The sequence below is a fragment of the Uranotaenia lowii genome, chromosome 3, assembly GCF_029784155.1.
Source record: "Uranotaenia lowii strain MFRU-FL chromosome 3, ASM2978415v1, whole genome shotgun sequence".
Lineage (NCBI taxonomy): Eukaryota > Metazoa > Arthropoda > Insecta > Diptera > Culicidae > Uranotaenia > Uranotaenia lowii.
Window position 1 is genome coordinate 6,231,278 of NC_073693.1, and position 72,089 is coordinate 6,303,366.

General features: G+C 34.1%; 1 protein-coding gene across 1 annotated transcript; it reads right to left on the minus strand.

Moving 5' to 3' along the window:
- Positions 1-3,830: 3,830 nt before the first annotated feature.
- LOC129755769 (uncharacterized) lies at positions 3,831-37,686 on the minus strand. The gene is made up of 2 exons (XM_055752411.1): positions 37,660-37,686; positions 3,831-5,314 (listed from the first exon to the last, which is right to left on the minus strand). Exon 2 carries the CDS (start codon positions 5,101-5,103, stop codon positions 4,654-4,656), a length of 450 nt encoding a protein of 149 aa, XP_055608386.1. The 5' UTR covers positions 5,104-5,314; positions 37,660-37,686; the 3' UTR covers positions 3,831-4,653.
- Positions 37,687-72,089: the final 34,403 nt, after the last annotated feature.

Sequence of the window (72,089 nt, forward strand, 5' to 3'; positions counted from 1 at the left end):
TCAATTGCTCATAGTTTATAACCCTCATCTGAACATTTTCATCTCAATCCGATGCATGATCACGACAATATCGCGAAAACAGTGAGCAACTAACATGGACGACCTTTTTTTGACCACGATTCAAAACTTGACACCTGAAATCAGTTATCTTTTCTGTTAAACTCCCATGTGTCAATTTTCATTACAATTCTATGCTCAATCAAGAGGATATCGTAAAAACAGTGAACAGATAATAACCCCTTTTGCCGACCCCTGAGTCAAGATTTGAAACCTGAAAGCAAAAACGCGTCCCTCAAAACTCCTATGCGGAAATTTTCATCTCAATCCAATGTATGGACGACTCCTTCAGCCGACTTCTGATCCGCAATTCGAAACTTGAAATCGATTGCTCGTCCCTCAAAACACTCAAGTGCTAATTCTCATCACAATACGATCTATAATAACGCCAATATCGCAAAAACATTAATCAGTGGATATGGACGAACCCTTTTGCCGACCCCTAACCCTAAATTTGATAACTGTAATCGCTTGCTCGTCTCTCAAAACACTCATGTGCAAATTTTCATCACAATCCGGTGTAAATTAACGCCAATATCGCAAAAACATTAATCAGTGAATATGGACGACCCCTTTGGCCAACTTCTGACCCTAAATTTGATAACTGTAATCGATTGCTCGTCTCTCAAAACACTCATGTGCAAATTTTCATCACAATCCGATGTATAATAACGCCAATATCGCAAAAACATTAATCAGTGAATATGGACGACCCCTTTGGCCGACTTCTGACCCTAAATTTGATAACTGTAATCAATTGCTCGTCTCTCAAAACACTCATGTGCAAATTTTCATCACAATCCGGTGTATAATAACGCCAATATCGCAAAAACATTAATCAGTGAATATGGACGACCCCTTTGGCCGACCCCTGACCCTAAATTTGATAACTGTAATCGATTGCTCGTCTCTCAAAACACTCATGTGCAAATTTTCATAACAATCCGACGGAAAATAACGTCAATAACGTGAAAACAATATTTGTCTTGTATGGACGACCCCCTTCAGAAGGGGTCGTCCAAAAATCTAAAAACATTTTTCATCATTCCTGGTCCTAATGAGCATCCATGCCAAATTTCAGGTCTCTAGCTCTTAAGGCGGCTGAGTCTATAGAGGACAAACAAACAAACATACAGATAATTGCTTTTATTGTTTATTGTTTATTGTTTAAAACATCAACGGATCACATGTTGATCCTAATGACTACACTATAACTAACAAATTAAAATTAAAATTAATATCAACATAAAACTACACAATACTAGATACACTTAAAATTTTTCTTCGGAATACGTTCCTTGAGACGTCGAAGTCGAAATGTTCGGTAAACCGATTAAAAGTTTTTAGAATGCCGATGATAGCGCTGTTAGCACCGTAATTGTTCAGGCGAATAGGTACGTAGAGCTGCATGTTCTGGTTTCGTAATCCTCGTGGTCGTACGCTGAGCGGTATGGCCTCCAACAGTTCGGGGCAGTCGATTCTAGATGTTAGAAGGTCCGCTACAACTAGAGCCCGTGTAGCATTTCGGCGTACTTGAAGCGTATCTAAGCCTATGAGACGGCAGCGGTTTTCGTAGCTTGGTAAACGAAACGGATCTTGCCAGTTTAGGTGTCGTAGAGCGTACCGCAAGAAACGCCGCTGAATAGCCTCGATTCTTTCAGTTCCATTCTGGTAGAACGGGCACCAAACAGCTGAAGCGTACTCGAAAATAGAACGAACTATGCAACAATAAAGACTTTTCAGGCAATATACGTCTTTGAAATCTTTGGCCATACGAAACAAGAATCCAAGGCTTCGAGAAGCTTTGTCAACAACATAGTTCGTATGAGTCTTGAACTCCAGCCGTCGGTCAAGAATAACGCCCAGATCGTTGATATGGTCCACGCGGATGATGGTTTGGTCTCCGAGGATGTACTCTGCATGAAGAGGATGTCGCTTACGGGTAAACGATATTACCGAGCATTTACTGCGGTTCAAGGGCAAGCAATTGATATCGCACCAGTGAGCAAAAGCGGTGAATTGCTGTTGAAGGAAGTTAATGTCGTCTTGGCCGTTTATGGTGTGAAAAAGTTTCAGGTCATCGGCATATGCGAGCTTTGTGCCACCGAGGAGCGAGAGTACATCATTAAAATAGATCACGAAAATGATCGGTCCCAAATGACTTCCTTGAGGCACTCCTGAAGAGGCAACGAACTGCCTAGAAAAGAATTCACCAGTACGAACGGATAACTTTCGTCCCATTAAGTAACTCCGGAACCAATCCAGCAGAGAACCACAGAAGCCTAAACGTTCGAGCTTTGCGATTGCAATATCGTGGTTCACCTTATCGAACGCAGCAGAGAGATCTGTGTAAATGGCGTCTGTTTGAGTTCTCTTGGCAAAGCTGTCCTGCACGAACGATGTAAAACACAGTAGGTTTGTAGTTGTGGATCGTTTAGGCATGAACCCGTGCTGATCGTTGGAGAAGTGATGCTTGCAAAATGAGAAAATTAGATCCAAAACAACCAGTTCAAACAGTTTGGCGATCGCGCATAAAGCGGAGATTCCGCGGTAGTTGCTCACATCTCTCTTATCTCCCTTTTTGTGGACAGGAAACATGTGAGCTTCTTTCCACAATGATGGAAAGATTCCGCAGTCCAGCGATGATTGAAAGATGTGCCTTATAGGTGTCAGCAGAGATGGCATAAAACGCTTCAAAAAAGTAGCTGGTATACCGTCCGGGCCCGTAGAAGATGAATTTTTTAGCTTAGCTGTCGCTTGTTGTAGTTTCGGAGTGCACGTTTCTTGGCCGTCTTCAGTCGCCGCAGTTCTTTAGTGACCCAGGGAGCCCGTAGATTTGTAGCCAACTTACGTTTCGGAACATGGCAATCAATGATGTAGTTGAGAATGTTCGAAAATGTCTCAGCAGCTGCGTTTGGATCAGAAGGATCGAGCTCAACTTCCCATTCGATGGACTCAAGAACGAGAGATATAGCTTCAAAATCCACGTTCTTGAAATCTTGATAGAAGGATGCCGTTTTCTTCACGGGGGCAAATATCCTTGCGGCATCGAGAGAGACCACTAAGGCTGGGTGATGTGGAACAGCTTTGACAAGGGGAGCGGGTGCTAAGTCAATCGTCGGAATCCTTAAGCCTTCGTTAACGAAACAGAGGTCGAGCATACGTCCATTTTCATTCTCGATATCATTTATCTGACGTAAAGTCGCTGTACTAAGGGCGTCTAAGTATACGCTAGAAGATGCCGAGAACGAAGAACGCATAGGATCTGGAAACAGAAAGCCACTTCGAGAGGAGCACCATTTTAGGCCGGGCATGTTGAAGTCGCCAATGATGAGTATGTCATCCTCAGGAGAACAAAAAGAGCTGACTTTAGACAGGCAACGCGAAAAGGACTCTGCTAAAACCAGGTCGCCAGAACGATCAGGTGGCACGTACACTACGCATAGATAGAGTTTCCGATTACCGAGATCAATGCGGGTCCAAAGAAGCTCCAGATCGTCCCAGGAAACGTCTTCGATAAGCAAAGCCGGGAGTGTAGATCTAATGGCAAGTAACACTCCACCACCAGTAGATTTTTTGCTGTTGAGAGGGCTACGATCGCAACGAAACACAGTATAATCTGGGCCAACAATCTGACTGGAGAGGGTACGGTCATTAAGCCATGTTTCGGTAAAGGCAATGATATCGTAGCAGGAGCACGAAGTAGCAAGCAGATAATCGATCACGCAGGAATTTACACCACCCGTGTTCTGGTAGAAAATGCTGATAGAGTAGTCCAATTCAGATGCAGTACCGGAACGAAGATCGCTGGAAAGGCAGATTTCATCACGCGGAGAAGAACTGTCTATGATATCATACTTGCCTGATAGCGCAAGCTGGAGAACCCCTTCGCCACAGACGAACTCAGGGCCGGGACGACTGTTGACGCTGGCTGGAAACAGCGCGACTGAGTCGAAGGGCTCCGGGGTCTCCGTGGTGCCTAGTTCGTTGCGTCCCGGTGCTGGAGGCCCAGTAGAGAATGCCGGATTTCCGAGGTCAGGAGTGTATGGCTGGGTGCATCTGTCGGAAAGCGGAAACTGACTACGCAAAGAAGATGTTCTTGTCGTAACAGGGTACTTGCCTGTAGGTGTGATCTGGAGAACCCCATCGCCTCCTCAGGGCCGAACTCAGGGCCAGGACGACTGATGACGCAGGCAGGAAGCAGCGCTACTGAGTCGAAGGGCTCAGGGGTCTCCCAAAGGCTCAAAACTGTGCGTCATGGTGTCGAACCCCGAAAAGCAATTGAGGCACTTGTAGACGAGATGTGTTGGTGGGCTGGATGAGTAGGCTGGAGGACCTCATCCCCGCATTCGAACTCAGGGCTGGGACGGCTGAAGACGCTGGCTGGAAACAGCGCGACTGAGTCGAGGGGCTTTGAGGCCTCCCAAGTGCCAAGTTCGTTGCGTCCCAGTGGAGAACACCCAGAAGCGTTGGCTGATCCTCCCACAGCAGGAAAACGGTCAAGAGATAAACAGCAGAGAGCTAGGGTCTCGTCGTCGTTGTCAGTTGGAATGAGAACCATGTGATTCCCATCAACCTTCAAACCTCTAAGAGGATCTACCTCAAGGACACCGGTACGGTTGTGGACCGACCCGTGCCAAAAACTATCGGTGTGGTAGCTTCGACAGTAGGCTGGAAGAGTTGAACCGATGGGGCAGGAGTCTGAGGCCGGCGGTGGAAGTTTTTTGGCTGATCCACAAATTCACGGAACTGCATCCCCGTGGGCCAGGTCGTTGTGTTCAGCGCGGCATCTTTGAGCGAAGGATCCAATCCGATTTTAAAAGAAACAAATCTTCTAGTGGAGCCATCTACACCTTTCGGGAGCAATCGTTTCACTTCCACTGATGAGGTTATATCCAAGCAACGAGAAACTATTTTGTTGACATCTTCATCGGTTATTTGCGGTTGAAGTCCAGCTAGATACAGCCAGAACTTAGGTGCCGGAGGTGGAGGAACAACAAACGGGACTGAAAGATCACTAAGATCGATAGACTTAGTCCCCGTCATTGTTGAAGAGACTACCACGGCGACGCTTGATATTTGGTGACGGATACGCTTGTGGAGTCCCTTTCAGTGGTGGAAACAAAGAAGCTGCCATTGGTGGGTACTGCTTCGAAGCCATATCATCGACTTTTTTGGACAAAAGGTCGAGCTGATGCGTTAGTTTGTCCAAAGCAGTATCGGGGTAGTCGGTTTTTGGAGCGGAGCGGAGATTAGACTAGAAAAAAAAGATAGAAAGTTCTATTATCTTGAATGTTTAAATATTTGAAACTCCCCGCTGAACTATTAATTTCGAATTAAGGCTCCAGCCAAAAAAAAGGACTCTGTTTAAAAACAGTGGTTAAAATAAAATACAAGAGTAAACCATGCCTTTTTCACGAATTTAAGCCCACTGTGACAGCGATCGAAGCGCGAGCCCTGGCAAAAATATGATTCCCTCCCCGTCGAATGATCAGTGCGAAGGTTTATGTTTGATTGGTTTTGCGGTTTTTGTGGGTCGCTGTCAAATCTGGACTGAGCTGAGACCCCGACGATGGAGACTTCGAATGGAGCGAAAAATGAAGATGACGACGGTGTGGCGTTGATGGTGATGCTTTTTAGCCGCATAGTCAGAGCGTGGCAGAAATCGAACAGCTGACTGAATTGATGATTGAAAGGCTGCTGCTTGAATGAATGACGGGGAGGGAAATGGAAATAAAATCCAACCTGTGTGCCTTTGTGCTGAAGGAATTTTGATTCAATGTTGGGATGCATGAAGAAGAACTGCTGTTGCGGCTTGTTTTTTGTTGCTGCCGTAAGTTAAAATTTGAAGAAGCTGCAGCAAGTGGGAAAAATGCCGACCTACACGGTGCGATTTTCGCGTTCGCAGGTGAAACATTGTATTCCGGGTGGTTTATTTCTGAAACCGGGATTTTGACATCGATGTCAGTTTACGTGGTTTGCTTACTGGTCTATTATTGAAAATTTTTTGAAAATTATTTTTTTTTTAAATTTAGACAATTTTGACAATTTTGACAATTTTGACAATTTTGACAATTTTGACAATTTTGACAATTTTGACAATTTTGACAATTTTGACAATTTTGACAATTTTGACAATTTTGACAATTTTGACAATTTTGACAATTTTGACAATTTTGACAATTTTGACAATTTTGACAATTTTGACAATTTTGACAATTTTCACTATTTTGAGCTTGTTAGAATTAAAAGAGATTGATTGCATCTTATTGTTTAATTTCTCAGGCTTTTTGTGAGCAAATTATTATTGCAAATCTGTAGAAAATAGATTCTTGCTGAGTTATTTTATCAACTAATTATTTAGGAACACAACGAAGTAGTTTTTGTAAGCCTTGTTCAAATTAATGAGTAACATGTTTTTGTTGGAAAAAACGTTTGTTCAGTTTGATCGAGCGCAAACATTCATTGCTATTCGTTCGTGCTAAGCTTGTCAATTTTTTACCGTAATTTATATTTTGTACACTTATGTTAATACACTATTGTTTATGCGCTGAGCGATCATGTTTATATATTTTTTTTATTTTCAATTTGGCATACTAAACATTTTACACCCCTTCAAGCTGCTGCACAGCTTCGAAACTAGTTTAAACATAAAACTTTTTTGGGGAATAATTTTCCACCACGACAGAACTGCATAAAATCGGACAGGAGGCAAGATAACAAAAAACGATATCACATAACAACATCACATGAACAATGTATCTACCCCATATGATATGGGACGAAATGCGGTGGTCAAACATGAAAACAACACCAAGCACACAAAACCGAAAGGCGCACATACAAGTTATGCTTGAAGGAGACTTGCTTGTTGTATTTGAGAAGGAAAATAAAGGGAAAAAAGAAAAGAAACAAACAAATGTCCGAGCTACTAACAACCGAACAGGCAGCGCTGCCAAAGATGAAAAACCATATATCTAGTCAACTCTACTGTCTATTGTAGTTTGGCATAGGAACACAACCACCCTTCATGAACCGGAGCTTCGAATATGAACCAAATTTCCAAGTGGATTTATGGGGTTTTCCTATGACTTGTTCAAATTGAGCCGGACGTTCATATGGAAAGTTAAGGCGATTCTATGTACAGAAAAATTTCTTATTCCTTGGAAAAATTCAAACATTTTCTTAAATGAAGTATTTTTTTTAGATTAAGTTATGATTTGAGCTGATACCAATGTTTAAAAAAAGTGTCATTAATTTTTTATTTTTTGAAACTTAACGACTGTTAAGGATTTAAATTGGGCTCCAATAAATTAATGTGATCTTAAAAACCGATAAATACCCATTTAATTGCATCAATAAATTCATCATCATCAATTTTCATCACGCCTCAATCGAGCTCGGATGCATTTCCGAAAACCGACACATAAAGCACTGAAACTGGTCCGGAAAATCAACTCTCGTTTTCCCTCGTTTTGAGTTGATTGTTGCTTGCTTGTCGGTGCGGGGGTAGGAAAAAATGTGGGTGTCAGGGCGGAAAATTTCATCCATCCATGCCCTGTGCACTCGAAACTAACTTTGTGCAGTCACACTTGGTGGATTGCAGCGGTCATTTCATTCAGGTGACCACCATCATCAACGCTTCTGAGAGCTATGGTCTAGGACCCAGCATCATCAGTAGTTGGAATCTTTTTTGGTGGAAAAATGGTCAATATTTTAACGTCTCACGACAGCTTTTCGGTCAATTGGTTTTCGGTTCCCAGTGATTTTAGACTTATGGTTGTATTTTGTTGTCAATTTGAACGAATGGGTCCATTGAACGCCCTCTCGCATCTGGGGGGTTGTAATTTGATTTACAGCGTATGGGCAGCACAGCTCGAGAAGTGAGTTCAAATTGGCCCAATAGAGAGAAACGTGAAAATTTACTACCCTCGAATGGGACCATCACCGAATTTTAAATTGAAAATTTGTTTCAATGCATGGATTTGAGTTAGAATATTTGTCAGAATGTTTATTTGAGTTTTAAACTCATGAGGTTAATTTCTTATTTCAAGCTTCTAATCTTCAAAACCTCAATTTTATTCCAATGAACAGTTTTGGGAAGCAAAAAAAAAGTTCAAACAAAACATTGCCAGAACTTTTGCAGCAAGTATCCTGGCCAAACAAATCCAGATTATTTTATCATAAAACCTGCAAAATCCGGGAATTTGGTTTAAAAATTGTCGACCAAGCAACTTGGGTCAAAACCCAGAAATTACTCAACAAGAATCAAGACAAAAAATTGGAAAAACATTTTTTCATCAAAATTGATCTGCAGATTTTTAATTGTTTTCAGGCTTCAAAAAACCTATTATGTTTAATTTTATAACACTTTGTTGAAAAGTTTTGTTTTCGATGCGTGAATTAAACATATTACAATTTAATTGGTTTTTGTTTCTGTTTGATTTGGCAAATAAAAGAAATAATTCCACGCAAAATCCAAGCTTTTTTCATTAGAATCCGGGTAATTGGACTGGACCGGACTGTTCTCAAATTTTGTATATTTATCCGGGCTAACCCGGTTAAAACCGGGCAATCTGTCAAGCTAACTTTAACATCATAAATGGAACAAAAATTATATCTCTTAAGAAATAAAAAGAAAACATCGGTCGGCAATGTTTTCGTTTATATTAAATGCTCAAAAATTAAGGTGTTCCTAGACAAAAAGATTTGTATCTTTTTTTTTTTTTGTGATGGTCCCACAGGCCCATTTGGGTCCTTCCTCCACCCCATACGCATCTTTAGAAGTGGGAGGGAGAGTTTATCCTTAGGATAATTCATATTGTTTACATTATTTTATCAATTTATGTACGACTTATTCGTCTTACTCCCGCGTATGTCCATCACCGTACAATTTCTATCTGATGCTTCGTCAGATCTTCATCACTATTGTATTATCCTTTTTAGGATTAGTCCTTTTCTCAAATTATCTGTTTCACGTAATTTATTGCCAGGTTCTTAAAAGTGTTTAAGTTTGTGCTGTCTTTGATGCTTCTTGGTAGGTTGTTATACATTTTCAGTCCGTTATAGAACACAGAACGTTTTGTCATCTCTTTTTTCGAGTTTGGTAATCTAAAATCATGTGCTCTTCTTGTATTGTATCCGTGTACATCAATTCCGTACTGCAGACCGTCTGATAGATAAGCTGGAAGCAATCCTCTAATCATTTTGTAGATAAAAATCAAACTGTTATACGCAATCCTCTGCTTAACTGACAACCATTGCAGCATATCAAGCATTAAAGCACCAGGAGTGTATCTGTTGCATTGTATAACTACTCGCATTATTTTGTTTTGTATTCTTTGCAGCCGCTTTGTTTGTGTTTCTGATGCATGAAGCAATATCGTAGCACAATAATCAAAGTGTGGCGTAATAACAGATTTCACGTAAGTTATTTTTGACCAAAAAGTCATATATCTATTTATTCGACAAAGTACACCATATTTTATGGCAATTTTCTTTATGATGTAGTCGATGTGAGCTATGAAATTTAGTTTTTCGTCGACTTGTACTCCTAAGTATTTAACCTGACGTACTTTTTCGACGACACAACCATCAATTAACAATTCTGGACAAACTCCAATCTGTCGATTTCCAATAATCATCCAGCTGGTTTTATTTAAATTAAGGCACAGTTTTCTATGCTTTAAAAACTCTGCAATGTTTCTCAAATCTGAATTTGCCTTTGACACCACGAGCTCTAAGTCTTTACCACTCCAGTAGGAGACGGAATCATCTGCGAACAGTTTAAGGCTACCATGACGTAAGCAATTTTTCATGTCATTGATGTAGAGTATAAATAACAAGGGACCCAATACACTTCCTTGGGGAACCCCTAGACTGTTTTCTCTGAATTGAGAGTAAGATGAACCATATTTTGTTCGTTGCATTCTGCTATTCAAGTAATTCTTAAACCAGTTTAAAACCGTACCATTTATGCCATATTTCATCAGCACTTTTACAAGTTCTAATCGATCAATTGTCTCGAATGCTCTTTTGAAGTCTAGAAACACAGCCACTGTGTATTTACCGTCCTCAATATTAATTTTCCAATTACGAAGTAATAGGTTTACAGCAGATTCAGTAGAATGCTGCTTCCTAAATCCTGACTGCTCAGCAATCAAAATGTCTTCACGCTCAATAAAGCGTAAGAATTGCTTTTTGACTGCTAATTCTAGGACCTTTTCTTGGATTTCCAACATGTTTATAGGTCGATATGATGAAGCCTCTCGTGCATTCTTCTGTTTGTTTTTAATCTTCATCTTGGGACAGAAAGTGATTCTATGCCTTTAAACAAGCACCATGTCAAATTGCATCTGCTTTGGTCAAGCTGATATATCATACGCCATTTGTTCTAGCAAAAGTGGTGAGTTATTCTACATATTTGTTTTTTTTTTAAACAAGACTAAACTAAATTTCAGATAAATCCGTCGAAGGCTGTAAAATAAGTACCAGTGATGACAAAAAAACGATTTATTTTTTCAAATTTAATTTAAATATTGAAACACTACTACAGAATTCTGGCTTAAAATTCTGGAGAAGCCTTCGAAAGTCCATCAATTAAGGTTTTTGCAGAATATTCTAGGCACATTATCTATCTTTTTAAATTATTCTTTTATCCTTTTACATATTTCTTCAATCTATTTTTTAAGTAGGGTGAGTGCTCCTACTTTGGACCTAGAGCCTACTTTAGTCCTAAAATGCCGAAAATTGTAAATAAGTCATTTTGGTGGCATAGAATAAAGATATTCGTATGCACACAAATGAACTCTTATTCTTCCTGAATCCTACAATACTATTTTTTGCCATTAAAAGTCTTTCTGATAAAATTTTCAACGTTTTAAAAAATGTACCTCCTCATCAGTGGTAAATCAGACAGCTCAATTAGTGGGACGCATATTAAGAAATTAGAGTGTATAAGGAAAAATTAGGATTTTTTACCGTCCAAGCCAAAGTTTAAAGGAAAATTACCTTCACTGTGAAGAATATGAACCGTACTACCTATTTTTCTTAAAATTTATGAAAATCAATGGAAAACTCGGAAAAATTGCTGAGGGTCCAAATATAAGAAACTTTCGACTTTGATGTTCCATGTTTAGACCTGACATCACCAATACTTTGTGTATCAATACCAAGAAATCAACAGAGTTGCGAATTTATAATTGGGACATAGTTCAGAACCAATATCGAATATTTCTAACATTTTTTTCCAGCTTTACGCAAATAAACTGCAAGTAAGTAAACACAAACAAGTTCCAGCTATTGTTCTGCTGATAGAGCTGTTGGGGATTGATTTTTTTATGATATTCATAACAGAAATTTTAGTTTTTTTTTATGTTAAAAAGCTGTAATACTTTTTTATGGTTAAAATTTATTGATAATTACATGTTCAATGAATTTGTTTATTTATTTTCGAAAAATCATACTTTTTATAGGAATATTAGTTCTAGGTCCATTGAAAGGAACCGGTCCAGTACCAAAATAGGAACAGTAGGTTCAAAGTTGGATATTTTGATCATCCATATCTTTGCAAATCTCTCAACAGCGGCGAAACATATGTTGAAAATGTTCATTGAAACTTGCAGATAAGATCATGAATTATAAACGAATTTCCTGAAAGATATAAATTTCCCGCCCATTTATGAGAAAAACATGATTATTTAAAAACCACCGCTTAAAGGGTCCAAAGTAGGGCAACTAACCCTAATATGAATAGATGCTTTCCAAAATATTATAAGAGTCTCAAAGTTATATTGAGAGCCCAGTTTCAACTTTTTTGGGAGCTTTAGAAGGCCCTAGAAAGTAAACCAAGTAATGTTTTTTTTGCTTAAGTCTCCTAGCTTTTTGTTAAATTAAAATTCAATTAAAAAAAAATGATGATGAAATTTAAATTTTGTAAACGTTAACGGGCGACATTTTAACTTGATTTGTGAGGTTTTTTGCGATTGACGAAATTTTTTTGATAATATTTCAAGATGTGAAATGTGAGGAATTGTTGGATAAATTTACGACTCGTGCTGAGAAATCGATTTTCGCAACGAGTTGCACACGAAATTTTATGCAAATTCGAAAAATCCCCCTGAAAATCCATTAATCAACCTAAAAGAAGCGCATTCTAACAAAATGTTCTGAAATTGTCTGATCAAGTAGATCGTCATTTGCAACGAAAAACAGTATCGAAAAAAACACAGTTCGATACCGTTTTCAGAATCGAAAATTTTACTTTTCAGTACTGAATTGCATAAATGGCCGTTTTGGTTAGATATAAATATTTTTTCTTAAATTTAATCAGTTCATCTATTAAACATAAAGAAATTCATTATCACTGAAAAATTTCTTTGGTTTTCAGTTGTTATGCAATGTATGTTTTTTTTTTAATTATTGAAAACTCTTGACATCAAAATTGCTATCAAAATTTTATTTAATTCGTATCGTACAAAATTTTACAGGTATCGTACAGTCCTTAAATAAGTTTCGATACTATTCAAATATAAAATTTTTAAACGTTAAAAATACAAATATATGAAAATTTATTGATTTAATAAACATTCCAAACACAAACACATACAAGCTGTTGTGCGGAAAATTCAACGATTCTGTAATAATAAACTTTCTGTTGATCTTGTGCAACATAAATTGTTCTCATTAAGTTATCCGCAACTCAGCTCCATAACAAATTTATTTTTTTTAAATCTCATTTTTGAAAAAAGTTTAAAATATAAAAAAAAAGAAAACAGAGAAAACATTCAAAGAAATTTTTAACGAAAATGTGTTAATCAATAACAAATTATTTTAAATACCGTCAATAGGGGCATCATGCAAAATTTTTCAATTTTAATTGCTTCTAAAATCTCAATGTCAACCGAAAATCACACCCCTATTACACCCAAAATTTTGAAGGTTGGTGATGGGGCATCAATTTGATATAGTCACCTTCTTAGAGAAAGGCGTCAGTTGCAATAAACTCGGTTTTTAAAGGGAAACCATATGAAATTTCATAACTTTGTATATATATATGTAGTGTCAGTACGCATAAAGCACGAATTGCAGTAATTTTAGCTTTCAATCAAATTAAATTTTACATTTTTTCTGTCAAAAATATTTGTAAAAAAAAACCGTGAGAGTGCTGCATACATTCAGGGGTAAAAAACACTACGAAAATTCTACTAGCTGAAATCATAAAACTTAATGTATGGATGCGTGAAATTTTGAAATTCACAAACACGTGATGCAAAACAGCATATGGAAACCAGATTTAAAAGGTGAATCTTTGATTTGCATTGTGATGCATTTGAGCCCAGACTGCTTACTGAATAATAACAATAAAGCCGGAACAAATTTCAAAACCTTCTTTTGTCACTAGTTGGAACATCGCGAGAGGGGGAGAACAATAAAAATTAATGCGAAAAACAAATAAATTGGAATAAATTGCATGAAAGGTTGTTTGCAACAAAATTGAATACTATATTATTGCACAAAACTTATAAATCAAGTAATTTTTTATCGAAAAATTCAATAAAATACAGAATTCCAAATGTGAAATAACTTCCATCTTCCAAAATTTGTTCTTAGTCTTGTAATTTTTCGGATATTTGATTTTTTTTTTCAAAATTTACATAAAATACTTCAAACGTTATTTATTCCCCCCTTCGGGTTTTTTTTTTGGAAATTTCGAAGGGGGTGTGACAAAAGAATAATTTGATATTTGTTCCAACTTATCATTTAGAAAAAAATTATGATTGTCCGAAAAATATTTTTACACCAACAGTGTTGGTAGAGAATAATAAAAGCAATTTAAAGTATCATCAAGCCAATCCATAATGTTTTTGTATACTGGGTAAAGTTATTTATCGCAACGAAAAATATAAAAAAAATCTCTATCAATTGTTTTAATATAATTGTTTCACTTATGTATTGAAAAAAATTGATTGTCAATAACGTTTGGGTTTCAATGAGAGAAATTCCGCAATCTTTAAAATGATTAAAAAAAAACATTTAAACACTGGAACGGAATGAAAGAAATCTAAGCAAACTCAATCTGCGATTTGGGTGTAGGTTTCTTAAAGTTCTGACTCTATGCCTCAAGACTTTCAGTGTGCTGAAACACTTTGAAAATATTAATAGATATGAACAGATTTTTTGACGAAAATTGACTTTCTTGGACGGCCTTCCCAGATAACCGATGTTTGGCCAAAATTTGTTTTTCCAAAAAACACCAGACACCAAATCTCGACGTTTCATGCATTTCTTAGTCAATTGAGATCTGAACAAAAATTTGGATTGGTCCAATTTGTTTTGGTTCCTCCTTTGATGATTTTTGCAGGTCAAAAAACTGAAACTTTGAGCGCTTTGATGGAACCCCAAATCAAGTTCGATTGAGCCGAAATTTTTGTTGAATATGGTGATGAAGTGTCTAGAGAGGGCGGAGGTAAATTTTATAATGCGAATCAACAGTAATGTGATTGCAGATGATAAAATCGACATTTTGAGCAAGAACTTAGAAGTATCCATGTAAAAATGGAACAAAATAATAAATACATTTTATAGAAAATAATGACCCAAACCAAAAAGCGTACAAAACAGCTGTGATCTGCATGACCTCAACCAATCGTGTGGCCATCTTTAGCTACAAAATGAGCTCTATTGAAAATTTGTGGACGTTTTTTTTTAACAAAAAGTTGTACAAAAATTTGGTTTAAAATAAAAAAAACTATTGTACTGTCTCGGGGACTTATCTTTAAACAAATTTGTGCACTTGTTTAGGCGGACTGAACAAATTGGTAAACATGCTGCTTTTACGTATTTTAAGTCAAATTTTCATTATTATCAGTAGTTTGTAATGCTGGAAAAGATTAAAAAATACTGGAATGACAAACTCAAACTCTATTTCCTTAATAAACTTTCATGCTGAAGAAATAAAACAAATTTTTTCTAAAGTTTTTAACCATTGTAACAACGTTCAAAACAGAAACTGGTTAATATCTAGCTGGAATTCGTTTTCCTTTCGAGAAATTCAAGAAACCGAAGTATTGAAATGCATTTTTGAGGTCCAATACAATGCGGTAGGATTAGGTAACATTCCCCTAAAATTTATCAAAATATTACTACTTCATATATTAACTCCCATAACGTACATTTTCAATAGAATTTTAGTTTCAGGTAAATATCCTCGAATATGGAAACACTCAAAATTTATTCCAATTAAAAAGAAAAGTAATTTAAATTCGTTGGATAACCTTCGCCCAATAAGTATACTTTGTGCTCTTTCGAAGGTATTTGAAAAGATTTTAAAAATCCAAATCTTTGCGTATATATCGGAAAACGAATTTATTAACTCATATCAGTCAGGATATCGACAAAAACACAGTACTAAAACTGCGATGATTAAAATGCTAGATGATATAGGCTCAATAATTGACAGGTCTCAATCTGTTGTTATGATTCTGCTCGACTTTTCTAAAGCATTTGACACGATTCATCACGGTGTTGCAATAAACTTTCACAAAATTTTGGATTTGGAATTTCAGCGAAGACTTTGATAAAATCGTACCTTGTAGATCGTTCTCAAACCGTCTACAACAACAATCAGTATTCATTTCCCCTACCGATTATATCTGGAGTACCTCAGGGCTCTATTTTAGGACCCATACTTTTCACCGTACATATCAACGATTTACTTAATGTTCTAAGATTTTTTCAAATACACATTTTTGCAGATGATGTACAACTCTATTTAAATTGCACAAACTTGACAGAGCAATGCATCAATTCCAGAATCAATGATGATCTCCAGTCTATCCATGCTTGGTCAATGAGAAACGCGTTGTCTTTGAATGTGAATAAATCGTATGCAATTTTCCTAAATAAGAATAATTCGATGCAAATAATACCGAAAATCTGTAACACTCCGATAAAAATAGTGTCAGTGCTGTAAGTTTAGGTTTTAAAATACAATCCAACTTTAAATTTGATTCGTATGTACTTCAGCAGTGCGGGAAAGTATATAACTCTTTGAGAACTCTTCGACTTCATAAAATATTTTTAAATACAGAGATGAAGATCAAACTTTTCAAGGCTTTGATCTCTCCTCATTTTATAGCTTGTGATTTTCTACTTTCTCAAGTTTCCCAAGCAGTTCTTAACAAATTTAGAGTCGCCCTCAATTCTTGTGTAAGATTTGCATTCAACCTCAAACGTACACTCAGGCAAATTCTTATTAAAATTTTCATAAGATGCGTCTTATGAACCGCTTTCTAGAGCGCAAAATTGTGTTTCATAAGAGTCTTATGAAATACTTTCAGTTTTCATAAGAACATCTTTGAAAAATAGAAGAAACGGCATTGTGAAAAAATAATGAACACATTCATTCATTCCATCAAATTTCCATCATCTAACGGTACGAAGCATTCGCTAGTTGATAGTTATTAGTTTTCCTAAACAGTGAAAAATAATTGTGATCTTCTGAGTGGTAAGTTTGAGTTGATGGTTTTGATGTGAACGATTAATATATTTGTAAACCAAAATATTTTTTTGTTTTCTTTTCAGTACGCGGACCGGAAAAACACAAGGTCAAAGAATCGGATGCGACAAAAAAAAATTGTTGGAACCGGGTGTTGAGGTGTTGCTGATGGTGGCCATCAACAACTAAATTTCAAACAAATCCGGAAAACAATAAATTGAATGTTTTCAACATAAAATTTCTAAAATTATTCTTATTAGAAGTGAGTTCCTGTTTCCATAAGAGCCTCTTATGAAAACCATCAAACCCCCATTACATTAGGTGTTCATCTTCAGAATTCATTCGCGTCATAAGACAATCTTATGAATTTCAATGATTTCTCTTATGGCGCCACTTTATAAGAGAATCTTATGGCATACATAATAGAATTTTTCTGAGTGTATGGATCACGATTCACATTTACAAACTCGTTTGATTGGTTGTTCCTTTGAGAGTTTTCCTAAAATAAGATGCTGCCTTTTTATTTACAATCTAATTAATAGTAAAACACCCGCATATCTCTATATAAAATAAACTCAGTTAAGAAGTTCAAGAGCTTTAAAATTTGTCATTCCTCGCCACAGATCAGAGCTGTATGGCAATTCGTTTTTTGTTAGAGGTGTGAGCTATTGGAATGCCCTTCCTAATTCTTTAACACTGGAAACCTCGTTCGCAGTTTTTAAGATCAGATTAATTGAGCACTTTAGAAATTAAGTTAGTTTTTTTTTATTCAAATAACTAGTTTTTTATCGAAATAATCCTAGGCACTTGAATATTCATAATATAATCGCACATAAATATCAACGCACAAAATGTAACATTACAAAAGATGTAATATCTTACGTTACTGAATAAAAAATGTTTAATAATAATAATAATAATAATTTCTCTCTGTCAGGCAATATCTACATGAATCTTCAAAGCCTTCTTTTGAGTAAATATGTGACTTTTGGTTAATAGGCAGCTATCCAACGAATTGCAATTCTAAAAGATTTGGGAAAACTGAAAATATCGGAATTTTAAGAAAAATACGATGGGTGGATTTTTATTTGTGTCGGTCACTAAGGTTATCATTGCACAGAAAAATTTTGATATTTTATTTTAATTTAGAAAAGTAAGACAGCTTAGATGTTTGGTAGAATTAAAAAAATAATAATGAAATTAAGTCACGCAAACTCTGCCTAATTCAATGAATAGCATGGAAACTCTTTGTCATAAAAAATATACTTATCAATATCCAATTTTTTTTAAAGATAATGAGAATTGCGTTTTGAATTCGTGTTTCAATTGAAGAACAACCATTGAAGATAGTTGAATATCTATATAAAAACTTGAAGGGCAAAGAAACAAAAGTAATCTAACTGTTAAAAGTACAAAAATGCCTTTAATGTTGAGCCCTCTTGATTTTTTTTTTAAAAGTTATCAAACTGGAATTTCTAAAAATGATAATATAATAAATACAAAGCGAATCATATCTATAATTCAAAATCATTACACTCCCGCGCATTTCTCACTGCAGTGTTTCTTTTCACGGTAGTCGTTTGCGGTGGCCTTTCCTGGCATTATCAGAAAACGAGCACCCACACATAATGCAGCTCATTACCAGCTTTTAGCCCTTTTTCCCAGCCATCAGCAGCTAGATAGTCGCCGGCCTGTTAGTTGGCCGACTCTACTCAGCTCAGTTGGGTAAGGTTTTAACAAGCCCCCGATGATAAAGTGCCAGAAGCAGCTGATAAAGATGGGGCAAATCGAGAGATAGCGTAATGGCACCTTAACATACCATCATCGTACTATACCAAGCCAAACCAAAACGAAGGTAGTTTTTCACCTTCATTTGAAAAACAAAACTCGACATGAGGAAGAAAAAATTACTACCTTTTCAAAGGGGCCTACATATTCAGAGCCACACCTTCGCTCTTCGCTTTTTACCCTACAGGTCTGTTAGGAAAAACTAAGCTCAAACGAGAGCTTTCGATTTCTTTTGCATTGTTTCGCCCATACTTACTGCTCTTATGTGTTGTGGTGGAGGTCTCAAGCGTTCTGTTTTTCTTCCCGGACGCCGATTTTGGCTTAACATTTTCAACTCGCGCGAGATCGGCACGCGACCCACAAGACAGACATGTTACGCTTTGTTTACGGTACGCCCTTTTTTCCTCCATCGCGACGCCAGAAGAAGACGGGGAGGGGGCGAGCCCGAATGAAAACAAAGCAAAGCAGCAGTTCAATAATGGAAGCAAGAGTTGAACAGAGCTAAAAAACACTCGTCTTAGTCGTAAAGACCCATTGACATCTACAAGTAGGTATGAAGAAGAGTGGAAGGTTTTTCCAGTTGGATTTTTCACTATTATTTATGATCTTCACTCTGGCATTTTTAGCAATTCAGCTAGGAAAAAAAGGGTAGCAGCATCGTTCGACTTGAGGGAGTCACTTTTCTTTTCACACGAGATTTACTACTACCGTTTCGTTACCAACTCTGCTGCTTTTTGACAAACGCCTTTTCGCTGTTGGCCCTTTTGTTTACAATTGTTTTGCCTCTGTTGTTATTGTTCTTCTAAATGAAAGGTGTATGGTAATATCAGGAACGAGTTTTTGAAATGTTCAACATAAATTCGACAATTGAAACAACAAAAGGTTGTTTGTTGTGTAAGTATTGAACTATGTAAATGACATATCCAACAGATTTTTTAAGGTTTACTACTATGAATTGTCACGTTCTTTGGCTCTACTGTTCAGTTCATCGTTACATTAAGGATGATTCCCATTAGCTTGGAAATTGTCGCCAGTGACCCCCATCTTCAAAAAAGGGTCTAGAAATGTTGCAGATAATTACAGGAGTGTAGTAAAAGGAAGAAGCGGGCTATATGCGCCTATTAAGCAGAATACTGATTTATTCAAATATTACCTCGAATATGTGTACAAATACTGAATACACATGAGCAGACTTCTGTTTTCTATACATTGGAGTAATTTTTATGTTGATATCTCCTTCAGTTTTTGAGAAATCGATTTTATTATAACTGTTGCCAAAATTGACGAACCTCAAACCGTGCGGGCTAAATGCGCCTATTACAGTTTTAGGCAAAATTTCTGCTTTTTTGGCAATATTCCCGTATAATTCCATTGGAAATGTTAGAAACTGATAACTTCCATACGACAAAGCTGAAATTTCATAAAAATCTATTTCTTTTATTATTTTATAGAATAAAACAAAAGCTAGGGTTGCCATATTATGAAGGCAATTCATCTATAAGAAAAACTTTATCCAATCTGTTTTAAGATCTTCAATTCTCTCTTAAAGTGTTAATTAGAGCTTATACTCGAAATTTTAATGATAGAAACCATATATTTATTCTTGTTAACCTGTTATTTTAGGATAGTGGCATTTTACAAACACAATGGGGGCATATATATGGGGGCTTGTATAAATTTTAAATTTTTTTTGAGTTGCTTTATTCATAAAATTCTTTCTTGCCTTATGTTCCAAGCGTTTACCCTTAAAATGCATTGATTAGAAATGTTGTCTTGTCAGTCATTTCGTCAAACGGCCGTAGGCGCATTTAACCCAATAGGCCCATTTAGGAAACCTTTCCCCTATTATCTGCTTTGCCAAAATATTTTGAGAAGTTGGTTTATCACCGGCTACATCCAGCGCCCCATCAGCACGGAATTCTCAGAAAAAGATACGAGGTCACAAATCTTTGCGAGTTGTCGCGTATTAAATTGGATTGCCAAGGGATTCCAAGTCTACACAGAAATGTCGAAGGCCTTCCATGTAGCAGTAGACTGAGTCAATTTGGGGTCATTTTTCAATTTCCCAAACCCTGGAGTCTAAAAAGCTTGGTTTTGGTTAAAAACATCCATGATTTTTTGCAGAATTTTTAAGTAACGTTTACATGAGTAAATTTGAACTTTGAGATTTGTATGAATATTTTGTACTGAAAAATCATCACCATTTTTGTTTCTTCTCTGCTCATAGTTTTTGTGCCAATTTATTATTGAAGGAAATTTTCCACTAAACAACTTTGTCGAGGACCGTTATATCGTATCTTAATAGACAAAAAAGTTATTAGTTATCGAATAACGGTATGTGTTCTGGCATTGAAAAACAATGAACTCAATTGACATCACTGCTGGTTGCCTAGCGACTACTTTTAATGCAACACTTTGCGAGGCACAAGCAGTGGTTTCAATTCAAAAATGACAAAAATGACAAAAAATGGCAAAAAATGACAAAAAATGACAAAAAATGACAAAAAATGACAAAAATGACAAAAATGACAAAAATGACAAAAATGACAGAAATGACAAAAATGACAAAAATGACAAAAATGACAAAAATGACAAAAATGACAAAAATGACAAAAATGACAAAAATGACAAAAATGACAAAAATGACAAAAATGACAAAAATGACAAAAATGACAAAAATGACAAAAATGACAAAAATGACAAAAATGACAAAAATGACTAAAATGACAAAAATGACAAAAATGACAAAAATGACAAAAATGACAAAAATGACAAAAATGACAAAAATGACAAAAATGACAAAAATGACAAAAATGACAAAAATGACAAAAATGACAAAAATGACAAAAATGACAAAAATGACAAAAATGACAAAAATGACAAAAATGACAAAAATGACAAAAATGACAAAAATGACAAAAATGACAAAAATGACAAAAATGACAAAAATGACAAAAATGACAAAAATGACAAAAATGACAAAAATGACAAAAATGACAAAAATGACAAAAATGACAAAAATGACAAAAATGACAAAAATGACAAAAATGACAAAAATGACAAAAATGACAAAAATGACAAAAATGACAAAAATGACAAAAATGACAAAAATGACAAAAATGACAAAAATGACAAAAATGACAAAAATGACAAAAATGACAAAAATGACAAAAATGACAAAAATGACAAAAATGACAAAAATGACAAAAATGACAAAAATGACAAAAATGACAAAAATGACAAAAATGACAAAAATGACAAAAATGACAAAAATGACAAAAATGACAAAAATGACAAAAATGACAAAAATGACAAAAATGACAAAAATGACAAAAATGACAAAAATGACAAAAATGACAAAAATGACAAAAATGACAAAAATGACAAAAATGACAAAAATGACAAAAATGACAAAAATGACAAAAATGACAAAAATGACAAAAATGACAAAAATGACAAAAATGACAAAAATGACCAAAATGACAAAAATGACAAAAATGACAAAAATGACAAAAATGACAAAAATGACAAAAATGACAAAAATGACAAAAATGACAAAAATGACAAAAATGACAAAAATGACAAAAATGACAAAAATGACAAAAATGACAAAAATGACAAAAATGACAAAAATGACAAAAATGACAAAAATGACAAAAATGACAAAAATGACAAAAATGGCAAAAATGACAAAAATGACAAAAATGACAAATAATAAAAAAAAAATCTGCAATGTAAGTTTTGAATAACTCTTTGACAGTTAAAATAAAACCTTAAGTTGTATCTTGGAAAAATTTTAAATATAATTCTTTGAAAGTTCTGGTCATCAGATGTTCAGAATTGTTTTTTCATTGCTCAATTTTGTCGACATCCTGTTGACACAGTAATTAAATGTTCCCTCAAAGGTTTTGGTTAATTTGCAATGCATTATTCATACTTTCAAGTGTTTGAAGACTCAAGCCTTCTCTCAGCACAATGAATGTGCTCAACAAAAATGAATGGTCACCATCATCTACACGTGGCGTAAGCTAGCTAGTTAACGTTTATGAAAACTTCCGAGGGGACCAAGAAAAAAAGAGGCTCTTCATAACTAAGCGAGAAAAGCACTCCAAAGACATGTGCGAGCGCCAACAAAAGGTAAGAAGGTACATTTAGTAGGTACTACTATTTACGACTTCTCAAGTATCATTTGTTGGATTCCTCGAGAGAAGCACCATTAGTTTTGTAAAGTGGAAAACCCTTTCCAATCATCATCGTCGTCGTCATCTTCTTCTCTAAAAAACAGGAATAACAACAACCAAGGCCTAGTCCTACGGCTGAAAGTAACAGTCGCTGTTAGGCTTCAAGTTACATACAACATATTGCACCACAACCATGAGAGCATATGGGACCAAAGAACTGCAAACATAAACATCACCGTGGAAAGGGAAAACCGGTCATATGGCACGAGTTCGAATGTCGAAGAAAAACGACCCCGGAGGAAAGTGACATTGCATGACTCGGATGCGTGTTTTTTTAACGAGCCTACGACAATTACCTTCTTCAAAAATGTATTGGGAGTCTGGTTGAATCAAATAGAGGAAAACTTGAGTGGTTTAAATTTTTGGAATTTTTTTTACTCTTCTTTAAAAATTTGTTAATAAAACAAAGTTTCAAATCGATAAAACTTTAATCAACAAAAAAAAATTCAAAGATTTTGTTATTAATGTTATCAAATTTAAATTCAAACCGCTCTATCAATAGCAGCATCCAGCAACCTTCCCATTGATTACTTTCGGCTTGAACCAACATCCCTGGAGATTTGTAGGGGGTCGTCGCAATCCGAGATGGGAGAAAAAAAACAACCCAACATAGTGAGAACACCCCAGTGACAGTGATAAATGTCATTGGCATTTGCAACCGCTGTTTGTTGTTGTCATCGATAGGGAATTTATCTGTTACTGACTGGCTGGCTGCTGCAAAGATGTTTTGGGAAGCTGTAGGTTCCTGCAGATGTTCGCCTTGCAAAGTCAGTAAGTGAGGTATGTTGATGGCCAACGATTAACCGGTTGTTGTTGTTGTCATTGTCGCACTGTTAATGTTAAAGGCGCCCGGGATGTGTTAATGGCCGCCGAGATCAGCAACACCTTCGGAACACCTCGTGTTGGGTTCAGCGGTGAGATAAACATGAGTTTCGTGACGAAATTAGTCAAACCAGTATGGGAAGTGGGTTTCACTTTTCGGCTACCGTGCTGAAAGGAAGTTTAGTAGAATTTCTTGGAAAAATCCTACCATATGAAATGGCTGAAGTTACCAACGTTTGTTAAGTACGTCTTATCTTGACAAAAAAGACTCGTTGTTTAAATTAAAGCTCAAATATTTTTGTTCAATCAGAAAATAAGAAAATAATAGTTCACATAGGTCGTTCAACGAAATGGTTAAACGACGTTTCATTTAGAAAAAGAACCAACTTTTGATCATATTGTGGCGCTCCTGATGGATGGATTTGGAAGTTCTTGGCGCCCACGTGTCGGGAATTTTGTTAGCTTCACGTATGTATTTTTGACATTCCGCTAATCGACTGTACTTTGCAAAGAATCAACATGGAAGTCGAAGGAAGGGAAAAAACTCGGCTTTTTTTTTATTTTTTTTTTGAAAATCCATTGTGGTCTGCACCGGGATCGCAGCAAGCCGTGCTCGAGAACGGTCGTGTTTTTTCCAACGTCGTTCTCATTTGTATTTTCGCGAATATCAATTTTGGTGAATTTTAGGTGTTTTGGAGATTTATGTTTAGAAAGATACATATTACAAGTGATTGATGATTTTTGCAATGATTCAAAAATCTTCTCTTCACTTTCAAATAGTATCTGATGAATGAAAAAACTCTCGATACACCTGAGGTGTAAACAAACTTTTGTAACTAAAAAGCTAATTCTTTATTTCAAGTTCAAGGATCCAAACAATCTTAATTCAGTTTTGAGAACTCAAATTAATTTTATTCCGCTTAAAAATAGAATTATGCGGTCTTCAGAGAGAAATGGATCTCCTAGATTACTATTCAGAACCGATCCTCCTAAGGAATCGGAGATAAATGATCTCTGCCAGATAGTTGTTTTCCAATTGAAGCTAAATGCCAAATTGAAATCAGTTAAAAATGTCCGTTCCATTCTATTCCATCATAAGAATAACTACCAAATCTAAACGTCAGAAACTGATTAAAACATTTCAATAGCTTGTGGGGTATCTTGGGCTACCTATATTTTGGTGTTTTTATACACATTCAGAACTTAAAATATACGTTTTTCCTATCGGCAAAGTTTTCTTATGCCAGTTGTGAATAATGTTTTGTTCATTTTTCCAATGCGATAGAGACGAATATAAATAATTTATAAGGAATTTTGCCAAAATATAACTACGACAACAAACTTGTTGACGTTCACATCTTCCGTGCAAGACAGTTTTGCCAGAGGATCTCAAACCGACGTAATCTACACCGCAGCTTTCGACAAGGTAAACCACAAAATAGCCATAACCAAACTATATCGTATCGGTATTGCGGCTCTTTACTTGAATGGTTCCGTAGCTACCTGGTAGGACGGAAACTTATTGTACGATCAGGTGAATCATTTACCAATCAATTCCCTGCCTCTTCTGGAGTACCTCAAGGGAGCCACCTTGGACCCATAATATTCCTGATCTACTTCAACGACGTGCTGCTGCTTCTCTATGGACCAAAACTGGCATATGACGACGACTTGAAATTATTTCAACCCATCAACAGCACCGAAGATGTCAACGTCTTTCAGAGCCAGTTTAACATCTTGCCGCTTGGCGTGATGTCAATTGCCTTCCCTTGAATCGCAACAAATGTACGGTAATTTCGTTTTCACGCAAGCGGCTCCCGCTATCGGCTGATTATTTTCTGGGACATGAGGCAGTTGCACGAGTTGAGCATGTGAAAGACCTGTGATCCTGGACAAACGGCTGGATTTGAAGATCCACAAAAACAACATCGTCGATAAAGGTTCCAGATGCCTGAGTCTTTTATTCCGCATAACAAAAGACTTTAAGGATATTTATTGTCTCAAGCGTCTTTACTGCAGCTTGGTTCGATCGTCCCTCGAATATTCCTCGGCTGTGTGGTGCCCTTACTACCAAAATGGCTCGGGCGTATCGAGGCCATCCAGAGGCGTTTTTTGCGTTTCGCTCTCCGGAACCTGAACTGGCAAGACCCGTCCCGACTTCCCAGCTGCAAAAGCCGACACGCTGCAGCTGGGACGAGAACCGACTGCCCCGCACTGCTAGAAGCACTTCAACGTTCGATCTCGAGGCTTGAGGAATCTTGATCTTCAGCTCTTTGCTTCTCTTCGACAGAATAACTACGGAGCTAATACAGCAATTTGGTGCAATAAGGACGATTAACCGCTTCTCCGATCATTTTGATTTGTACGTTTCGAAGGAATTATTCCGAAGAAGAATCCTTAGTGCTTTAAGTATAATATAGGGTAAACTCCGTGTAATTGTAGTTTGTCTTTAATTTTTAACCTTTAATTTAATCATTTGGATCAATATGTGATCTGTTGATGAAAATAAACAAATAAACAAATAAACAAATAAGAAATGAAAAAAACGTTCGCGAGCCAAGAATTAGGAACTATTCGATCATACACAACTCTCTTTTTTATTTCCTCTTCTGAAATTGCTTTAAAATAACAAAATGAATTATGAAATATCAATTTTGGGTCAAGTCATAAACTTGCACGTTATCTACTCAATTTGGATTTGGTGGCCCACCGTTTTTCAAAATCCAAAAAAAAAACTTTTCTTAAAATAGTCAGATCTCGAGAGATTAATGTATTTAATAAACAAAAAAAAATTGCCATATTATACCTTAAAACTGTAGAAAACCTTTCCATTATTTTTTTTCTTTTTATCTTTTAAAAAAGAAGTTATGAAGCAAAGAAAAAAAAAGTGACCCATGATACCCCACTCTCCCCTATATATAATTGAAATCTTATCCCCCTTATTCTGCACCACGCGTCAGGTGACGATAGTCGAGTCACCCTAGTCACCCGATTCCAGTAATCGCTTTAGGTGAGAAACGTCTCTTAGAATGAACTTTTTTTCTTATTGTAGAATGTTGCTCCTATTTTGATTTTGGAATTCACTCTTCAGTTGTCAAAATGCCGTCCAAGGAAGAAGAGGGTATCAAAATTTTGCTAGCGCATCGTGAAAATCCGAGCTACTCACACGCAAAGCTGGCAAAATCGCTCAAAGTTGCCAAATCAACCGTTACAAATGTAATTAAAGTGTTTGGAAAACGTTTGTCGACAGCCAGGAAGTCTGGATCGGGGAGAAATCGAAAACCGGAAGCCGCTGAGACGACAAAGAGGTGTATCGTCTACAACCGGGCATCGAGCCAAAAAACGAGCCGGACTCTCGACTTACAAGAAGGTAGTGACTCAAAATCGCGATGATAAACAAAATACGACGGCCAAAGCGCGATCCCGGAGGCTGTAGACGACGATGCTGACGAATTTTGACTGCGTGGTAATGGACGACGAAACCTACGTCAAAGCCGATTACAAGCAGCTTCCGGGATAGGAGTTTTATACGGCAAAAGGAAGGGGAAAGGTAACAGATATTTTCAAGCACATGAAACTGTCAAAGTTCGCGAGGAAATATCTGGTTTGGCATGCCGTCTGTACCTGTGGCTTGAAAAGCAGCATTTCCATAGCTTCCGGGACTGACAACCAAGTAATTTACGTGAATGAGTGTTTGAATAAACGTCTGCTGTCTTTCCTGAAGAAACATGGTTGTTCCGTACTGTTTTGGCCGGATTAGGCATCTTGCCATTACGGTAAAAAAGCCATGGAGTGGTACGCCGCCAACAACGTGCAGGTGGTTCCCAAGGACAAGAACCCTCCCAACACGACAGAGCTTCGTCCAATTGAGAAATACTGGGCTATTGTCAAGCAGAACCTAAAGAAGACCAAAAAATTACTGCTTAGGACGAGCAGCAGTTCAAGGCAAACTGGCTTTCTGCGGCGAAGAAGGTGGGCAAGGTGGTTGTACATAATCTGATGGCTGGGGTCAAGCGTTAGGCCCGGCAATTCGGATTTGGAAAAGCGGAAGCCTAACTTAATATTTTTCCTGAATTTTCTACTAATTAAACTTGAAAAAGAAATTTAATTTTATTTTTTAAATAAAAGATTTCACCAATATAAACGTTTTCCCTTGACCAAATTTTGACCGTATTACCCTTGTCTCCAGCTGGGCATGGATCTCTGTCACATCGGCTTCAGGAATAAGGTGACAAGACTCACGTGACTCCGACTCGACTCGACTATGGTCACCTCACGCGCGGTGCAGAATAATGGGGGGTTTTCAAGGGATACGATTCTCAGTTACTGTAGCTAAATTCCAAGCAATCATCGACTCCTTTGAAATCACGATTCTCAGATTATTATAAAGTTTTCATGTGCAATATTATTATTCGGTCAGTAAACTCTAAATTGTCAAAGACGATGTATATCTTTTCAATATATTCAGTTAAAACAAATTATGGTTTCTAAGTACTAAATCATATCTTTTAACACATTCTTTTTTTTATTTTAGCGTTTTAAAGCTGATCCTGATGTTCATGCTATATCGGAAAAAGTAAGCCATGACATTTCTTTTTCCCTTGGTTCCAGATGTCTCTACGTCCAATACTGGGCCCGGCCGAGAAAACATGGGTAGTACATATACTTTTGCCACCTACCGAATGCTGACAAGATATGGCTTTGTACGTATCATAAGTGTAAGCATGATCCTGATATTCACTCCATCGGAGTTAATTTTCGGATTAACCCGTGGAAACTTAAAATATACCTTTAAAATGCTCACACTTTGTGTCAATGCTCATTTTGATATTGATTTTTAACTTCAAATTCAACGATGATTTTTTTTTGCATAAATTGTCAAAATTGTCAAAATTGTCAAAATGTTTAAAATTGAGGCCTTCCAAGCCAAAGGGGTGTAAATGATGAAAGTTAATGATGCCAAAAGGTTCTGCACATTGTGAACTATATTTGATGAATTTTTCTAATTTTTTTTTCAAATATCATTAACATGCTTTTAAATTCGAAAGCAAAATACAAATACAACCAATGAAAAGCATATTTTCTCGAAACAAGCAATTATGCGCTCATACCCCTTGGCTTAAAGAGCCTCCACTCTCAAAGTTGTCAAAATTGTCGACATTGTCAAAATTGTCAAAATTGTCAAAATTGTCAAAATTGTCAAAATTGTCAAAATTGTCAAAATTGTCAAAATTGTCAAAATTGTCAAAATTGTCAAAATTGTCAAAATTGTCAAAATTGTCAAAATTGTCAAAATTGTCAAAATTGTCAAAATTGTGAAAATTGTCAAAATTGTCAAAATTGTAAAATTGTCAAAATTGTCAAAATTTTCAAAATTGTCAAAATTGTCAAAATTGTCAAAATTGTCAAAATTGTCAAAATTGTCAAAATTGTCAAAATTGTCAAAATTGTCAAAATTGTCAAAATTGTCAAAATTGTCAAAATTGTCAAAATTGTCAAAATTGTCAAAATTGTCAAAATTGTCATAATTGTCAAAATTGTCAAAATTGTCAAAATTGTCAAAATTGTCAAAATTGTCAAAATTGTCAAAATTGTCAAAATTGTCAAAATTGTCAAAATTGTCAAAATTGTCAAAATTGTCAAAATTGTCAAAATTGTCAAAATTGTCAAAATTGTCAAAATTGTCAAAATTGTCAAAATTGTCAAAATTGTCAAAATTGTCAAAATTGTCAAAATTGTCAAAATTGTCAAAATTGTCAAAATTGTCAAAATTGTCAAAATTGTCAAAATTGTCAAAATTGTCAAAATTGTCAAAATTGTCAAAATTGTCAAAATTGTCAAAATTGTCAAAATTGTCAAAATTGTCAAAATTGTCAAAATTGTCAAAATTGTCAAAATTGTCAAAATTGTCAAAATTGTCAAAATTGTCAAAATTGTCAAAATTGTCAAAATTGTCAAAATTGTCAAAATTGTCAAAATTGTCAAAATTGTCAAAATTGTCAAAATTGTCAAAATTGTCAAAATTGTCAAAATTGTCAAAATTGTCAAAATTGTCAAAATTGTCAAAATTGTCAAAATTGTCAAAATTGTCAAATAGTCATTTGTCAATTTATTCATATTTATTTGAATCCATAGCTTACAAAAATCGTCCCACTTAAATTTTAATCAATTTCTTCCCAACGTTTAAATCTTCCCTTGCAATCTAGTTCAATGAGGTAATTGAACTTTACCGGTAAAACCTAAGTGGAATTTCCAATTTGGCAGCATCGTCTTGGAATGCAACAAGCTTCACCAAGAAAGGTCTTCTTCGTTCGACGAGAGTATGACATTTAGATCGTCTCAATCCACATATTGATACACGGGATTATTTTCTGGGAGCCAGAGCAGACTTTACTTTTACTTTCAATTTCTTACAGACTGGAAGAAAAGGGGGAGCAGGATGAGTTGCTAGGAGGTCATCTGATTGCATCCCCAATTACCATAATGTAACATCGACCGGCGGCGGCGGCAGATTCTGCCCGCTTTTCCAATGTTTAGCTCGAACGAAATCTTAAAGAAGGGCTGCTGGCTAAGACTTGGGAAAAGTTGGATTGATTCCAGCTTTCGGTTGGTTGGCACTAAAGACTAAAGAAGGTGGATGGGTAAAAATGATGTTCCGCGCGTGATTGGACTTGGTGCTTTCCACTTAACTCTAAAGTTCGCGAGAAGCCGTCTTCATCTTCTGAAGGCACCCGTCGAGTGCACGATTTGAGGGAAAAATTGAGCAACATAGACCGTCATCAATTTCGAAACAATACACCGATAATGACACGAGCTAACGAACGAACGAACGAAGGAAGGAGGGGAAGATTTCAGCACTTCTTTCGATACGCTCAAAATTGCTGCTCTGCCTGAGATTTTCCACCGACAGCAATTCTGGATTCCAACCCGTTGTTTTTGTCTTGCTTCTAAGAAACCTCGACTATTTGCGGTCGGTTGAAAGCGAAAGTTTGGCTTAGTGAGATAGTTTTCTGTAATGTTAATCGTGAGGGTGTTCCATACAAAAAAGGAATAAAATTAAAATAAAGGACTGAAATTCACAGAAAGTTTTCTAATACTTTTTTCGATTACATTTTCGAAAGATTTTCCTTTTGGATATACCTACTACCATGGTGAAAATGTGAAAAGAGGTGTATTTTCAATGATAACTACGTACATATATTAGGTAACTGTTTTAAATAGCCACATTTGAACTTAAGATTTAGGTGGAGTTAAGGTCCAAAAACAAGTATTTTGTATTAAACTTGTAAAAATTCAGAGCAATGGAACACACTAACGGAAACGTTCAATTCGATAGGAGGAGGAATCTAGGGATTGGGCAATATTGAACATATCGGTGCAGTCAGTGCAGAGTTATCAAAAATACTCGATCCAATTTTGATCCGAGTGATTCCTTACGTAATTAGAATTGGATTAAATGCGCAAAGTTTATTTTTTATGGGAACTAAACCAATTATAATATCGTCATGATATAAAGATCATAAAGTGATATTTTGTTCATTGAAAAAAAAATGTAGCCAATTTTTGCATAGAAAGTCATTTCAAATGATTTTGCATATTTCCCAATCCTCGTTCATACTTCTACAAACTGCAACAAACTAACCAGTCATGACGAACAGCTTTTCCGGTGTTTTCAAGAGCAATGATTGACTTAATAGCAGCTGCCGTGGTTGCTTACTGGCAGTAGAGTCATACTTGTTCAATCATTTCATCGATTTTGTTGAGCAGTTTCGGTCGAGCAAATAATCAAACAATAAAGTCTAATGTTTGAAAAAAAAAAATTACTAGTGGGTGTTCATAATTCAGCTGAGGAATGATTGTTTTTTTAAAGGTTTTAATCGATTCCAAACAGGAGTAATATTTTATTTTGGAAAATTCAAATCACAGTTGAGGAAAAATTCTTTTACTAGTTTATTTTTGCAAATTAAAATTTAGCGTGTTTAGTTAAATTCACCAGAAGCTCAATGAAAAATGAAATTATTTTGAAAATTATATTAGAACATATTTTTAAGTTCGTCGCTTGAACTAAGAAAAGCACTCGTTGAAGTCTCCTTTACGTCTAAGATAGATATCGAGTTTAAAACAGTTGATTAAGTTTTTGACTTAAAAGCAAAGGTTTGAATTCAATTTTCGATTCCATTACTTAGGAGCATGAAAAATTTTACATAGTTGTCTATACGGTATAGACTATACCTAATGCTTGCAGATTCAAACGGCTGATAAAATATTTGAACGAAGCCAATTTTAAAGAAAAAAACAATTTTTGAATTCACAAAAAATCAATTTTATTAAGAAAATCAAGGACGTCAGAATCATGAAAATCAATTAATAAAAAAAATCATAAAAAATTCCGAAAATTCAGAAAATCAAAAAAACAAAAATTAATAATTATGAAAAGAAATCCAGAGAATCAAAAAAAAAAACAAGGAAAAAAAAATCAAAAGTTCAGAACATAAAAAAATCAAAAACAAAATCAAAAATATCAAGAAAATAAAAAAACCAAGAAAATCAAGAAAATCAAGAAAATCAAGAAAATCAAGAAAATCAAGAAAATCAAGAAAATCAAGAAAATCAAGAAAATCAAGAAAATCAAGAAAATCAAGAAAATCAATAAAATCAATAAAATCAAGAAAATCAAGAAAATCAAGAAAATCAAGAAAATCAAGAAAATCAAGAAAATCAATAAAATCAAGAAAATCAAGAATATCAAGAAAATCAAGAAAATCAAGAAAATCAAGAAAATCAAGAAAATCAAGAAAATCAAAAAAATCAAGAAAATCAAGAAAATTAAGAAAATCAAGAAAATCAAGAAAATCAAGAAAATCAAGAAAATCAAGAAAATCAAGAAAATCAAGAAAATCAAGAAAATCAAGAAAATCAAGAAAATCAAGAAAATCAAGAAAATCAAGAAAATCAAGAAAATCAAGAAAATCAAGAAAATCAAGAAAATCAAGAAAATCAAGGCAATCAAGAAAATCGAGAAATTTCAGACATTAAAGAAAAATAAGAAATTCAAGAATTTCAAGAAAATCAAGAAAATCAAGAAAATCAAGAAAATCAAGAAAATCAAGAAAAATCAAAAAATCAAGAAAATTTAAAAATTCTAAAAATTTAAGAAAATCAAGAAGATTAAGATAAGCAAGAAAATCAAGAAAATCAAGAAAAACAAGAAAATCAAGAAAATCAAGAAAATCAAGAAAATCAAGCAAATCAAGAAAATCAAGAAAATCAAGAAAATCAAGAACATCAAGAAAATCAAGAAAATCAAGAAAATCAAGAAAATCAAGAAAATTAAGAAAATGAAGAAAATCAAGAAAATTAAGAAAATCAAGAAAATCGAGAAAATCAAAAATATCAAGAAAATCGAGAAAATCAAGAAAATCAAAAAAATCAAGAAAATCAAGAAAATCAAGAAAATCAAGAAAATCACGAAAATCAAGAAAATCAAGAAAATCACGAAAATCAAGAAAATCAAGAAAATCAAGAAAATCAAGAAAATCAAGAAAATCAAGAAAATCATAAAAATCAAGAAAATCAAGAAAATCAAGAAAATCAAGAAAATCAAGAAAATCAAGAAAATCAAGAAAATCAAGAAAATCAAGAAAATCAAGAAAATCAAGAAAATCAAGAAAATCAAGAAAATCAAGAAAATCAAGAAAATCAAGAAAATCAAGAAAATCAAGAAAATCAAGAAAATCAAGAAAATCAAGAAAATCAAGAAAATCAAGAAAATCAAGAAAATCAAGAAAATCAAGAAAATCAAGAAAATCAAGAAAATCAAGAAAATCAAGAAAATCAAGAAAATCAAGAAAATCAAGAAAATCAAGAAAATCAGGAAAATCAAGAAAATCAAGAAAATCAAAAAATCAAGAAAATCAAGAAAATCAAGAAAATCAAGAAAATCAAGAAAATCAAGAAAATCAAGAAAATCAAGAAAATCAAGAAAATCAAGAAAATCAAGAAAATCAAGAAAATCAAGAAAATCAAGAAAATCAAGAAAATCAAGAAAATCAAGAAAATCAAGAAAATCAAGAAAATCAAGAAAATCAAGAAAATCAAGAAAATCAAGAAAATCAAGAAAATCAAGAAAATCAAGAAAATCAAGAAAATCAAGAAAATCAAGAAAATCAAGAAAATCAAGAAAATCAAGAAAATCAAGAAAATCAAAAAAATCAAGAAAATCAAGAAAATCAAGAAAATCAAGAAAATCAAAAAAAATCAAGAAAATCAAGAAACTCAAGAAAATCAAGAAAATCAAGAAAATTAAGAAAATCAAGAAAATCAAGAAAATCAAGAAAATCAAGAAAATCAAGAAAATCAAAAAAATCAAGAAAATCAAGAAAATCAAGAAAATCAAGAAAATCAAGAAAATCAAGGCAATCAAGAAAATCGAGAAATTTCAGACATTAAAGAAAAATAAGAAATTCAAGAATTTCAAGAAAATCAAGAAAATCAAGAAAATCAAGAAAATAAAAAAAAACAAAAAATCAAGAAAATTTAAAAATTCTAAAAATTTAAGAATTTCAAGAAAATCAAGAAAATCAAGAAGATTAAGATAAGCAAGAAAATCAAGAAAATCAAGAAAAACAAGAAAATCAAGAAAATCAAGAAAATCAAGAAAATCAAGAAAATCAAGAAAATCAAGAAAATCAAGAAAATCAAGAAAATCAAGAAAATCAAGAAAATCAAGAAAATCAAGAAAATCAAGAAAATCAAGAAAATCAAGAAAATCAAGAAAATCAAGAAAATTAAGAAAATCAAGAAAATCAAGAAAATCAAGAAAATCAAGAAAATCAAAAAAATCAAGAAAATCAAGAAAATCAAGAAAATCAAGAAAATCAAGAAAATCAAGAAAATCAAGAAAATCAAGAAAATTAAGATAATTAAGAAAATCAAGAAAATCAAGAAAATCGAGAAATTTCAGAAATTAAAGAAAAATAAGAAAATCAAGAAAATCAAGAAAATCAAGAAAATCAAGAAAATCAAGAAAATCAAGAAAATCAAGAAAATCAAGAAAATCAAGAAAATCAAGAAAATCAAGAAAATCAAGAAAATCAAGAAAATCAAGAAAATCAAGAAAATCAAGAAAATCAAGAAAATCAAGAAAATCAAGAAAATCAAGAAAATCAAGAAAATCAAGAAAATCAAGAAAATCAAGAAAATCAAGAAAATCAAGAAAATTAAGAAAATCAAGAAAATCAAGAAAATCAAGAAAATCAAAAAAATCAAGAAAATCAAGAAAAACAAGAAAATCAAGAAAATCAAGAAAATCAAGAAAATCAAGAAAATAAAGAAAATCAAGAAAATCAAGAAAATCAAGAAAATCAAGAAAATCAAGAAAATCAAGAAAATCAAAAAAATCAAGAATATCAAGAAAATCAAGAAGAAAAAATCAAGTTAATAATGAATATTCAAAAATTAAATAATCAATAAAATCAGGAAAATTTACAAAATCTTCAAATTGTACATAATCAATGAAAGGAATAACATTAAATACATGAAAATAATGGAAATAAACCATCTTTTGCATATCAGCCCTTGTATATGATCGACATTTTTCACATTTTGAAGCAGAACTCTACAGCGGTGTGTAAACTCGCTTCGGAAAGAATCATTCGGCTGATTTTTTCCGAGTTTAACTTGTTGTGTGCAGATTGATTTTATCTTCGTTCCAATCATGACGCGATTGCACACAAAACGAAGAGAACTGTTCCGAATTGATGTTTTCCATGCGTCGCAGGAATAAAATCACACCAACGAAACAACAGAACGAAGCTTACCGGACACGAATGCTCACGAGCGATCGTTGCCCGACGGACCGAGTTAACATCCCTCGCACCCTTCTCTCGCTCGTTTCCCGTTCCCTTGTATCTATCACTTTTAGCCACGCCCCCATGCGTTGTCCGATTGATGTGTTCGGCTGCCGAACGAAAACGATGTTTTTTTTAATTCGCAGAACTGTTCGGTTTGCTTCGCTGATGTTTCCTCCGTTTGCTGTTTACTCCTGCCGAGTTTACCCGAAGCTTACTTCCTGATGCTTCCCGAGTTGAATTTTATACTGTATTTGTTTTCTCCACTCGTGGAGTGTTCCACCATACCCGATAAAAACAAACACAAATCGTCGCCAGTGTATTGCTATCTCACTCACTCACACGCTCTCTCGCAACACTGGCAAAATTATCGGTGGGCCCGTAAGCAGAACTCCGACAGGTCAAAACCAGTGCAACACCGTCCGAATAAACAAACAGTTTGACAGCACCTAGTGGTGCACCAGTGCAACACTAGTGCAACACTCGGCATAAACAAATACGGTATTAGATAGCATCATTGCAGATTGAGTTTAACGAAATAAAATCGTTCTGCAAAGAAGGGCAAAGTGCGAGTATGTAGACTCGCGATTTTAACATCGCTGGAACTCTATAGTGGTTAAGATTTTAAAATTCAAGAAGCAATTTTGAATTAAAAAAAATTAATAAAAATTTTGCTTTCCTACTTCGATATTTCAACAATTCAAACTCTGGAAAGAACAATTTTGTTTGTTGGTAAAAATTTCTTAGTTTTTAAATTTATTCTCATCGATTTCATAGTCCATGCTGTAGAGGGTTTAGAATAAATAAAAAAAAACACAAGAAAATATAGTCAACAAATAAACCAAGTGTTTAGAAATTATTAAGAATATCAAAAATCAATTAACTGTATATAGACATTAAAAAACCTGAAAAAATTTAAAACAAAACGTAAGGTATTCAACAAAATAACATAAAATTCTTGAGAATTGAGAACAACGAAAAAAAAAATGAAAATTATTATGATAAAGGATTGAAAAATTCGTAAAAATTTTAAAAAAGAAATTTGTTTTATTGAAAATATATAGAAAAGTTGTTTGCTTCAATGTGTTATTTGAAACATTTTAAAAATGTTTTTGTTTTGTTATATCAAATTGATATTATCAATGACATAGTGAAAATATCTTTCTTAAAGAGAAATATTTTTCCGGACATTTGACAACTTTTCTCTGAGTAACTCGGGATTGCTGTAGACTCTCACGTTTGAATGGTTTTATTCCAGATTTGCCAACCGGCGACTTTGAATAAGGATTTTAGGGTTTAAATTTTCCCACTATGCTTTAGGTTCGCCAAATAAATTGCTCTATTTAAAAGTATACAATTTCTCATTAAAAAACCAACAGCCGAAAATTACTAAGGCGTTAAAACGCTCACTTCGGAACGGACCTTCGTTTTTTTTTGTTCAATTTGCATTCTCGCTCATCGCCCAAATCGATCAAAATCAGCTCCATCAGTTATCGCGCTTTCATGCTATCATCAGCCCATTCAGTCAGACATCAATTGTAATTGTATTCGTCTGGATTTACCGCCAACATTCATTGCTTTGAGCATATCATTCTCTTTTTTTTTTTCAACCACCAGACAAGTTTGGAAAATGATGGTTTTTGATAGGTTTTTTTTTTATTTTGGTTCAGACTTCCCACATTTTTGAGTTTCTCGTTCCCGATTCGACCCTTGAGAAATTGAAAGGGAGGACGTGTTTGCTTATAATATGACGGTTTAACTTTCATTAACCAGTAGTAATTAAACTGGGTACGATGGGGTAAAATTTTGGATTAAAATTTGATAGGATCAACATTCAAACGGAAAGGCTCGTGATAGTTGAAAAATGTTGATGTTTCGTCGATTTAATTTGAAATGTGTAACTTTTTATTTGGGCAAACTGCCCAACTGCTTCCTAATTTGGCTCAAGTGTGCCCCACCATCCGGATTGAATCGGGGAGTCATTCGGAGTGTTGGTTTAGTGAAAACGTAATGAGCATTCATTCGGCGGCTATCATTGGACGCTGAATTTAAACACTAAGCTCAAACGGGAAATGATTCCGGCCGGGCCATCGCATGTGGATTCAAGCCGGGTTTGGGTGAAATGAAACAAAAACATTAGGTTCGTGAGCGGAATTGGCTCAACTGACCGACACTTCTTTGGGCAAACGAGCGACCAAGCTCGTTCAACAAAGTTAGCAACTCATTAGCATAGGAAATGGAACGACACTTCTACATTTTTGCTAGAAATGTTTTCGGAATGTTTCTGTCTGTCTAGCTCTGTGTATAAGAGTTGTTAATCGCCACATTCGAATCGTGTCCGATTAGATTCACATTCTGTGATACGATCAAAATGTATGGCGTGCATAATGTAATTGATTCGTACCTATTATGAATTTCACACCGTTTTGGGCGCAAAATTACCTCTGGTCACGGTTCGTTAATTTACTGGCCGGGAAAAACCAGTAGCTTGGACGTTTACCTGTGAAAATAGAAAGAGAGAAAAGAAAATTCGTTAATGTTATGCCACACGTTGTCAAGATTAAGCGTTTAGTGAGAGATTTTTTCGAGGTTGAATCAGAAATCCTTATAAAACACGGATAAATATTGTTAATTTTACAGGGGAAACTGAAGAGAGAATTATTGTTTTTTTAAAATTAGCACTTAGTTTTATTAAGGCTCGTATTTTTTTGTACCGAGTATACTTTTCACTTTAGTATTACGTATAGAAATTTGAAAAAAAAAAAATTGATGAACTAAAGTCCAATGCTAGAACTGTGGGAAAAAACCTTACAATCATTTATCATTAACCAGAACAAATATGCCACAAATTGACAAGCATTGTGCGCATTCCGAATTTCAGGAAGTGTGATCACCTTTCAGTGAGTAAATAATGCTCCCACAAAAGCACCCGCCAAAATGCCTTTCTAGTCTAGAGATCGGCCTAGAGTGCATATTGCTCAACCGGTCTCTGTATGGAGAAAAAAAAAACTGCAAGCTATAGGAAGAAGGAAGGGGAGGCTTGAAGTTGGTTGATCATAGGGTTCAAGCTTAATTACAGTCGGCAATCAGTGCAAGCCAGTCAGTCGGAATTGCGAAACCAATCGCGCTCGCAATTCCGAAGAGCTATCGTCGTCAGATATATAGGCATAGAGTAGGTAGTCAACAAGTCATTCTCTAGACAGGCTGGTTGCTGAATGACTGTATAGAATGAATACCAACTAGGAGCCAAGTGTGCACCTTGCCCTTAACTGAGAGCGAACAAGTTTGAGACAGGTTGAGGAACTTAGGCAACGAGAGTCATCGGTATAGGAACGCCAAAGTGAGCCAGCGGATTTTTTTCTCAGGCTCCCTAGAAACTGGCTTAGTTTTAGGAAGACGGAAAAATAACTGATTAGTGATGAGCACCGGCGAATACTTTTCGTTCATTTTGAGAGTGTTCATTATATTTCTGGAGATAAAATCATTTAAAAATGGTTGCTTCATATAAAAATTCCATAAAATCTCCGAAAGGAAAATAAAGAATCACTCAGTTAATTGAATATTAATAATTGAAAATATTGTAAGAAAATGTGTACCAAGTGGTCGTCCATAGTCAAGGCAAAAATGCAAGTTTTCAATTTTGACAATTAAGAGAAAAAAATAAAACATTAGAAGACTAATACTTCGATGCAATTAAAAAGGTGTTTGCCCCTAAGCTATGGTTGACTAGTTTTCCCAAGAATGTAGACTTCCTGAAATCTGCTGCTATGAATATCCTTCGACAAACATGATTGCTTACTAACCTGGAATGCAGTAATAATATGTCTTGGCTTTAAAACTGTGGATAATTTGAAAACAATCCTTTCAAACTATTGATTGAAATGCTCCATATTGTGTCCTCTGCTCCAAATTTTGTCTCTTTTTGAGTTCCTTAAATTGGCTGTCACGTGCCTCACTACTTAAATAACGGGCCTCATGAATTCGTTGATAATGTCCTGGAAGGAAGCACAGCAATGTATTGAATTGTTTTCAAAAAGTCGGAAGTCCAAAATTTCAATAAACTCTTAGAATTGGTATGCATTCAGAATTATGCTCTTAAGCTAAAAAAGGTTACATGTTTAGTTCAGTTTTTTGTGTGTAAGAAATTTTCATTTATATGATAGAAAATCTTAAGCAAAAATGTTCCAAGCTATTCCATTGAACACCATGCATATATTAACCAAGCAAACAAATCATTCGTCGAATTTTTTATCATGCAATCATTATTGATCTGTTTCCATTGAAGTTAACACCAAACTGTGAATGATGATAATTGTTTAGTTTCACTCCTATAAATGGAGGACAGACATTTGAATGACCAAGGCAAGAAGCAAGCACTAGCTCAAACTTGAGTAAAATTCTTTGAATTCAACATATTTGAATTGTCTCCCTTATCAATTTTCTATTAATCGTATGCGGAAACTCGTTTTGTAAAACAAAACAAACTTTCTCTCACTACCGTCTGATATTTAGACATAAGTCACATCTCACTCGATCGTTTGGGAATGGAACCGAAAATCAAAGTCAAAAGTTGGGTGAAATTCAAGTTGCATCCCGCTTGCACTCATGCAAAACCATCACCCAAATTCGGAAGAGCTTTCTTCATATATTCCTAATCCAAAACAAATTTTTTTTAAATTTTATTTTGTAAATCAAAGGAAATTGATAATAATAAACATTCAAGCTCATAGTATCATAGTTTCCTTATATTGTTATGCAATTTTCTTTAAATCAAAACTGAACATAAAATTTACTCTAGTAGGCGTCATATTATGAACTTTGTAACAATTCTCTTCAACGCGACACATATGCATCAAAATGTCAAACATAGAGAACTAAGATACCAATTCGAATACGGATCCGGTTGTTTTGTCGCTTGGAAGTGAAATTAAATGAGAAAAGGTGAAGAGTAGGCGCTGTCTGGATGGCAACGCACTTGTTTTTTGGGTCCGTGAAAATTGTTCTTATATGATTGTTTTGAATAGAAAACTTTAGATTGTTCGAAAATTTGTTCCATTGTACTAGCGACCGGATGCCTACTGGAACACTGATCACTGGAAGTGTTTGGAACGGGCTTGTGGGTTGATTGTTGGTGTTTGTGGTGTGAATAGAAGTTCTCCAGTGCAATTGAAGTTCGGTTCGTGGATATTGTGAATTTATAACTGTTTCATTCCGAAAACTAAACGAATTTTACGAACAAGATGTCTCATAATGTCACCCAGATGTAATCACTTATATACATCTCACAAGTTTCGACGTGATAGCGGAGCTTCTGTCTACCAAAAATGGTTCGTCTGATCAAAACATTTGTTGTAAGAAATGGACTGGGACCATGGCCGTAGGAACGGGAGGGGTTTTGGGGGTTAAACGGGGGGGTTAAACGCCCCCCCCCTCCCATGAAGATCCAAAAATGCCGAGCAAAATTTTCTTCTCTAAACTCAAAATAACAAATTCCTAATCAAACTTTGTGAACACATTTAGTGAAAAGTGTTTGTTGGTTTAATTCTTCGGATAGCAATCAAATTCAAGTCACAAACATTGAAATCAATATTTTGAATGTGATTTTTGAAAAAGTGATGGTTATGTCATGTTGGTGTGGAACAAATTTTTTTTTATTCGGGCGATCGCTATAGCAATCCCGGCATGCTGCAAACAGAGAAATGTAACGTGCTGCTGATGCTGCGTGATGCTGATTTGTGGGCCTTCTAGAAATCTCTCAAGCCTTTAATGTAAGGTTGCCAGATTGCCCGGTTTTATTCGGGTTTTCTCGGATATTTGATTTTAAATTTGGGAAAAGTCCGGTCCGGCCCGGTTGCCTGGATTTCATTGGAGAAGCCAGGATTTTGCCCGGATTGATACACTTTATTTGGCTTATCAAACAAAAAAAAATTGTGATGCAAAAAAAAAATTATTTTTGCGTTCAAAACAAAGGTTTTTTGAAAGCCGAAAATATTTTTGAAAACTGCTAGTAAATTTTGAAGAAAAAAGATTTTTCAATACTCTTTTTTCTTGATTTTTGATAAGAAATTCCTAGGTTTTGACCAAATTTGCCCGGATATTGCCCAAATTTTGATCATCAATTTTGAAATCAAATGCCCGGCTTTAGCCAGGCTTAAAGATAAAATAGCCTGGATGTGTCCGACCCATACACGTGCTGAAAAAAATCTGGTAACCTTACTTTAATGGCATTAAGATAAGTATTCTTTCATTACAGAAATTCTAGAATCTTTTCTTAATGTTACAAGGTAAGATGTTAAAAATGTGTAACTTTGTTTTAAATTAAATTTACATATTCATAATATCTTTGTTCTATTATTGGTGAATCGCGGGGGATTGGACGGGCCATGAAACGATCGGAAAACTGAAATACAAAAGATTTAGGGTTCATGCTAGCCGGGGTATCTCGGCAAATTCGGAATCATGATTAGGTTTCTGAGGTACTTAATTTAATCTTAATTTGTTTCGAACAGTTGGAAGGGAGTAAGATAAGTCAAACCTGTCCTAAGCCAGTTTTCGTGGACCCCTTTGTAGTGCTGCAACTATTGATGATGAGTTAAGCATGAATAATCTTTGAATGCGCGATCGAAACTTCCCGCACCGCTTCGGGTCGAAAGACCTATTAGCCACTGATGGGTTTTCATGCATACTAGAGATGTACCGAATATTCGGTCGGCCGAATATTCGGCGCCGAGTACCGCCGAAAAACCGTTAAGCCGAATATTCGGCTCACCGAATAGTGAAGCTAAGTATTTGGCCGAATAGGCCGAATAGGCCGAATATCTACTACAGACTTGTAAATTTTTCAAATAATTTAGGATAATTTATAAAATATCCAAAAGTTATGTTGTAAAAGCTACACAATCATTAAAAACTTATGGTTTCAGCAAAATATCTAAGGTGTATCCGCGTATCTTCTTAGATAGTACAGGAGTATGCTGAAAAGTATCGCTTTATTCTTTGATAATAGTTTTTTCATGGTTTTCTGGATATATTCAGACCACAAATCCAGAAAGAATCTGGCTGAGATGTCCAATTAAATATTGTTTAAAACTTCCCGAGTTTCGCTCAGGTTTATTCAGATTATTTGCGAAATCAAATAAAAAACTCAAATTCCGTTTAAATTTTTTTTTTTAGATTTTGTGTTAAATAACGATTTTTCAAAAATTTCAAAATTTAATTAAATTTCGCCCTGTTATAATATTTTTTTCAATAATCGTCCTGAAAGCCTGGCCGTGTGAATACGTGTGTCTGAAAGTATGGTATGCTTAAGGTTAAAGATCATCTATCTTTTCAATAACTATTATATTTATATATATATATATATATATTTTGCTCAAATTCCTTCATCTAATTAAATATCAGAGAAGCGATTTCAAATATCTTGGTACTTGTTTTGACATGTTTTATCCCACATTTCACAGGAACGCAATCTCTATGGTGACAAACGCCCTAGAAGCGACTAGTCATCTGATGCTTTTCAGTTATTTGTGACATTTTAAAAATCAGTTGAGATAAATCATCCCTAAGGATGAGAATCCCGGCAATCGGGATGAATCATCCATACGGATGAAAATCATTGCAAAAAAAAATAAAATAAAAAAATTCAGAAAGACATCTACTTAAAAAATATTTTGTCATACATCATCCGATAATATGATATGGTTGAAAATAATCGACTAAAAATCATGAGGTGCATTTATATGGAAGAAATAGAAGGAAATTGAAATAATAGCTTTTGTTTTTTCATTAAAAACTCAATAGAATATTCAAACGAATATTCGGCCGAATATTCGTTAGGCCGAATAGTTGAAAAGGTCAATATTCGGTATTCGGCCGTTCGCCGAATACCACTATTCGGTACATGTCTAATGCATACCTACATAAATAGAAGTGAAATGAAATGATTTGACATCAATGTAAAGCATCATAATTCCTTACACCTTTGACAGATAAAAAATTGATTTAAACTATAAATACATCCATGAAATTTACAAGTTCTTTCGCTCGGTTAATATATTTTACTTTCGACTGACTTTTTAGTTTTTAAAAACAATGTGCGGTCGACGAACTTCTGCCGGTTGCCTGCTGATACCTTTTTCACACATACATACACAGTACCCGGTGTAAGTTGCTTGGCATTTGATTTGGTGAACAATTTCATTGATTTGACTTTGACCTTGATTATTTTGTTAAAATTTTAGCCTTGATTATTTTGTTAAAAATTTTTTTTTGAATTTCCAACACTGCAGTGCACTGGTGGGTTTGATTAGTGAAATTGCATGCCAAGATTAGGCAAAATAATTGTTAATATTTTCTTCAATATTTTAAACGCAATGTTCGTTAATTGGCGTAAGTTATAATTTTATGTTTTTTGGCATGTTTTTCTGAGACAATCGACATTTTTGGAGATTTTCTCATAAGGAAGTGTATGATTGAAACCAATCCGAAAGTTGACAGATGCACTAGCAAGGTAGGTTTGTTTTGGCTGTTCCGTAACATAATTTTATTTGTAGTTTTGTTAGGTGAAAAAAATAGTACGCAGATTTTAGGATTCCATAGTGGATAACTGATATTCAGAATGTTATCATATACGATTTTCTTCGATGATTGATTTTGTCTTATTTTTAGGCCTATATCTTGACATGTATTTCACCAAGATGCATCTTGCATGCCAAGATAAGGCTCACTTTCCCTTAATCACAGGACACTCAAAAGGAAAAAAATCTCATCTAGCTATCTGAAATTTAAATAAGCAACAATCGTTTGCTCAATCAGTATTAAATGAAAATTTTTATTTCATATATTTGTTATCAAAAAATCTAAATTACATATTAACATTGAGTAAGCCTTATAAGACAAAAGTTAAGTTTAACTTTATTTATTATTTTTATTCTTTTTTATTTTATTTTATTATTTTTATTATTCACAATTCTTAAAGAAATTCAAATTAGTGAATATTAACCAAATTTCAAATTGTTGTCTTCACAATTTATTAAATGCTAGAATGAACCTTTTTTTGCAATTTTTTTTTGTCAAGAAAGCTGGATTTCTTAGTCAAAACAATTTTTTCTATATATTTTGCACTTCAGGGGATTATAGAACTGGAAACAATAGAAGATTTACCGTGATCGTTTTTTCAATTAGGTTTTTTTTTTATATTGACCGTAAATACAACAAATATTTCGAATTCATACTCGGTGCTCAGCACTAGATCAATTTGATGACCAACGAATAGATTGCCGTCTTAAGTACGATTCAAAATTCTTGTTTCCTCTTAATCACCTGTGCATTCCTGCAGGACGAACCGAGATTGTGTGGCTCGATTGCTCAGAACCACAGATCGATTAACTATCGGGGTTACTTTTATTCTGATGATCCATCAAATTATATCATTACACTGCTAATAAAAAAGATCATATTAATTCTGTGGAAATTCCATAATAATATCATTTTCAATTGATACTCTTTTATATTGGAACTTTGCACAATAATTCCGATAAATAAGTTGAGCTTTCAATTAAACAAACACACAGCTGCTCCGGAACACTCGAGGCAACAAACAGACTCGTCAGCGAAATCGACCGAACAGGTTGCATTGCACTGTCTCTGTTGGACTTGGCAAATTCCTGAGAACCCACACACAAAACCGCGCCACTCGCCCCTTGGATCGACATCGGAAGCCCACAAATGAGCTGTGGGGGTTCTGCCTCGTTCTGTTGGAGGCTGCATAAAGACAAGCCGTCGCTCGTCGTCGATGGCCCACAGCTGCAGCCTCCAATCGAGAGCAAACGTATAAATCTTGCTCGGCTGCTGCTGCTGCTGCTTCTATGGCTCTGGGCTGAAATGAAGTCTTAGCCTTTCGTCTGTTCGTCCGTCTGCCGGCTTCATCGTCTTCCCACCTTCTGTCTAACGATGAACAACGCTTGACGGCCAACGCGCCAACACGTTGCTTGCTTAGTGTTCTACTCTGTGACATTTCTAACGATGATGGCGACGACGCACAGTGGGATAGGAGCCGTAAAAGTTTTGTCCTAAATATTTTCTGTTTTGAATCTACATCAGAAACCTTTCAGTCTGTAAAGCCTAAATCAGCTAAGACAGTGTGTGAGTGTGTGTCTTATAAAAACGATGCCCTCAAAGCCAAAGAGGTATAATTGCAAAATTGAGATTATGAGTTTTAATAATGTTAAACGATTCTTCATGTTCAAAACTATATTTTTTAATTTCTCCAGAATTTTAAGATTTATCCAACATACTTTGACGTCCGAAAGGAAAATATAAATTTCCAAAAAATGTATGGAAAATTGCAAAATACTACGACTTTAAATCGTGTTTTCTCGAAATAAGGTTTTATACACTCAACCCCTTTGACTCTAAGATACATTTCTAAAAAATCGTTCATTTTTAAATTTTTAACGTTGGTTAAATTTAGGGTTCGGAATTTATCTACAAACAAATACAAAATTATCACGGAGGTCGCAGCAAGCCGTTCTCGAGAAAGATGTGTTTTTTTACCGTCGCGTTTTCCCCGAAATCCCAAGTCCGAAATCCCCGAAAAAAAAATTAAGTTATTTTTAAATATTTCGGGACTTCTGTATAGATCGATTAATTTTAAAACTGTTTGGAATGCACCCAAATTACTTGCAGAGAAATGCAATTGATGTTCTATTATGCTGGACAGATCGTGCTAGAAGGAAGAGTTGTGTGGAGAATTTTGTGCAATAGTTGTGAATTGTTATTAAAATTTGACTTTAATTAGTGGATGGTTCTGAGTAGATGAAAGGAAAATAATCAACTGAATTTACTAAAATTGTGCAGGGCCAATCTATGAGCCACACTCACACTACCTAAAACACTGATGAGTATGAGTATCGTCGTCGTTGTCGGAGTTCAACCCGATCCTAGCTCTCTTCAGCGCGCACACGCGAGCCGAGCAATGTTGCCTCATTCGTAAGCCATCCTTCAACGATACAAGTTCCGTGCTAGCTGCTCGCGTGTCGGGTGATTTCCACTCGAAAGTTGAACTTGCACAATGGCGACCTAGACAGGTTTGCTGGTTGCAGTTTTGTGACCGGTGAGGAAAAGGAAAATTTGATGGAAACTACAGTTTTGGAAATCACCCTACACGCGAGAATTTTAAGTTCAAAAAGTGTGTAAAGTGAGTCATGTAAGTATATACAAAAACAAAAGATCCGAAACAGAGTAAAACCGAAATAGTGGATGCAAGAACAAAAAAGGAAGCGCGCTGAGAGTCCGCTTCGAAATTCCAAAAAGCGCGCTGAGAGTCCGCTCATGGAATTTGACATGGCGCGCTGAGAGTCCGCCGTTAAGATGGAAAAAAAGAAGAAGCGCGTTGAGAGTCCGCTTCTGAAATTCCAAAAAAGCACGCTGGGAGTCTGCTTTTGAAATTTGACAAGGCGCGCTGAGAGTCCGCCGTTTATATGAAAAAAAAAAGAAAAAGAAGCGTGTTGAGAGTCCGTTTCTGAAATTCCAAAAAAGCGTGATGGGATCCCGCTTTTGAAATTTGGAAAAGCGCGCTGAGAGTCCGCCATTATTTAAAAAAAAATCGAGCGCGTTGAGAGTCCGCTTCTAAAATCCCATAAAGAAAAAGCACGTTAAGAGTTCGCCTTCATATCGGAAAAGGAGGCGCGTAGAAAGGCTGCCTCTGAAATTTCAAAAAGCGCACTAAAGGTCGGCAAAAGTAAAAAAAAAAAGGTCTGAAGATGTTTGATGTGCATTAAAAGTTGCTTCTTAAATTACAAGGAATAGTGTTCAGAGTCGATTGTTGGAATAAAAAATATGAATATAGAATTGAAAGTCTGCTTGAAGATTCAATAGCTTATGAAACCCCGGGAAAAACATTGTAAGCACCACGTTTCATAATTAGTTCCAGGAAGAGCATGCCAAGAGTTCGTTTATGTAAAATTTCTTTCCATTGCCTGATGAACATGATGCTAAAACAAAAGATAAAAAGTTTCGCTATAAGTTTTTATTAACAAAAAGTGGCGAGAGCCCGATAGAAAATAAATTTTAAAACAAGCGCGTTGAGAATCTTTTGCATGTTATTCAAAATATGATGCAGTGGAATTTATAACAGATTTTGCTTCAAATCTGCTTAGAAATCAATGGTTAGATGTGATGGAAGTTCACTTTAGTTATCCATGAACTAGCTGCCAGGATAAGAAGAGCAACTAAGTATCAATTAGGAAAACAACTGGATACATCAACCCTTGAACTGGTGTCATGAAGACGGCAGCAGATTCACACATTTATTCACAAAAAAAGTTTCAGGATGTTATCGGCTGGAGATAAATGATCATAATAAGAGTAGAGTGCAAAATCGATTTTAAAAAAATCGTCGGAGGAAAAGGGAAAAAAAATAGAGGAAGAGTTTCGACATCAAGAAGGAAACTCCATTAAGAACTTAAGAAAAAGAACATAAAATACAGTAAGATATTTTTGACACTGATAATTGTTACTACCAATCTGTCTGCATCGCTATCCCAAAGCATACGATAACCATTTTATGGACAGATTTTAAGAACCGTGTGGATTTCTCAGTGAAGAAAGAGTTTAACACCGCTATAGCCAGTTGAATTCAGAAGCATTCCTAATGCAAACATAATAGGGTTCAATTAGCAACGTAATAAGAAGAAATTGTGGTCAAGCTGATGTAAAGAAAATTTAAACACTTTGTACACGGCAAACATTAATTCTCAACTTTAAGAAACGCAAAAAGCTAACAAATCAATCATGCAATCATGGACATTTGTCCAATAACGAAAAAGTCTCGTATTCAAATTAAATCAATGATGATGCTTTGCTAAGAAGTCTTATAAGCTCATTTACTGCTGTGAACAGAGAAATCGATGTTTTTGAATTTTCAGGATTTTCCAACTAACCTGGGAAGACTTAGTTTTTCCTGATTTTCAAAAGAAGCCGATTTGCCCTGATTTTTTGGATCTGACATAAAACTTATAGATCCTGTTTAGAGAACGTCTTGAATTGTGTAACCGTGGCTATGAGAAAGGTTAACGGGGCCCTGGCGTCCGCCCGGACTTGGTTTGATGTCATGCTGAGGCGACGAGCATCGCTTTGTGTTCTACGTTCCAATAAGAAAGCAATGCAACGCATTGGTATGACATATTGGCGCGCCATGTCGCTTTGAAATTCATTGCAAATCATCACTACTCTACATCTGATAATGCTTGGAATCGTCTCCTTTCTTTCGGGAGCCATTTTAAACTCATCAGATCATGACCCGGTTTGCAGGAATGCCGAAATTTGAACCGACGAAATTCCTTGTTTTTTGTGGGAACTAAGAATTCATGAAAATTTTCTCGCCGATTAAGATATTATTTAGTTTATTATCACAAGTTCGGACGGATCTTCGAACTATTGTGCTTAAAACTCGGAAACACTGCTTCATACCGAGATTCCCTATTTGTCGCGCTACAAAACACCCTTGCATAAGCTTTGTTGTGCTTTCCAAAGCGCTCAGCATGACAGGTCTGCGCTTTTTCTATGGAGGTTAAATTAGAGCAGGTATGTCGTGTGAAAGCGTCGCAAATCAACGCGCTGCTTGTCGCCTGTGTATAACAGCACCCTTACACACTGCGTGTTCGGTTCGTTTTCAAATGCAATTATTTCACACTTAGAGCACCTGCAACGGTTCAGGTCTAAATATTGGTTTTAGGTATACCAGTTTTAGCAAAATTTTAAATTTTGGAATCGGCTAAAACACGCGCTCCCCACCGGTGTGATGGCAAATTTAAAACGGGTACACTTTTATTGCAGACACTCAATAATTGAAAAGAAAAAACTCATTGTAAGTGAAAAATTGCTAAGTTTTGAGTTTTACACCGTCTTAATTGTACCAGGATTTCATTAACTTAAAGTCTTTTTAATAAAGTTTGTTCGAAACAAGTAGAAATGGATTGACGATTGAATACCTTTCTTTTTCCAATTGACTTCGACCGATTTCTTCCAGGCCGTAACGAACCCCCATGTCGAGCTTTGTCTATTTTGACTATTTTGACTAGTTTCAGCTTGCTTCATTGACAACGACCTGACTAGTTTCGACCAAAACTTTGGCTCATTGAACAACTACCAGTTGGCAGAAACCAGTTGAAACCGATTTTTATCTATGATTGAACGAAGCTTAGAAAGCCAAAATGCCTATACGCAGCGAGAAAAAAAGCTTAATTGAAACAAAAAAAAAAACCTTTTTCTTTTAAAAATTGACTCATTTTGGGGTGTTGATTCCAAATATTAATTTAGTTTACCAGTTCTTGTTTATAGGTAAAAATTCATTAAACATATTTGTGCTTTTGGCTGGGCAAACTAAACAGATTGACAAACATGCTCCTTTTATGTATTCTTAAGTAGAATTTTCATGATTATCACTAATTATCAGTAGTTTGTAATGTAGCAGACGGCTTTTAGCCAGAAATTGAAAGGAATTTTTTGTAAGAATCATGTCAGTTTAGTCAATGTTATCGAACAATATATCATATTTCATGGTTTTTATATTAAAATTGTGAAATATGATGGATTATAAATATTGCTAACAACTTTGTACAAAAACCGGTCATTACACGGATATTCAAATTTTTTAATTTTTTTTTAAAGTTTATTGTTGTTTTGCATTAATTTCATTAGAATGTTTCTGTTATTGAAAATGAAAGTTCATATAACGTTTGAACTCGAGAAACGCTGACTGGGCTCACTAATTCGTTGAGGCCAAAAGCTATTTATTGAAATATGAAGTCAAGAATAGTTTGACATAAATTATTTATGAATGATACATGGTTTTTGTTAACATGTTTTCTCAATTTGTGTTACGTATTGACCGGTTTTGGCGAGAAAAAACATTCAAATAACTTCTCAAAAAGAAACAATTATTACACCCAATGCTACCCAAACATGTGTGAAAATAATCATCATTGGCTAAAATTTTCTCAGCGTGAGCCCCAAACGTCTAAATCGGTCTGTCGTATATTTTGAAATCCTGTTCCAAATTTGCTTGAATTTGGAACAAAGGCGTAACTGTTGGGAATTTTGAAATCGATAACTGTGCTAAAACAGCAATTTACGCCACCGGTGCCAGCCGAAATGTTTTAGCGTGGTCGAAAACCGTGTTTTGCACCTACCGTTGGGACAGCCCTTATACCTACAGTCGTTCGTTTTGTTCGCTGGTTTGGTCTCTTGCACATGGTGGCCACATGTATAGTTTGTTGGACTCCTTTTGGTACTATTTCTGTCTGTACGTATAGATGAAAGACTTTTGAAGTTTTGTACAGATTTTTACAGATCATGATCATTTTGCATAAAGATGACTAAAGTAGATCTTGAATTAGGTATAGCTGAATCGGATGACAATATTTGATCATAAAGAGACATAATAAATAAACGATGTGTAATAGAATAAGAATTCTTATCCTTAGTACGTAACTTGATACAAAATGCTTGAAAATGCAAATTTGGATGTTTCCTGAAAAGAAATAAATATGTAGTTTCAAAACACAGATATTAGTACAAAATTCAGAATTAACGGATTTTATTTGGTTTTCCATAGAGAACTTCTATGTCGTTGGTACAAATTCTGGAACAGATCTTTATCCAAATGATATAGATGAAAAAGACTTTTTTTTCGTTTTAAAGAAAAGATTTAAATGTGGCAACGCCTCTCAAAACATACATAGAGTCTTCGCTTTCGCCTTTCGCTCACGCACACTCTTGCACAACCGTTCTTCGGCAACACGAAAGATCTTCGGAGTCGGAGTTATCTCTCTCGCTTCGTTCTGACCCGCCACCACCACCACACCATTACGCAATCGATCGAGTCGATCGAACAGAAACAGGACAAGGACACACATCCCACGCACAACACAAATTGGGGAATAAACATCTGACGATCAGCTGATTAATGTTGATGCTTCTAATGCAATGCTGTCGTCATGAACGAAAAAAGGGCAATGGAAAAGGGACACAGTTAAACTAAATTTGCGCTTAGGGGAACATGCCCTATTATGCGCCACCTAAGCGAATCGCTGATTTTCTATGTATTCCACGTACAAATTGTGTTAAAAATGGGTGTAATCGTTGAAGAAAAGTGTTTTCTACAAATTCCTATGATTTTTTATTCCTTAAATTGCTATAGTTTCTTCAAAAACATGATTTTTTAAAACCATATTCAAAGCCACAGAACAAAACTGTGTTGCCAATACGCGCCGCTGTGTATTCAATACGCGCCTAGCAGCCGAACACACCCGAGAGCAGCCAAAGACCGAAAACACACCAAACTTACAGAAACTTTGACTGAAAAGAAAATCAAAATGGACTAAAAGAAATTTAAAAAAAAAATGAAAAATAGATTTTTTGGGCTGAATTAACGCTCAAAATATGGTTTTAGACTTTTTGTTCATTTTCAATGAAAATTGGCTTTTTTGAAAAATTAATGCTATTTTCAGCCTACTACGATTGACGCGTTATAAAGAGCGCATGGGCGCATGATAGAACATACCCGTGAAAAGCATACCTTAGCGAGTTCAGTATGATTTTTAGCATAAAACCATAATTTAGATTCTCCTCTATCGATGTGTCAGAAAATATTGTCTTATTCGTTTTTCTCTGCTTGATGACACCTTATTGAAAGTCTTTTAAAATTTAGATAGAAATGAAGAAAAACCTAAATTGTAAAATTATCCCGACACAGGGGCATTTTAAGGAAAAATTCATACTTGCCATGACCAATCACAGCATTTAAAACAAATTGGTAATATTTTGCAGGCTTAAAATGTTTCAGATTCTTCAAAACAAGAGTGGCGCGTATTAGCCACATGGGGCGTTATATGAACTTTTCCCCTATCAGCTGCTTCGGCTTTTTGTTGCCTGTCTCCGAGTCTGTGAGGTCGTTAATTATTTGCGAATAAATTTTCCGATAGAGATCCTATGTTTTCATGATATAGTTTGATTTTTCATTTTTTTTATCGCAGCTGGTAGCGAAAGGCCATGCGGCGAACTATAACGTTGACGGTTGTGTGAAAATTGACGGTAATAAAAGTTGAGCAGTTTAAGGGACCTTTCTTAATTCAGTACATGCTGAATTATAAATAAATAATTCAAAATATCTAAATTTAACTCGTGGTAGTTCTTTCATATGAAACATTTGTATGGATGCAAATTCCGATTTCTTATTCTTCGGGTTCGTGAAAAGACAGTTTATCGATTATAAGTTATCAATTTCGACCAAGACCTAAGGAAAAAAGGATGTTCCTGGTTTTTCAGGAATTACCTTAATTTTTAGGCGCGTCATGTTAATCTGATAAGCCTTCGTGTTCCCTGTTTTTAAAGAGTCTTATGAGAGGAACAACATTTGTTTATGATAAAGCAAACATCTGGACAAATCAACGAAATCTGATATCATTATTCTGAATTAGACAGATCTTATGGATTCTTTTGTTCAGGATTGAAAGAATTGCTTCTCAACTTTCCGCGCTTAAAACCACAAAATAACAGTCCTTAATGGATCAAGATGAATGCTGTAGATGACTTTTTTTTGACAATCCGGAATGATTCGTAAGTGTGAACACTATAGCCACCTACGCAGTGAACAAAAAATGCTGCTAATGACAAATTTATAAGTCAAGTTTCAGAAAATATGGCCATACATTAAAAGCGGTAACAATATTTACCTTGCATGAATTCTTAAAGTTTTGTTGTGAAAGTCAGAAACTTTGGTTGATTGGTATAAATTCGTGTAATTCATTTCACGACCATTTTAGACCACCCTCAATTCGAAAATACTGACTTTGGGGGAAAGTTGTTGGCAAGCCAAATTCTATGTAGCGTTTCGTGGTTACTTTGTAGATGAGGCGACGGAGATTGGTTCTAAAGGGATGAATCATCCGCACAGGATTAAAATCCCAGGAAAAGAAAAGAAAAAGACGGAGATTGGTTGTTTAAAAACTGTGATATGCTCGATGAATAGAAAGCAAAAGCATACTTTAATAGAAACTTTACAGGAAAAAAAACCATCTTAAGGGTTTATCGAAACATCTAGTCAATATATCGTGGTAATATGTGGCTTTAATTGGTGCATAAAATATAAGACCTAGACTGTTGATATGGTCTTTATTTGTACACAAAATATTGTGATTCTGGTGAATATTGAAAAAATAAGCGCTTATTCAAGAGCAACTTGAAGAAAGGTTATTCAATGCAACTGACACAGAGATAGAACAGTTTTTGATGAAGTGCTGGAAATCGTTGAGGCCATGAATAGAAGAGTTAAAACTTTCGTCAATTAAGGAGTAAAAGTACATCTTGTATTAAAACGAGTTATGAAAAAAACAGTTTTTATCGAAGCAATAGAAATCACTAGAGAGGAACAAGATGGCCGAATTGAAGGAAAATGGGATGCACAGAAACATCTCACGTTCATTTTTTTTTCTTCAACAGAGAAGAAGGAGGATGTGCAGGGCCAATCTATGAGCCACACTCACACTACCTAAAACACTGATGAGTATGAGTATCGTCGTCGTTGTCGGAGTTCAACCCGATCCTAGCTCTCTTCAGCGCGCACACGCGAGCCGAGCAATGTTGCCTCATTCGTAAGCCATCCTTCAACGATACAAGTTCCGTGCTAGCTGCTCGCGTGTCGGGTGATTTCCACTCAAAAGTTGAACTTGCACAAAAATCATCTACTATTTTGAACCAATATACATTTCTTTTATTCGTAGAAAATATTATGTTTGAGCACTGATTAATCTGCTCTTTCCCACTGTGCGACAACGGGTGTTGTGTTCTTCCGCTCCATCGGCATCCGATTGGTGTTTGAGGAGATGAGATTGGAACCACTCGGAGGGGGTGAATGAAGAGGGTTGTGATGGCGACCTTCAAAATGCGAGAAGTCCAACGAGTCAAGCGAAAACTGGTTGTTGCCGTTCTATTGGCTCCTACACACAAACGGATCAACCGTTCGCTTCAACTCAACGGCTCGTGAGCTTAACGGTAGAGAACGTGAGTAGGATGAGGGTGGAGAACTCGAGAGCTCGCAGCTAACTACAACTGATCCGATTGGAGATATTGCAAAGCCAGAAGCACTAGCTGCAAAGAAAAAAACAAACAAGAAACGATAGCGAAAAGCCATCTGCAAATGTAGTTCTGCAGTGCAATTAAAAGTGCGGCATGTCGTCGTAGAAACATACACCCTTTGTCGAGATGCGAACGAACGACATGAAATTTTCAACCTGGATTCGGTTCTTGCCAATTGTTGCCATATCTACCCACCTGCAGCCTGCAAAACAGCGGAGGGCTAGCCTTAGGACCAACTACTTCTCAATAATCCCACTCACTAGTTCTAATGAGCGTCACCGTTCGTCGTCGGCGTCTGTTGTAGAATAAGTAGAACTTGTTTTTCTGTCGGATTAATGGAACATCCATTGATGGACACCGACGCGTATTTGCATGCTCCGTCTTGGAAAACGAAGCTAGAAGGAGAATTTCCGTTTGCGACGTCGCTGTCGGTTTCTAACAAACAACGGCAATTAGAATATTCCGCTAATGGCGGTGAAATCTTGTTTGCAGATCTTATTCTCCTACACTAGTTCTGGTGAAATGATGTAATACGTCGAATTACTCATCATCGAAACGGGCGTTGTTTCAACCTCACATCATTCGGTGTGAGAATAAACATATTAAATCTGAAGAATAAACATATTAAATCTATAGTAGCAAGAAACAAGTCAATTGAAACTTTACGCAAAACTTTCAGGAACCTATAAAAAGTAAATGAAAAAAATGACAAAAATGACAAAAATGACAAAAATGACAAAAATGACAAAAATGACAAAAATGACAAAAATGACAAAAATGACAAAAATGACAAAAATCACAAAAATGACAAAAATGACAAAAATGACAAAAATGACAAAAATGACAAAAATGACAAAAATGACAAAAATGACAAAAATGACAAAAATGACAAAAATGACAAAAATGACAAAAATGACAAAAATGACAAAAATGACAAAAATGACAAAAATGACAAAAATGACAAAAATGACAAAAATGACAAAAATGACAAAAATGACAAAAATGACAAAAATGACAAAAATGACAAAAATGACAAAAATGACAAAAATGACAAAAATGACAAAAATGACAAAAATGACAAAAATGACAAAAATGACAAAAATGACAAAAATGACAAAAATGACAAAAATGACAAAAATGACAAAAATGACAAAAATGACAAAAATGACAAAAATGACAAAAATGACAAAAATGACAAAAATGACAAAAATGACAAAAATGACAAAAATGACAAAAATGACAAAAATGACAAAAATGACAAAAATGACAAAAATGACAAAAATGACAAAAATGACAAAAATGACAAAAATGACAAAAATGACAAAAATGACAAAAATGACAAAAATGACAAAAATGACAAAAATGACAAAAATGACAAAAATGACAAAAATGACAAAAATGACAAAAATGACAAAAATGACAAAAATGACAAAAATGACAAAAATGACAAAAATGACAAAAATGACAAAAATGACAAAAATGACAAAAATGACAAAAATGACAAAAATGACAAAAATGACAAAAATGACAAAAATGACAAAAATGACAAAAATGACAAAAATGACAAAAATGACAAAAATGACAAAAATGACAAAAATGACAAAAATGACAAAAATGACAAAAATGACAAAAATGACAAAAATGACAAAAATGACAAAAATGACAAAAATGACAAAAATGACAAAAATGACAAAAATGACAAAAATGACAAAAATGACAAAAATGACAAAAATGACAAAAATGACAAAAATGACAAAAATGACAAAAATGACAAAAATGACAAAAATGACAAAAATGACAAAAATGACAAAAATGACAAAAATGACAAAAATGACAAAAATGACAAAAATGACAAAAATGACAAAAATGACAAAAATGACAAAAATGACAAAAATGACAAAAATGACAAAAATGACAAAAATGACAAAAATGACAAAAATGACAAAAATGACAAAAATGACAAAAATGACAAAAATGACAAAAATGACAAAAATGACAAAAATGACAAAAATGACAAAAATGACAAAAATGACAAAAATGACAAAAATGACAAAAATGACAAAAATGACAAAAATGACAAAAATGACAAAAATGACAAAAATGACAAAAATGACAAAAATGACAAAAATGACAAAAATGACAAAAATGACAAAAATGACAAAAATGACAAAAATGACAAAAATGACAAAAATGACAAAAATGACAAAAATGACAAAAATGACAAAAATGACAAAAATGACAAAAATGACAAAAATGACAAAAATGACAAAAATGACAAAAATGACAAAAATGACAAAAATGACAAAAATGACAAAAATGACAAAAATGACAAAAATGACAAAAATGACAAAAATGACAAAAATGACAAAAATGACAAAAATGACAAAAATGACAAAAATGACAAAAATGACAAAAATGACAAAAATGACAAAAATGACAAAAATGACAAAAATGACAAAAATGACAAAAATGACAAAAATGACAAAAATGACAAAAATGACAAAAATGACAAAAATGACAAAAATGACAAAAATGACAAAAATGACAAAAATGACAAAAATGACAAAAATGACAAAAATGACAAAAATGACAAAAATGACAAAAATGACAAAAATGACAAAAATGACAAAAATGACAAAAATGACAAAAATGACAAAAATGACAAAAATGACAAAAATGACAAAAATGACAAAAATGACAAAAATGACAAAAATGACAAAAATGACAAAAATGACAAAAATGACAAAAATGACAAAAATGACAAAAATGACAAAAATGACAAAAATGACAAAAATGACAAAAATGACAAAAATGACAAAAATGACAAAAATGACAAAAATGACAAAAATGACAAAAATGACAAAAATGACAAAAATGACAAAAATGACAAAAATGACAAAAATGACAAAAATGACAAAAATGACAAAAATGACAAAAATGACAAAAATGACAAAAATGACAAAAATGACAAAAATGACAAAAATGACAAAAATGACAAAAATGACAAAAATGACAAAAATGACAAAAATGACAAAAATGACAAAAATGACAAAAATGACAAAAATGACAAAAATGACAAAAATGACAAAAATGACAAAAATGACAAAAATGACAAAAATGACAAAAATGACAAAAATGACAAAAATGACAAAAATGACAAAAATGACAAAAATGACAAAAATGACAAAAATGACAAAAATGACAAAAATGACAAAAATGACAAAAATGACAAAAATGACAAAAATGACAAAAATGACAAAAATGACAAAAATGACAAAAATGACAAAAATGACAAAAATGACAAAAATGACAAAAATGACAAAAATGACAAAAATGACAAAAATGACAAAAATGACAAAAATGACAAAAATGACAAAAATGACAAAAATGACAAAAATGACAAAAATGACAAAAATGACAAAAATGACAAAAATGACAAAAATGACAAAAATGACAAAAATGACAAAAATGACAAAAATGACAAAAATGACAAAAATGACAAAAATGACAAAAATGACAAAAATGACAAAAATGACAAAAATGACAAAAATGACAAAAATGACAAAAATGACAAAAATGACAAAAATGACAAAAATGACAAAAATGACAAAAATGACAAAAATGACAAAAATGACAAAAATGACAAAAATGACAAAAATGACAAAAATGACAAAAATGACAAAAATGACAAAAATGACAAAAATGACAAAAATGACAAAAATGACAAAAATGACAAAAATGACAAAAATGACAAAAATGACAAAAATGACAAAAATGACAAAAATGACAAAAATGACAAAAATGACAAAAATGACAAAAATGACAAAAATGACAAAAATGACAAAAATGACAAAAATGACAAAAATGACAAAAATGACAAAAATGACAAAAATGACAAAAATGACAAAAATGACAAAAATGACAAAAATGACAAAAATGACAAAAATGACAAAAATGACAAAAATGACAAAAATGACAAAAATGACAAAAATGACAAAAATGACAAAAATGACAAAAATGACAAAAATGACAAAAATGACAAAAATGACAAAAATGACAAAAATGACAAAAATGACAAAAATGACAAAAATGACAAAAATGACAAAAATGACAAAAATGACAAAAATGACAAAAATGACAAAAATGACAAAAATGACAAAAATGACAAAAATGACAAAAATGACAAAAATGACAAAAATGACAAAAATGACAAAAATGACAAAAATGACAAAAATGACAAAAATGACAAAAATGACAAAAATGACAAAAATGACAAAAATGACAAAAATGACAAAAATGACAAAAATGACAAAAATGACAAAAATGACAAAAATGACAAAAATGACAAAAATGACAAAAATGACAAAAATGACAAAAATGACAAAAATGACAAAAATGACAAAAATGACAAAAATGACAAAAATGACAAAAATGACAAAAATGACAAAAATGACAAAAATGACAAAAATGACAAAAATGACAAAAATGACAAAAATGACAAAAATGACAAAAATGACAAAAATGACAAAAATGACAAAAATGACAAAAATGACAAAAATGACAAAAATGACAAAAATGACAAAAATGACAAAAATGACAAAAATGACAAAAATGACAAAAATGACAAAAATGACAAAAATGACAAAAATGACAAAAATGACAAAAATGACAAAAATGACAAAAATGACAAAAATGACAAAAATGACAAAAATGACAAAAATGACAAAAATGACAAAAATGACAAAAATGACAAAAATGACAAAAATGACAAAAATGACAAAAATGACAAAAATGACAAAAATGACAAAAATGACAAAAATGACAAAAATGACAAAAATGACAAAAATGACAAAAATGACAAAAATGACAAAAATGACAAAAATGACAAAAATGACAGAAATGACAAAAATGACAGAAATGACAAAAATGACAAAAATGACAAAAATGACAAAAATGACAAAAATGACAAAAATGACAAAAATGACAAAAATGACAAAAATGACAAAAATGACAAAAATGACAAAAATGACAAAAATGACAAAAATGACAAAAATGACAAAAATGACAAAAATGACAAAAATGACAAAAATGACAAAAATGACAAAAATGACAAAAATGACAAAAATGACAAAAATGACAAAAATGACAAAAATGACAAAAATGACAAAAATGACAAAAATGACAAAAATGACAAAAATGACAAAAATGACAAAAATGACAAAAATGACAAAAATGACAAAAATGACAAAAATGACAAAAATGACAAAAATGACAAAAATGACATTTTTTGAAAATCCGAGAAGTATTCAATATGTGGGGTTATTCCAAATACCGATTTATTCTTTACGTTTAAGTTTTTGATTCCCTGACATATTCTTCAAAATATTTTTTTTTCGAACTTGTTCTTGATTTTTATTACTGTTTCATGTGCTCGTTAACGGTGCTGATTCGCTCGCACTTCCGCATTGCTTTTTTTTGCAACTCATGAACACTTTCTTCATACATGCCCAGTGATCACTAATTTTTTTTTTTACAAAAATATTTGAAAAGAATTTTGCAAAAAAAAATTGATGGAAATTTTATCGCACAACATGCTGACGATTCAGCACCCGCCTACTCTTTTTGATTTCACGAAAGTTATTTGAAATGTTTCAAAAATTATACAAAAAGCTCTACAAGTAACACGATAAAACAAAAACAATTAAAATATTATTCGAAAATTACCGAAAATGATTAAAAATAAAGCTGCAACAAAAAATTTAAATTTTGTTTACTTGAAACAAAAATGCTTGAAAAATAAATATAAATTTTTACAAAAACAGACACGAGAATCATACAAAAACCACTTCATCATAACATAAATAAAAAACTTAAATGATAGAAAATAATCACGAAATTCTAATTGTAATTATATGAATTAAAAAATTAAAAATATTTTTTTTTAAATACTATTCAGTTTGAATCATTTAGTAACAAAATAGGAACATACTTTCATCCATGGTTTGAATTTTAAAATTTGCATCAAATCTGGTGATGCCCTGGCAAATTCGGGCTATTTTATTTGAAACCTTGCTAAACTCGGACATTCTATTTCCAAATTTTCAAACCAAATCCGGGAAAATACGAAAAAATTGACAAAAATCCAGAAAAAAAACATTTCAATCATAATTGATTATCGAAAAACATAACCAAATTTGAATTGAACTTTAGGCTCCCGAAAATCGTTCACGTTTATTTCATAAATCTTGTTTGAAAAACTTGATTTTCATGCGACAAAATGTATAATTATAAGGATGCAATATGAATTTTTGGTTTGATTTTCCAAAAAAAAAAAATTAATGAAATCTGAATATTTTTCAACAAAATTTGAACAACCACGCCGTGCCGAATTTTTCTCAAACTCTTTTTATTACATATCCGTTATCCGTAGTTTTTATAATGGTTAGACGTATTTATTGAAAAAAACCCTTCTTAAATGTTTTGAAAAAATAGTTTAAACTTCATATTTAATTTTTGTTTTGAAGGAATTTACTGAATTTTTTACGTCCATTTTTTACAACTATTAGATAAATTCACCGAATTTGATGTTCTAAAAACATAAAGCTTAATTTTTTTTCCTAATCAAAAATTTACATTTCAAACCTCGATATTTTTTTCAAACTTCAAACACTACAGCAGAATTTCTCAATCAACTCATCAGTTGAAAATGGAGAAAAACAATGTAAATTTAGGTTAATAATAAATAACAATTATTATTATTATCCCAACAATTAGACAAGGTAATTTTTTTACCTGATCTGACATTCATTTCAGAATTCATTTTTTCCTTAATCTGTGTTTTGAGAATATCTATTTCAAGTTTTGAAACTTGACTGCTTAGATATTGTTTTGAAGCCTATTACAAGATCAGGATTAGAAACATAAAATTTTATAAATAACTTACCTATAATATATTGATTACCTATAATATATTGATTTGAAACTTTAGTTGTGATTTGTTTTAGAAGTTTCGATTTATTTAAAAGTAAAATTTTTATTTTTTGAGTTTGTGTGATGATTTTAAGTAAAAAAAATGATGTTTCGAAATCCATTTCCTTATTTCATGTGAATTTTTAGTATGGTAATTCTTTTAACTTAATTTGAATTTCGAAACTCTGCCCCCCCCCCCCTTCCTTCGCACGGGCCTGCTCCAAACCCCTCCTCCCTCATTTCTACGGCCATGTGTTGAACTTTGGCTCAATTTTATGAGTCTCTTTTTTTTCGGACGACCAGGCCGGACCGAAACTTTTCCAAATTCTTTTTATTACAGATTCGGGCAAGTTCGGGTAAAACCGAGTGGCCAGCTTAATTTTGCTTATTTTACTAACAATAAGTTATTTTAAGAAAGCCTTCAATTTAAAAAAAAATCCATATTCGAAAAGTAAAAGTATAAGATTTAATATTTTGCGGTTCAAATCAGATGTATGTAAACTCGATCCTAGTAAAAGATTTTAGTTTGAGATTTGGCTTTTGAAAAAAATGCAATAATAGTAATGTTAAGCAATACGCTTAAACATATGATATTTCTTGTAATTTCTTTTAGAGAAGATACATGATTCTTTACCATCGATTACTATCATTAAAAATCAAATCCTATGGATAAAATCAGTTAAATTTTAATATCGAACTTACAAACAGAATTAAAAGCTTATGATCTCTAGCAATTTAAATTCCTTACCGAAATGGTTCCCTTGATAATTTTATTTTGATTATGGAACACATTCACGAGCTGAATTTGAATCTGATTTTTTAACCCGAATTCAAAATTTGAATTTTTAATCTGTTTGGGAATTTCAATTCATTTGAGAAATGAACATAAAAACGGTTTCTGAATTTAAAAATATGAGCCAAGAATTGAAATCAGTTTGAGAGCTATCAATCATGAATCCATATTTACAATTCGGATGTTTAAGGTTTAAATGATTATTCTTTATTAAAGTTTTGTTTTTCTAATCCGACTTGCAAATCTAAACAAAAAAAAAATTCGAATAATAAATTTATGTTGCGATTTTGAAGCTTTGTTATGTTAGAATTTTGAATAAAAATAAAGTCTATGAATTTCGAATCTGAATATGAAAACAAAAAAAATCTCAGAATGATTCCTAGAGATGAATCATCCGCGAGGATGAAAATCCCGGAAAAAAAAATAAAAAGATTGATTTATTTTTTATAATCGGAAATTTTTTAACTGAATGCAAAAAATCCTTATGAGTTTGTGCGTATGTAAAACCAAATTTAAACGACAATTTCAAACACAGCTTTTCATTTCTTTTTTTTTTTAAAGATGATTCGTGTCGAAAATCAAATATCCTAAGCTGGATACATAATCTGATATATGAAAACATAAATACAATTTGGATTTTGATTATAATAAACCAGAATCTCTGAAAAGAGTTCAATCTTATTTTTAAAATAAAGTATTCAAAAATCAATATCTATCAATAAGTGTGAAAACTTTGGAAAAGTGTAGCTGAATTATGAACCTGGAAATAGTTTTCGAGTTGTTGACGTCAGTTCTGAGTCAAGTTTGTTACTATCGAATAACCTTATGGCATCATCACAATTTGATTAATAATATCAAATTTTGAGTGTAGAGTAGAATGCCTCGCCTCATGAGTCTCTTTGCAGGAGGCGTGGTTCAATGTTCCTTCCTTAAATTATTGCAGTTTTTTTTACTTTGAATTAAAAAAAAAACATGCCAAAATTTCTACTTACTAGTCCCCGTCTCATACAAAACCTTTAATTTGCTTGAAAATTGTAGCTTAAAAAAATCACTGAAATCGGTTCGATGGAAAACTAAACTCAAATGATACTTTGTTTAAATCAACTGATTGGATATTTTATTTGTGGTTATTTGTTTAATTCAAAACACCTTTTACTTTTTTGTGCAAATTGTGCATTTTCAAGCTTATTCTCGAATTCCCACAATTTTGATGTAAGTCCAAAAATTTCAATACACAAACTTCACCGTTACAACTATAAAACCCTCACTGGAACTCGCTTAAAGCATTACGACAATTATGTTGACAGTGTGCTTAAACAATCAGGAAACATACATATTTTTTCCGTCCACTCTCGGTAAGTAAACCCTGTATTTTTCATATTTGTTTTAACCACACCGCTCGCTGTTTGCTGACAAGGTTCGTTGGAGAAAAAAAAACAGGATAATTTTCCTGCACATTCAACATGGTCATTATCCTCCTCGGGTATTTCGTTCAATGCCGCCCAAATATAAAATTCCCAAATTTAACGAGGTGTTTCGATTTTATGGTGGGTTTCGTACCCGGAGTTCGGGGTCATATGCATAACTAATTGAATTTTGTGTCGTTTGTCGTCGGCCCGGGGTTCAATGATGGTTAAATTAAATGACCGGGTGAGCTGGGTAGACTGATCGATAGTGCTGGTCTTGCAAAATTACAGATCAGAATTTGTTTGTTTTCCAGTAATTTTCTGCTATGAGAAAATCTTCAAAAATGTTACAAATTGATTAGGACACTTTGAGCAGAATTAATTCAATTGACTTGCATTACATGAACGCAAGTAGGATAGACATGTAACTGTAACTTTTTGTGGAACAAGGTAATCAACCGTAAGGTTACTTCTGTTAACAAATCATTACTAATGTTCTCAAGTCGTATCCTAAGTGGAAAGATACACCTTAAAAGAAGTACGAAGATAAACAAAATGAATATTCATGTCGAGTACGCATTCGAGAATCACACACAAACGCCATTATTGGGCCGTATAAGTACGTACTGCTGCATTCATAAAAGTAATTAATTGTTCATAACATTTCCCAGGCATGCAACTAAACTAAAACATGGCATTCCACTTCCCGCAGCGCAGGTGATTGATCTAAATGTGTTGTGGTGGTGCCTTTACTTAAAGCTCTCGAGGGCATCTCCCGAAGCAATTATGAGCTGGCAAACGCATCTCTCTGTCTGTCTGTCTGTCTATCTCGGATAGTCTTCCTATCTACTTTGTATGGATGTTGTACAAGAGCACGCACAATCTCGGCCTGTTATAAGCAAAGTCTTCCCCGTCTATAATACATTCAGCAGGGGCTTTAGAGTGCTAAGAGCTACTTTACTGCCAATGTGTAAAATGGTCATTATCAAGTATGACCAAACCCAACCACTTGCTTGCTACCTACTGTTGCTTGGCTTGGGAGTTTAGGCCGAAGTGGTATCGAGGAATTGCCGGCTTCCGATGACCGCAACTCGTTGTCGTTCCGTGGAAGGAACCTTGTTCGTTGCACACCTAACCTGAAACTGGCCTTGAGTGAGGAAGTGCTGCTGCTGCTGCTATTCACCAAAACCGTGAGCCACCGGGTTTGATGAATAAACCCGCTTGTAACCGGTTAGTCTAGTAGGAGATTCTCACAGCCGAACAACCAAATAGAGCCAGTACCCACTCATACCCTAGAGGAAGGCAACGATGAATCGGAACATCATAGTTGGATCATACACCACACCTTCCTTGGTGGTCTGTCGTTCGGAGCTTGTGTAGTCGATTTGTTGAGTAAGGGCTCTCCAAATCCATCTTTGGGCCAGAAAACCTTCAATCAAATCACGATGCTCATCAGTCTTGGAGCAGCAGAGGAGAGTTCACTCTTGAGGCGTTTTTTTCTGTTTTTCAAGACAGAGACGTCTGATTGTATGTAACTGTTGCTCAAAATCGTGTCATACAGAAACTGTATTACAATCGGACTATTTGGGCAAAATTGACGACGAAAAGGAAAATAGTTATTTGATTTGCAAAGTGATCGATCACATTTGATGAATAATGTCTGACGTTTGATTGTGTATGAATCTCAAATATTAAATTTTCTTTAGTAGGTTAACTTGTATTGAAAACAAAATCTGAAAAATTTACTTTTAGATGAAGGTCTTCTGCAGTTTTTGAAATCATTAATTAGGGTATGTCAAAGCAGCAAAAAGTTTCATATATATATTCTAGTATAAGGTTGCCAGATTGCCCGGATATTTGATACAAAATTTGAGAACAGTCCGGCCCGGCCCGGTTGCCCGAATTTTAATGAAAAAAGTCCGGATTTTTTCATTTTATTTGGAAAATCAATTAATTGTGTTGTAATTTTTTTTTATTTCGTCACCGAAACAAAATTTTTGAGCAGATTTTGCAAAAATAATTATGAAATGATTTTTTGAAATTCAAATCTGTTTATGAAGTTTGATGAAAAAAAAAATTTTTTTTTCAATATTTTTATCTTTAGTTTTGTTGAGTAATTTCTAGGGTTGTACTCCATTTTCCCGAAACCATTGCCCAGAATGAAATATATCCAGAATTTCAATTACCAGAAATCCACTTTTCAAATTTTTTTTCCCAGAATGCACCATTTACCAGAATTTTTTTCCAGAATGAACCATTTCCCAGAAAAAAAAATTACCAGAATGAACCACTTCCGAAAAAAATTTTCGCCAGAATTGCCATTTCCCAGAAAACTTAATATTTTTATTCAATTTGAAATTCAAAAAATTCAAATAGATTTTTTCCACAAAAATTGAGTTCCCAAAAAACTATTCTTTTGGACTAAGCCGCAACCAATGAGAATGAAGGGGCCGAGGCGGCACAAAGCTGCCGAAGCTCCCAAATCCGAGGTGGCCGCCGACCCGCCGTCGGAAGCGGCGGCCCTATTTCATTGGTCTAGGTCTGCCGAGGCTTCCGATGTCTGCGTGAAAGCTAGGGGTGATCCCTTAGCCCTTCACGCGATAGCGTGAAGGACAAAACGTCTTTCAACGAAAAACGAACGTGCAGCGTGAGGGGTTTGATACTAAAACGGTTTTTTAAAGGACTATGGTTAGAATTTGATTAATTAAAGTACCCAAACCATAAACAAAGCACAATATTGTGAAATGTTCCATTCTAAAATAAATTTAGTTGGAAAATGATAAACCTGTAGTTTCATTTAAAAAATCATTTTGAAAAAATAAATTTCGAATCATATGAAAATTACAAGAATTTATTAGAAAAAAAAAAACAAATAAAAATACTAGTGGAAAGAATCTGGGATTTATGTCATTCTGGGAAATGTTCCATTTTGAGGAAAAAATTGTGAGAAATGGTCCATTCTGGGAAAAAAAATTCTGGTAAATGGTGCATTCTGGAGATTTTTTTCTGGGAAATGGTTCATTCTGGGGTTTAATTTCGGGTATTTGTCATTCTGGGTAAAAGTTTTTGGGTAAATGGGATACAACCATTTCTCGGTTTTGACAAAATTTGCCGGATATTGCCCGGAATTTTTGTCGTGAATTTAGAAATGAAATGCCCGGATTTTTCCAGGTTTTAAAAGAAAATTGCCCGGATTGTCCAGCCCGTATACGTGCTGAAAAAATTCTGGCAACCTTATTCTAGTAATTTGTCCTAGCACTAAAGTTACATCTTTTCCGGCACATTTAAGTTAAAATTTTTGGTGCTCAAATTCCATCCAAGGTCAACCAAAGCCACCAATTCACTTTTATTAGGGATCATATATTCTTGCAAAAGTGCAAAACAAACGAAATGCCAAATTTTACAATCAAAGTAATCAAGTTATGTTGAAATAAACAATGAGAAAAAACAGGAACTTTGCTTCTTTCGACATATTCAGGTAGGTAATTGTTTATATAGTTTATTCATTTTCTATTTGATTATAATTTCTTTTCTAGCTGAAACTGGACGAAACGGCAAAAATATCGTTGAGGGAATAGTGAAAACCTATGAAAATCTTATTGTCGTAAGTCGATAAATGAAGTTTATTTATGATCAAATTTAAAATTTTGAAATTTCTCTAGCCCTGAATTATCTTTTTTTGAGACAACTGCTTCTGCTCTGCGTTTCCAGCGTTACTTGAGGATGTTCCGGCTCGGATCGTGGCACGTAAATGCATGGAACTTTAAAAAAAACTACAGCGTTGTCTACAATAGAAATGAGACCATCGCAACGAACAACGCCGAACAAAGTGCCCCCTGTGACATCACAGCAACCTGCTTCATGAGATGAAAAAAATGTGATGTTTTTTTTAAGTCTGGTGCCCATGAAATAAAATGTATCTAAAAATATAATTGATAGTTTGAACAAGACATATCTTTTTATTTATTTTCTTAAGAAAACAATCAACAATTCCTTCCGAAAATCCTTTGGCAACGGGTCCAAGATTGGACAGGAAAAGGGCATGATTACGCTTACCCATCGAGAAGTCGTGGGAAGCTTTCCATACAGCTAAATTAAGTGTGTATTGGTTGTAAACGTCTTTAATCTGCATTACTCTTCTGAATACTACGGGAGTCGTGAAAAGACTGCAAAATCCCAAATAGCGTATCTTGTAGTCTAGCTCGAATGCAGTTTAAAATCGCTTTTGAAATTTCGCTTCGTCACATTGCAAAGTTGTCTGATGAAAAATTTCAGTGATGATGTGTGTAAACAAATAATCCAAGAACGTACAAAAAAGGTGAAAAAAAGATTAATGTAAATTTTTCGACAAGCGAAAAATGTGCAAGCGAATCTAGTTACTCAAGAAAATCACAATATATTTGTTTAAATTTACGTAGGTACAATTTTCAACAGAATACTTTAATAGAAATTTCTATGATAAATTGGAAAACACAACTTTAACATAAACGGAAATATTTGAAATTCCTTAATTTCATAAGGATTGATTAAATTTTTCACAAGAATGTCAGTATATCTGGCCACAATGCGCGTAGCAAAACATTTTTCAATCGATGAAGTAAAATACAAGTTTATTGACCTGCCAAACACTTTCGGGGGCACTTAAATCAATAAACACATTTAAAACGTTTAATGACGCGTTTGGGGACAAACATATGTGCACTTTGCCCCTAGCGAAATGAAAATCATACTTTAGAAAGCCTTTCATTATTTAACTATTAGGACTTATATTATTGGTTTAGGTGTTCCAGTTTATATATTCATAGTGAAGAACAGTCCCCTTTTCAAAACTTTCGTCGAATTTACTGGATTGCATTCTTTATTTATGAGTTATGAAAGATTCTTCTTAGCGTGGGCGTCTTACCCTTAGATCCCCTATATATCGCATGAATAAAAAAAATGACCTTCAAGTAGAAGTAAACATCTTGTCATATTGATACACTTTCGCTCTTCTGAGGACTAAGTATATATTTAATCTAGAGATCACTGTAAACAGTAGTGAATTGATTGCTTCTTTTGTAATTTTTTTAAGTATCGAAAATAGCGTTGGAGGTATGCTTATTATGGTCGTTTGAAAAGAATCAATTTGACAGAGACACATTAATAATGTACTGAATTGGGTTGGGGGTAACGAATTCAATCCCTGTCTCTACTTAGGGTGAGAGCAACTACTTTGGACCAAGAGCCTGTTTTAGTCCTAAAATGCCGAAAATTGTTAATTTTTGATGTTGTTTTTAGAAATCAAAGTGAATATAGAAAAATCACGTTTTTTTACTGTCTAAGTCAAAGCTAAAAGCAAAATTACTTTCACTGAGATGAATATGAACCATAACACCTATTTTTCCCAATATAAATGAAAATCAACGGAAAACCTGAAAAATTCGCAAAGTGTCCAAATAAAGGAGTCTTGGGACTTTGGTTTTCCATTTTCAGACCTGACATCAACCAAACTTTGTTTTAATACCAACAATTCAACAAAGGTACGAATGTTTAATTGAGACATAATTCAGAGCCAATTTTGAACATTTCTAACATTTTTTGTCAGCTTCACGCGGGATTAAGGTTTAATAATTGTATTTGCAGTAAATTACTTCCCACCCAAAATCCTGATTGTTTTTTTTACAAACTTTTATTCAGTCTCAGAACCACGACACAACATGCACGATGCATAAAAATGCTGAACTTTCAATTTCCATTGCTTTTGATAAATGCCATGTCAACTTTTACTTTATTTCCTCCAAACCTGTTTATTAACTTATCATTCTGAAGAAAGTGAAAGAGCCTCTTAATACCCACAAAAAACTGCAAGGAAGAAACAACTCGAAGCTTAGTTACATACAACATTCCAATCGGCAAGCATTTTCGCAGATAAAAAAAAACGGCGCGCTTCCAATCCAACACGTTTCCACAATAATATGAGTGAAGTCGGAAAACTCCAAGCGCTCGTGTACTTAGTTAACGGGGATCACACGAGAGCTCAAAGGCCGACCGTCTCTCAACTCAACATAAGGCATGCCGCGCCACTTGTGATTCGGACCACCGATAAACCCGAGATGGCTTCGTGGCACCACAACTCAAGTGAACCTAAGTACAAAAACAAACCGACGACGATGTGTGGAGGTCTGTGAGGCAGTGGGGAAAAGCAGAACCTGAAGATATTTGTTAATGAAGTGCCATTAAAAGTCATACAACTTTTACTTCAACTTTTCCCTTTTCCAATTTCCTTTTCCTTGAGCGAGACGGCTTCTTCGAAACCGAAACTGAACGCGAACGAGCTGCTCTGCTCCAGAGGGAATTCGAAGCTGGAACCGGAGCTCCGCGCGAAATTGACAGGACTCGAACAGGTCGAATGTCGTCTTTCGAAGTGGGGCCACGTGAAAGTAAGGTTGCCCATTTTTCTTCGATTCAATCCGGGATCCGACAACCAATCCGTGTGGTAAATGCACACAACGAGGGAGGGGTGTTGAATTTCTCATCCATTTTGGATTTTTTTTAAAAGAAAAATTGATACCCCATCAAAATGAGAGCACAAGTTTAACGGCCTACAAAAGTGATCACTTTATCACGGGGCGACGGACGCGTTGAAGTTTAAAGTTCCACTTTTATTTGGAGGTGGAGGGTCTTCGTCTGACGATGGTCGGATGTCTCTCTGATGGTGATGACATTTGGTCTGACTGGGCCTATTTATGGTTTCGGCCGACTAAAGCGATGAAATGTAGGCTGCTGGACTGAAAGGAATGGAAAGGTGCTTTTTATTTGCATATTTGGCATCGTGGTCGTGTAAAATCGATCGATTTGCTGGGGTTTTGCTGAATTTTCAATGAAGTTGAACTTCTTCTTCACTTCTCCTCAAGGGGTCGTGTTGCACTCTGACAGTCAATAGTTAGTGAAACAGATGAGAGTAAGAAATTTCAAACAAATCGTTCAGACACGATTTCAATTGTTACATAACGAGACTCTTACTCTGGTTTGCTTTCCAGCCATCATTGCATCGAATGAACTGTTTTAATTATTCTTGAAACCTTTGACATTTGTGATGGTTTCTGATTGCGACTCAATTGCTGTATAATTATTATACAAAATTGAACAAAAAAGATTCGAGTTTCGTGTTTTGTGGGATCTTCTTTTCTAGCAGAAAGATGGAAGTCATGAGGATTCTTGTTATGTGGAGAAAGATAATATAATTAATTCACACTTCAGTTAATTTTAGATTAAGGTTGCCAGATTGCCCGGTTTTATCCGGGTTTGCCCGGATATTTCATACAAAATTTGGAAACAGCCCGGCCCGGCCCGGTTGCCCGGATTTCATTGGAAAATGCCCGGATGCTGCCCGGATTTATTCACTTTATTTGGCAAATATGTAATACAAAAAAAAAACAAATTGTGTTTTAAAAATTAATAATTCATGCCTCCAAAACGTTTTCTTTGTGCAAGTTTTATAAAAAACAATCATGAAAGGTTTTTTGGAAGCCTCTAATACGATTTAAAATCTGTCGATGTACTTTGATGAGAAAACTATTTTTTCAATATTTTTTTCTTGATGTTTGTTGAACAATTTTTGGGTTTTGACAAAATTTGCCCGGATATTGCCCGGATTTCGGTCGTCAATTTTGAAATCCAATGCCCGGATTTTGCCAGGTTTTTATAAAAAATTGCCGGGTTTGTCCGGTCCGGAAAGGCACTGAAAAAATTCTGGGAACCTTATTTTAGATCACTCATTTTTAAGATTTTTTTTTTAAATTTATCTCCAGAAAAAAAACAACCAAAATTTTTTGAATTCTTAAATACAAAATATTTTGATTTCAAAATTTTGAATGCTGATCGAATTTGAAGGCATAATTTTGTCAAAAATAACAAAAATGACAAAAATGACAAAAATGACAAAAATGGCAAAAAATGACAAAAATGACAAAAATGACAAAAATGACAAAAATGACAAAAATGACAAAAATGACAAAAATGACAAAAATGACAAAAATGACAAAAATGACAAAAATGACAAAAATGACAAAAATGACAAAAATGACAAAAATGACAAAAATGACAAAAATGACAAAAATGACAAAAATGACAAAAATGACAAAAATGACAAAAATGACAAAAATGACAAAAATGACAAAAATGACAAAAATGACAAAAATGACAAAAATGACAAAAATGACAAAAATGACAAAAATGACAAAAATGACAAAAATGACAAAAATGACAAAAATGACAAAAATGACAAAAATGACAAAAATGACAAAAATGACAAAAATGACAAAAATGACAAAAATGACAAAAATGACAAAAATGACAAAAATGACAAAAATGACAAAAATAACAAAAATAACAAAAATAACAAAAATGACAAAAATGACAAAAATGACAAAAATGACAAAAATGACAAAAATGACAAAAATGACAAAAATGACAAAAATGACAAAAATGACAAAAATGACAAAAATGACAAAAATGACAAAAATGACAAAAATGACAAAAATGACAAAA

What these genes read in the sequence shown, in the direction of transcription:
- LOC129755769 (XM_055752411.1), bottom strand. Translation starts at nt 5,103, where the DNA reads ATGACGGGGACTAAGTCTATCGATCTTAGTGATCTTTCAGTCCCGTTT.